Source organism: Lynx canadensis, chromosome B1 (assembly GCF_007474595.2).
Source record: "Lynx canadensis isolate LIC74 chromosome B1, mLynCan4.pri.v2, whole genome shotgun sequence".
In the NCBI taxonomy this organism is placed as follows: domain Eukaryota; kingdom Metazoa; phylum Chordata; class Mammalia; order Carnivora; family Felidae; genus Lynx; species Lynx canadensis.
Genome location: NC_044306.2, coordinates 88,623,220 through 88,695,308, shown reverse-complemented (window position 1 = coordinate 88,695,308; position 72,089 = coordinate 88,623,220). Strand labels below are relative to the sequence as shown.

At 37.8% G+C, this 72,089-nt stretch overlaps 1 protein-coding gene across 2 annotated transcripts; it reads right to left on the bottom strand.

Annotated features, from left to right (window-relative positions):
• Positions 1-17,396: 17,396 nt before the first annotated feature.
• On the bottom strand, positions 17,397-31,239 carry PCDH18 (protocadherin 18). 2 transcript variants are annotated; one of them, XM_030313059.1, is made up of 4 exons: positions 28,290-31,239; positions 27,346-27,434; positions 27,092-27,255; positions 17,397-19,614 (listed from the first exon to the last, which is right to left on the bottom strand). In XM_030313059.1, exons 1-4 carry the CDS (start codon positions 30,765-30,767, stop codon positions 18,947-18,949), a joined length of 3,399 nt encoding a protein of 1,132 aa, XP_030168919.1. In that variant the 5' UTR covers positions 30,768-31,239; the 3' UTR covers positions 17,397-18,946. The 2 variants fall into 2 exon arrangements, with proteins under 2 accessions (XP_030168919.1, XP_030168920.1); XM_030313060.1 differs by having other exon boundaries at positions 27,346-27,431.
• Positions 31,240-72,089: the final 40,850 nt, after the last annotated feature.

Here is a 72,089-nt window from a genome sequence, read left to right as displayed (position 1 = left end):
ATCTTTACTAAATTATGTGTAAATATGTCTGTGCATGTGTGCATATTTCCAAAAGACGAGGATACATATTCTTTCCAAATTCTTAAATAATGTTCACAAGTTTATCATGTATTGGCCCCCTTAATAAATTCCAAAGAGTAAGAATAACATAACCACAATGCTATAAAATTGGAAATAACAGCAAGAATGGAGGAATGCTCTTTCTACCAGAAAATTTTTTCTTACACATTTCTAATATAAAATGGGGAATCAAACTAAAATTGGAAATGATGTAGGGGCACCTGGGTGGCTCACTCGGTTAAGCACCTGACTTCAATTCTGGTCATGATCTCACAGTTTGTGAATTTGAGCCCTGCATCAGGCTCTGTGCTGTCCACTCAGAGCCCGGAGCCTGCTTCCAGTTCTGTGTCTTCCTGTCTGCTCCTCTCCCACTGGTGCTCTGTCTCTCTCTTTCAAAAATCAATAAACATTAAAAATTTTTTTAAAAAGGAAATGATTTAGAAAATTCTGTCAATTAAAATACGCTATTTCTAATTTTTTTTAACCTTTATTTATTTTAGAGAGAGAGACAGAGAGCAAAAGACAGAGGGCGAGCGGGGGAGGGGCGGAGAGAGAGGGAGACACAGAATCTGAAGCAGGCTCCAGGCTCCCAGCTGTCAGCACAGAGCTCCTGGCGGGGCTCAAACTCAGGAACTGTGAGATCATGACCTGAGCTGAAGTTGGATGTTTAACCGACAGAACCACTCAAGTGCCTCTAAAATAAATATTTATAAACCTATGAAAGACATAGGTAAAATAGTGCACAGAGGAAACATATAATATCAAAAGTAGCATACAATCAATTTGGAATGTTTGAAAAAAGACAAAACAATGGTAAGGAAAGAAGTGAATAATAAAGTGGCACCTGGGTGGCATAGTCGGTTGAGTGTCCCACTTCCCCTCAGGTCATGATCTCACTGCTGGTGGGTTCGAGCCCTGCATCAGGCTCTGTGCTGACAGCTCCAAGCCTGGAGTCTGCTTCTGGTTCTGTGTCTCCCTCTCTCTCTCTGCCCCTCCCCTGCTCGTGTTCTGTCTCTTGGTAAAAATAAACGTCAAAAAAAAATTTTTTTTTTTAAGAAGTGAATAATAAAAATAAAAGCAAAAATTAATTCATTTTAAGCAGTTAAATGTTAGAACCAGTATTATAGCTTATTGCTCTTTCTCGTGAATAAAATTGATAACATGAATAAAAAGGGCAGTTTTCTAACCTTACTTATCAATGACAATAAAGAGATAACAACAGACATTGTACAAATTAGTAGAATTCTAAACAACTAATATTCTCAAATCTCTTCACATTTGTTCAACAACATGAATGAAATGAATGCTTTTCTTGGGAAATATAACCTAGCAAAACTGACCAGAGAAAGCGGCTCTGGACAAAAACTTACATGATTTACCATTCAGGAAATGCAGTTGCCTAATCGCCATTACCCAGATGGTTTCACAAGGCAATTCCTCGAAACCGCAAGTAATAAATAATTGCAGGTAAACTTCAATTGTTCTGAACATAGGGAAAAAAAAGAAAATTTCTTTTAGAATGTGTGCATCACATTGATACCAAAATCTCATTAACGATACACAAAAGAAAACCACAGTACATTCAAACATATTACAATAAAAACATTTTAAAAATAAGGAGCAAAATTCAGCTGTTTGTTTCTTAAATAGTAAAGCAAATTCAGTTTTTTCCTGGAATGTTCTTGTGATTAAATATTAGGAGAGCTATAAATATAAATCAACATATTTGTTAAGTCAAAGGAGTCATATGAATCTCATAGATGTAAAAATTTTTTAGTAAAATCCAACATTTATTATTGATTTTAAAAATCACAATAATATAGGGTAATTTCTTTATGATGCTGTTATATGTATGTGCAAAAATAGCAATATACATGCTAATTGAGGAAACGTTAGAAACATTCTCTTTAAAATCAATAATAAAGCAACAAAATTTGTTACCGATATTTTGATTATAACATTTTCTGGAGGTATTAGCCAATGATATTGAAGAATGCATTAGGGGGATGAATTTAGAAACAAAATTGGAAGGAGAGTTTCAAATTATAATATTTCAAATTATAATTTTTTCCTTGGAAAATCTAAAAGGATCAATTGGAACACTAATATATTTAATAATTGTCTTATATTATTACAAATAATAAGGCAAAGCAGTTACAGGGCTCAGTAAAAAAATTGATACATAGGAATAAATGGGTTTCTCATGGACAATAACTAGGTATAAGAGTAAAACACCAAAAGATAAAATATGAAACATAAAAAGAAATATATAAAATCTTGTTTGAATGGGGCGCCTGAGTGGCTCAGTCGGTTGAGTGTCCGACTTTGGCTCAGGTCATGATCTCATAGCTGGTGAGTTCAAGCCCTGTGTCGGGCCCTGTGCTGACAGCTCAGAGCCTGGAGCCTGCTTTGGATTCTGTGTCTCCCTCTCTCTCTCTCTCTGCCCCTCCCCCACTGGCTCTCTCTCTCTCTCTCTCTCTCTCAAAAATAAATAAAGATCAAAAAAAATTGTTTTTTAAATTTTTTTAACGTTTTATTTATTTTTGAGACAGAGAGAGACAGAGCATGAACGGGGGAGGGGCAGAGAGAGAGGGAGACACAGAATCGGAAGCAGACTCCAGGCTATGAGCCATCAGCCCAGAGCCTGACGCGGGGCTCGAACTCACGGACCTCGAGATCATGACCTGAGCTGAAGTCGGACGTTTAACCGACTGAGCCACCCAGGCGCCCCAAGATTAAAAAAATTTAAAAAATATCTTGTTTGAAGAAAACCATCCATGCCACTGAGAAACACAAACGAAGTCTTTAGCACAAGGAAAGACACATTCTCGGAAAAGAATATATGACATCCCAAAAACAGCAGTTCTCCTGAAATTAATCTATGAATTTAATGCTCTCCTAGTAAGAATACCAACAGCATATTTTTAGAAACGAGACAAATTGATTCCAAAGTTAAAATAGGAATAAATGCCCTAAAAATAGAAAGAGAAAGAAACAGAGAGAGATTATGTTGCTCTAGCTGTATCACTTTAAATTTACAATAATTAAAACAGCATGATACTGAATAGAAAGGCAATTTCTATACTGTTAACCACTACAAGCATTGATATTTTTATGTTATTGTATTTTTTATTCTGAAACTAATCAATTGCTCACCATATGATTCATTTTCTATGAGTTTTTAGTCAAAAGATTGTTTAAATGAAAACCACAGTTGAGAGCTTGAGAAAAAAATATATATATTATACAAATTGAAGGAGAGTATTTATCAGCAGTAGCTTTTTGCCTGAACTAGAACCAAATAAAATGAGGAAAGTGTGAAGAGTCAAGGAGAGATGTGATTAAATCAAATTTTCTTTTCGTAGAAGGGGTTGATATTCAGGATATGACATCCTGAACAGTGGTTAACTTTCTGAAGGCATGTCAGCAGAAAGGGAAAACTGAAAAGCACTCAAAATAAAAATTAATTTAAGAAAAGTTGTTCTATCATGGACTAAACTGGATTATTCTGAGTTATACTCAAAACCACCATCAGAAATATGTGCAATTAGTGAATTTGGATATTTTCACTGAGATTCAGAGAGTGAAATATCAGCGGAGACTTGTTACGCCAAATGAGCAGAAAGCATTCCTCCACATTAAAAGAAATTATGTAGTTGAGAGATTCTTTCTATGGAAGGCCAGACGCTCTGTAAATCTGTCACAGTATACATTCCTTCATCCCAGACATTAGTTTAATGTATGGCATGTCTTTGCTTTTTATCAGAATGCATGCATTATAATAAAAATGAGGAATATGGAAGAGATAGTGCTTTTGTTTTGTTTTGCCATTTGTTATTTGCTTGTTTGTTGTCATAAAAGAGCTAATGCTGCGAATCACAGCCCTTCAACAGTGACTTGCTCAATAGGAGAGGAAGGATTCTGCAAATACTCTTCTGTGGTGAGTGGCATCATCATTAATTTCATGTGTATCCCCAAATATGATGTGGGCTGGTTGGATGCCTTATGCATGGTGTAAGCTCTCAACTGACAGGCTGGGACTACTGCTCATTCTGACAGTTTTTCTGGCTGTTTCATTGTTACAATTTCAGAGCAACAATTTTGTTTCTTGCTGCTCACAATCTTCATGTGATAGTTCGGGGTAAGTCCCAGGTTTCTCTTATATCATTGCTGACACGAAATGTTCCAAATGTACTTTCAGAGAACTTGGTAAGAATTCTATTGTTAAATAACTTGTGCATATTGTATTATACACACATATACGCAATATACTTTGGGGGAGAATATACCTCCTTTTCCTCAATATGCTACCTCCGTGATGCACATAGATTTCTCCTTATGTGACAATTTGGGTTTCACTCAAAACAAAACAAAATTATGAAGTTTTTTCCTAAATATGGGAGGGGCCCTGAGATGAAGTTTGGTGTTCAGTGTTAATCACTGTATCTTCAGGCTCGACCCTAGGAAGATGGCGGCGTAGGAGGACGCTGGGCTCACCGTGCGTGCGTCCTGCTGATCTCTTAGATTCCACCTACACCTGCCTAAATAACCCAGAAAACCACCACAGGATTAGCAGAACGGAGTCTCCGGAGCCAAGCGCAGACGAGAGGCCCACGGAAGAGGGTAGGAAGGGCGGCGAGGCGGTGCTCACTCCACGGACTGGCGGGAGGGAGCCCCGGCAGAGGGGCGGCCCGCGGGCCAAGCAGAGCCCCCGAGTCTGGCTTGCAAAAGCGGAGGGGCCGGAGGGAGTATGTTCCGACAGCAAGCGGGACTTAGCATCTGGAAGGTTATAAGCTAACAGCTCTGCTCAGAGAACGGGAGGGCTGGAGGACAATGGGAGAGAGAGTTGTTGAGCCCCGAAGGCAGAGCTCAGCTTGGCTGGGAACAAAGGCGCTTGCCAGCGCCACCTCACTCGCCTATCCCCCAGCCAAAATCCCAAAGGGAACCAGTCCCTGCCAGGGAACTTGCTTGCTTGGCGCAAACACTCAAGGCTGTGCTTCTGCAGAGCCACACCTCTGGCAGCGGGTCTGACTCCCCCCAGGAGCTGCAGGGCCCCTCCCAAAGTGGATCACTGAAGGATAAGCCAGCCGACCCCCCCCCCCCGCCCCTGTGTACCTTGCCCATCCACCCCAGCTAATACACCAGATCCCCAGCATCACAAGCCTGGCAGTGTGCAAGTAGCCCAGACGGGCCACACCACCCCACAGTGAATCCCGCCCCTAGGAGAGGGGAAGAGAAGGCACACACCAGTCTGACTGTGGCCCCAGCGGTGGGCTGGGGGCAGACATCAGGTCTGACTGCGGCCCCGCCCACCAACTCCAGTTATACACCACAGCACAGGGGAAGTGCCCTGCAGGCCCTCACCACACCAGGGACTATCCAAAATGATCAAACGGAAGAATTGCCCTCAGAAGAATCTCCAGGAAATAACAACAGCTAATGAACTGATCAAAAAGGATTTAAATAATATAACAGAAAGTGAATTTAGAATAATAGTCATAAAATTAATTGCTGGGCTTGAAAACAGTATAGAGGACAGCAGAGAATCTCTTGCTACAGAGATGAAGGGACTAAGGAACAGTCAGGAGGAGCTAAAAAATGCTATAAATGAACTGCAAAATAAAATGGAGACCACCATGGCTTGGATTGAAGAGGCAGAGGAGAGAATAGGTGAACTAGAAGATAAAATTATGGAAAAAGAGGAAGCCGAGAAAAAGAGAGAAAAAAATCCAGGAGTATGAGGGGAAAATTAGAGAACTAAGTGATGCACTAAAGAGAAATAATCTATGCATAATTCTTCCAGGGGAGAAAGAGAGAGGGAAAGGTGCTGAAGGGGTACTTGAAGAAATAATAGCTGAGAACTTCCCTGATCTGGGGAAGGAAAAAGGCATTGAAATCCAAGAGGCACAGAGAACTCCCTTCAGACGTAACTTGAATCAATCTTCTACACGACATATCATAGTGAAACTGGCAAACTACAAGGATAAAGAGAAAATACTGAAAGCAGCGAGGGATAAACGTGCTCTAACATATAAAGGGAGACCAATAAGACTCGTGACCGATCTCTCTACTGAAACTTGGCAGGCCAGAAAGGAATGGCAGGAGATCTTCAATGTGATGAACAGAAAAAATATGCAGCCGAGAATCCTTTATCCAGCAAGTCTGTCATTTAGAATAGAAGGAGAGATAAAGGTCTTCCCAAACAAACAAAAACTGAAGGAATTCGTCACCATCAAACCAGCCCTACAAGAGATCCTAAGGGGGATCCTGTGAGACAAAGTACCAGAGACATCGCTACAAGCATAAAACATACACACATCGACTCTAAACCCATATCTTTCTATAACAACACTGAATGTAAATGGACTAAATGCGCCAACCAAAAGACATAGGGTATCAGAATGGATAAAAAAACAAGACCCATCTATTTGCTGTCTATAAGAGACTCATTTTAGACCTGAGGACACCTTCAGATTGAGAGTGACGGGATGGAAAACTATTTATCATGCCATTGGAAGTCAAAGAAAGCTGGAGTAGCCATACCTATATCAGACAAACTAGACTTTAAATTAAAGGCTGTAACAAGAGATGAAGAAGGGCATTATATAATAATTACAGGGTCTATCCATCAGGAAGAGCTAACAATTATAAATGTCTATGCACCGAATACGGGAGCCCCCAAATATATAAAACAACTACTCATAAACATAAGCAACCTTATTGATAAGAATGTGGTAATTGCAGGGGACTTTAACACCCCACTTACAGAAATGGATAGATCATCTAGACACACAGTCAATAAACAAGGGTGCTGAATGATACATTGGATCAGATGGACTTGACAGATACATATATAACATTGCATCCCAAAGCAACAGAATGTACTTTCTTCTCGAGTGCACATGGAGCATTCTCCAACATAGATCGATACTGGGTCACAAAACAGTCCTTCATAAGTATACAAGAATTGAGATCATACCATGCATACTTTCAGACCACAATGCTATGTAGCTTGAAATCAACCACAGGAAGAAGTCTGGAAAACCTCCAAAAGCATGGAGGTTAAAGAACACCCTAGTAAAGAATGAGTGGGTCAACCAGGCAATTAGGGAAGAAATTAAAAAATATATGGAAACAAACGAAAATGAAAATACAACAATCCAAACGCTTTGGGATGCAGCAAAGGCAGTCCTGAGAGGAAAATACATTGCAATCCAGGCCTATCTCAAGAAACAAGAAAAATCCCAAATACAAAATCTAACAGCACACCTAAAAGAAATAGAAGCAGAACAGCAACACAGCCTAAACCCAGCAGAAGAAGAGAAATAATAAAGATCAGAGCAGAAATAAACAATATAGAATCTAAAAAAACTGTAGAGCAGATCAATGAAACCAAGAGTTGGTTTTTTGAAAAAATAAACAAAATTGACAAACCTCTAGCCAGGCTTATCAAAAAGAAAAGGGAGATGACCCAAATAGATAAAATCATGAATGAAAATGGGATTATTACAACCAATCCCTCAGAGATACAAACAATTATCAGGGAATACTATGAAAAATTATATGCCAACAAATTGGACAACCTGGAAGAAATGGACAAATTCCTGAACACCCACACTCTTCCAAAACTCAATCAGGAGGAAATAGAAAGCTTGAACAGACCCATAACCAGCGAAGAAATTGAATCGGTTATCAAAAATCTCCCAACAAATAAGAGTCCAGGACCCGATGGCTTCCCAGGGGAGTTCTACCAGACGTTTAAAGCAGAGATAATACCTATCCTTCTCAAGCTATTCCAAGAAATAGAAAGGGAAGGAAAACTTCCAGACTCATTCTATGAAGCCAGTATTACTTTGATTCCCAAACCAGACAGAGACCCAGTAAAAAAAGAGAACTACAGGCCAATATCCCTGATGAATATGGATGCAAAAATTCTCAATAAGATACTAGCAAATCGAATTCACCAGCATATAAAAAGAATTATTCACCATGATCAAGTGGGATTCATTCCTGGGATTCAGAGCTGGTTAAACATTCACAAATCAATCAATGTGATACATCACATTAATAAAAGAAAAGATAACCATAGGATCCTGTCAATCAATGCAGAAAAGGCATTTGAAAAAATTCCGCATCCTTTCTTAATAAAAACCCTTGAGAAAGTCGGGATAGAAGGAACATACTTAAAGATCATAAAAGCCATTTATGAAAAGCCCACAGCTAACATAATCCTCAGTGGGGAAAAACTGAGAGCTTTTTCCCTGCGATCAGGAACACGACAGGGATGTCCACTCTCACCACTGTAGTTTAACATAGTGTTGGAAGTTCTAGCATCAGCAATCAGACAACAAAAGGAAATCAAAGGCATCAAAATTGGCAAAGATGAAGTTAAACTTTCACTTTTTGCAGATGACATGATACTATACATTGCAGGATACAAAATCAATGTACAGAAATCAGTTACATTCTTATACACTAATAATGAAGCAACAGAAAGACAAATCAAGAAACTGATCCCATTCACAATTGCACTAAGAAGCATAAAATACCTAGGAATAAATCTAACCAAAGATGTACAAGATCTGTATGCTGAAAAATATAGAAAGCTTATGAAGGAAATTGAAGAAGATATAAAGAAATGGAAAAGCATTCCATGCTCATGGATTGGAAGAATAAATATTGTCAAAATGTCAATACTACCCAAAGCTATCTACACATTCAATGCAATCCCTATCAAAATTGCACCAGCATTCTTCTCGAAACTAGAACAAACAATCCTAAAATTCATATGGAACCACCAAAGGCCCTGAATAGCCAAAGTAATTTTGAAGAAGACCAAAGCAGGAGGCATCACAATCCCAGACTTTAGCCTCTACTACAAAGCTGTCATCATCAAGACAGCATGGTATTGGCACAAAAACAGACACATAGACCAATGGAACAGAATAGAAGCCCCAGAACTAGATCCACAAACATATGGCCAACTAATCTTTGACAAAGCAGGAAAGAACATCCAATGGAAAAAAAGACAGTCTCTTTAACAAATGGTGCTGGGAGAAATGGATAGCAACATGCAGAAGATTGAAACTACACCACTTTCTCACACCATTCACAAAAATAAACTCAAAATGGATAAAGAACCTGAATGTGAGACAGGAAACCATCAAAACCCTAGAGGAGAAAGCAGGAAAAGACCTCTCTGACCTCAGTCGTTGCAATTTCTTACTTGACACATCCCCAAAGGCAAGGGAATTAAAAGCAAAAATGAACTACTGGGACCTTATGAAGATAAAAAGCTTCTGCACAGCAAAGGAAACAACCAACAAAACTAAAAGGCAACCAACGGAATGGGAAAAGATATTTGTAAATGACATATCAGACAAAGGGCTAGTATCCAAACTCTATAAAGAGCTCACCAAACTCCACACCGGAAAAACAAATAATCCAGTGAAGAAATGGGCAGAAAACATGAATAGACACTGCTCTAAAGAAGACATCCGGATGGCCAACAGGCACATGAAAAGATGCTCAACGTCGCTCCTCATCAGGGAACTACAAATCAAAACCACACTCAGATATCACCTCATGCCAGTCAGAGTGGCCCAAATAAACAAATCAGGAGACTATAGATGCTGGAGAGGATGTGGAGAAATGGGAACACTCTTGCACTGTTGGTGGGAATGCAAACTGGTGCAGCCGCTCTGGAAAGCAGTGTGGAGGTTCCTCAAAAAAAATTAAAAATAGACCTACCCTATGACCCAGCAGTAGCACTACTAGGAATTTACCCAAAGGATACAGGAGTACTGATGCATAGGGGCACTTGTACCCCAATGTTTATAGCAGCACTCTCAACAATAGCCAAATTGTGGAAAGAGCCGAAATGTCCATCAACTGATGAATGGATAAAGAAATTGTGATTTATATACACAATGGAGTACTACGTGGCAATGAGAAAGAATGAAATATGGCCCTTTGTAGCAACGTGGATGGAACTGGAGAGTGTGATGCTAAGTGAAATAAGCCATACAGAGAAAGACAGATACCATATGTTTTCACTCTTATGTGGATCCTGAGAAACTTAACAGAAACCCATGGGGGAGGGGAAGGAAAAAAATAAAAAGAGGTTAGAGTGGAAGAGAGCCAAAACATAAGAGACTCTTAAAAACTGAGAACAAACTGAGGGTTGATGGGGGGTGGGAGGGAGGGGAGGTTGGGTGATGGGTATTGAGGAGGGTGCCTTTTGGGATGAGCACTGGGTGTTGTATGGAAACCAATTTGACAACAAATTTCATATATTGGAAAAAAAAAAAGATTGTTTCTTCAGCACTGCTCTCTTGTCATGGCTGATAGGATAGAGATTAAGGTGATTAGCTCTAAGTAGATCCTCTCTACCCTAAGAAGCCTTAGGTTATAACAAAACACAAGCAGCTAGGTCACGGAACTGAGTCACTGCCAATGCAACACCATATAGAGTCTCCAGCTGCAGACTTTCTCCAAACTGACTTAATGAATTAGAGAAGATTGGATTGGATTCATTCTTCTTAATTTTTGCTTCTTAGCCATATTTTTAATTGTAATTTTTTTTCAGTTTTATGGAGGCATAATTTGAAAACAATAAAATGCACAGATGTTAAATATACATTTAGATGAGTTTTGACAAATGTAATCCACCACCCCCATTCAAGATAGAGAATATTTTCATTACTATAAAGATTTCCCTCACTTTGCTTTGTAAGCAATCTCCACCCACTCCGCTCCCTACCCCCACAACCTGTGAAGTCGTTTTTTTGATATCTATCAAAACTTGAGAAATAGTTTCTATTTATTCTGAATAAACTATTTTGGAGGCTGATTCTGATAATAACTATATCCACTAACCCTACTCCATCACACTCCCTGCCCTTGCCCCATCCCTTGCTATCTAGGATTACTGTGTAATATTTAAATGCTATTTTATTTTATTTTATTATTTTATATTACTGATTCTTAGACTGATTCTTAGACCTTTGATAGGTGATAACTATATTAGTCTCTGGAAACACAAAATAATTAAAAAAAACAAACATCTACACTCCCTCTCTCAAGGTGTCAATATTCTAGTGCAGGAATTAGAGAAATAAACTGAAAATTACAGTAAAAATTATATGAAGACTAGCAGTGACATTTTGAGAGTGCAGGGATTCCTAAAGATTGTGTGGTAGGGACTTCACTGCTCAGCAAATATAGCAGGCATCATTTAGTAGCCTTACTCTGTGGCCATCTGATTGTTTCCAGCCAAGGGTCTATCAGTGGAAGTGACATGTGACACTTTCAGGGTTGGTCCCTAATGACCTCCTTATTGTACTACTCCATGGCTATTTCCTTTGTTTCTGGCTGGAAAGGAGATCCTTCCCAAAGTAACCCTGGAAATAATGGGTTAATGATAGTAGAGTCTCCATGAGACTGATCCTCAAATGAACTTCACTTAAGACTGTTTTATAAGAAGAAACTTCTATTATTCTTGAGAAGTTATTCATTCTGAGTTTACTTTTGTAACTGTTAGCCTTCCCCAACAGAAAGTTACAATGTAAACTATAGTTTCTCTTTCTTACATGAAATTATTTTTCCTTTCAATCCATCCAGTAAAATTATCAATAGGGAAGAAACTTATTTAATTCTCCGTATCTGCCCCTGAGCTGACCAGCTGTTCCTGTTTTAAATTCTTGTGTGTTTTTCTCAGCTAAAGTTCATTATTCATTTCAGTTGAGGTGAATAATGTTGTTATTATTATTAACATTGTAGTACGAGGATGAAGAAACAATTGTTCACTTGTTATGTTACTTACTCTAAGTCATTCTGCCAGAAAGATGTAGTTCTGGAACATCAGCTTTGGGCTTTTGACTGTACCGCCTGATCTAGAAAAAAAATGCCCAAGGAAAGGGCAAAATATTCCAAAGTGTCTAAGTGGTGCTTAAGAAAAGTGCAAACTAAGCATAGACAGTCATATGTGGTGTCAATTTTTCTTGACTTCCAGTTTCTGCTGCTGGCAGGAAACACCAGATTTTATTTTATTTGATGCTAAGTTCTTTGAGGCTTAATGCTTAAGTATTTGGGGGTAATCTAATGCAATATTTTTTCAGTCATTCTCTCTGGGTAGCATTTGGGTTCAGAAGAAACATACAATCAACCATGCATTCAGAGCATATTTATGGAGCATCTGTAATGGGCCAGGCCCTGTTTTAGGCACCAGAGATGTACAGGTAAACAAAGCTGACCCTCTGGTCATTTCCTGCCCTCTTGCTTATTGGCTGGTTGTGGAGTATCAGCTCTGCTCCTCATATATCTCCCTCTCTCTCTCCCTCCCTCTCTTCAAGACTTGATTATTTTAGAGCAATTTTAGATTGACAGCAACAATGAGAGGAAAGAACAGAGATTTCCCATACACACCTTGAACTCATACATGCAAAACCTCCCCCATTAGTAATATCCTTCACCAGAGTGGTACATTTGTTGCAGTTGATGAACCCAGACTGACACATCATAATTACCCACAGCCTATTGTTTACATTATTGCTGACTCTCTGTGGTTTACATTCTAAGGATCTGGACAAATGTGTAATGACCTATGTGCATCATTAGGTATCACGCAGAGTAGGATTTTCACTGCCCTAAAAATTCTCTGTGCTCTGCCTGTTCATCCCTCTCTCCACCCCGCCCGATCTCTGACAACTACTGATCTTTTTATTTTCGTCATTATTTTGCCATTTCCAGAATGTCCTGCAGCTGGAATCATACAGTCTGTAGCCTTTCCAGACTGGCTTCTTTCACTTAATTATATGCATTTAAGATTCCTCCATGTCCTTCTGGGGCTTGATAGCACCTTTCCTTTAGTGCTAAATAATATCCCACTGTCTAGATGGCGCACGGTATATGTTTATTCATTCACTGACTGAAAGACACTTTAGTTGTTTTTAACTATTGTCCACTATGAATAAAGCCGTTTTTTAAAATAAATGGCTGTAGCCATTTAACATTAAAAAAATTAATGTTTATTTTTGAGAAAGAGAGAGGGAGAGCATGAGCAGGGGAGGGGGAGAGAGAGGGAGACACAGAATCTGAAGCAGGCTCCAGGCTTTGAGCTGTCAGCACAGAGCCTGATGAGGGGTGCAAACTCATGGGCCGCGAGATCATGACATGATCTTCATGACTCTGAAGTCAGAGGTTTAACTGACCGAGCCAGCCAGGTGCCCCTAAAGCTATTATAAACATCTTTGTGCATGTTTTTGTGTGGACCTGTTTTTTTAAATCCCTGGCGTAAAAACCAAGAAGCATGATTGCTGGATCATAAGGTACAAATATGGGTTTTTTTTTGTTTTTTGTTTTTTGTTTTTTCAAATCTCCAAACTCTCTTCCAAAGTGGCTGCACCATTTTGCATTCTCATCAGTGGTGTATAAAGAGCTCCTGTAGCTCCACATCCCTGCCGGCAGTTTGTATTGTCAATATTCTGGATTTTGGCCACCCTAATAGATGTACAGCAGTTTCCATCTCTCTCTCTTTCTCTGTTTTATTCATGATCATATTTCAAACCCCTAACACAGTGTCTGATCCATCATAAGTACACAATGAATACTTGCTGATTAAAGGAATGATTTATACGCTGACCCTCTACTCAGTTGCCATCCAAGGAGAAAGTGAGGAGGAAAAAGAGAAAGAAAATGCAGTGAAGATCGAAGTCAGTTGTGTGGTTGATCCTTTGTAGACTTTTCCTACAATGACCCTTGTTGTCAGGTGGTCTTGCATATTTGCCACCCTACACTCAGCAATTAACAAAATTCTGTAGAGGGAGTTCATGCAATCCACACAGACAGCCTCCAGGCATGAGTTTGCAGAAGAGATCCAAATCGCAAGTCAGGGAATGGCAAAATATTTTTCTGGTTAGAATTCACAAAATATTCTTCATTGCATTTTTTTGGATGCTGTATCTCATGTAACAAGATTTCCTGGAAGTTGTGTAGATTGTTTGGAACCTAAAACTGGCTAACCCAAAGATGTACGTCCAAAGAAGTCTATGCTTCTTCTGTCTAGAATATTTTGTGGTTAGTTATTTTAAGCTACAGATTGTACCTGTTAATAAAACAAGAATGTACATGGGCTTTTTAGAAAGCTTTCCTTCATTTAGATAAAAGCACTTTGTAACATAGTAGTTTATACTATCAGCCCCTCCCCCATTTGGACAAGAAAGAAAATTTGCATTTTCTACAGGCCATCCACAGGCAGTGAGGAGGAGAGATGCTATGCCAGAGGCACAAACACCTTGGCACTAGATTTTCCATGTCTGTACGCCTATGCAGGGAAAGTCGGGGAGAGGAGAAACATCTTCTCCAAAAGTAGTGTTTTTGTACTACAGTTTCTTCTAAAGATCATGGGAGGTGAGAATAAAGAAGATACTAACATTTGAGATGTTACCCTTCTGAATTTATTCACCTTTAGAGTCTATGCTGTCAACAATTGCCTAAGTTGTCTTTGTCTTCTGTGGTAATCGACCTTTTTTACTTTAACATGTATTTCCTTGCACTTAACTTTGACTTATACTAAAATTCCAAGCTTATCTTTCCTAGCCCAATCCTTAATACAGAGAGAAGTGTTTTATTTTTAAGAAAAAAAAGTTCCTCCCTCAACAAATTGTTTTCTACACTATGTCTCCCTAGACACTCAAAAACATTAATTTAAAAAAGAACAACAGAAATGACCCTTTGTTCTTAATTGCATACATTTACCCTTCCATTAAACCAGTGAATCAAAGGAGCGAGGTTTATTGAGAATGGAAGGTATTAGTTTCATATCTCAAAAATATGACCCCGATCGTATTAACAACAAAGAAAATATGTGGAAAAATGATAAAATCTAAGTGATTATATAAAAAACTATATACATGCAAAAATTTGGAGAAGGTTGCTATAAAATGCGGACAGTAGGATGAATTATCAAGGAAGAGTACCATAAAATAAATAAATTGAAAAGATAAAATCTGAAAAAGCAAACAAGAATTAGGAGCAACTTGCAGAAGTCATAAAAGGAAATGGAAAACTATTATTTTAAAGTGCCAGAGTCGGATGTTATTGCAATTTTAAAAGTCAAGAAGTATGTAAATTTTGGCAGCAATTTTGCAATGCCAGCTCCTCATAAAATTCTTTTAACAGTTCCACAAGTTCTATAGGTTAGCATATAACAAAAATATAAATTAATGAGAAGCATATACAATCACTTTCAGAGCTGTTATACAGTATCTTCCTAGTCAGTATTTTTGTTTTGGTTTGGAGTGTATTAAAGGCCCTATTATTTCTGGTATACAGATTGTATATACTTCATGTCATATACAGATTGTGTATACAGAATGTTCATACTGTGACTCCACTTACACAGGTGAGCACTGAACCTCGACTTGGGCAGTTTCAGTTGCAATGTAGAACTTTAGATATCATGTACTTATTTTAAAAAAGTGACTTATTATTTGTACTGGGAACAAAACTGAATGAGATGAATGGCTCATATAGCTTAATTTCTCAAATTAAAACTTTATATAACCACATTCAATTGTTTCCATCATTCACAGTTAGAGACATCCTAATACATTAAAAATGATTACAATCAGTAAGGCAACTAATATTTTCACAATATATAAGACAGCTTCTTAAATATAAGATAGCTTTGTTCTAGGAATCTAAACTGCAATTAAGGAAGTTAATACTCTGGGTCTTTAAAAATGCCTATACTGTCTTTATTCTTTTTAAAACTCAACATAAATCTTTAAGACTTTCATATGGTTGGAATTTAATTTTACACAGCAATATCTATTGCCTCTCAGAGTTGAGCACATCCCCAATCTTTGATACTGTGATGATACATTCAAGACATATTAAATTCCAACGGAACATCAAAACCTTTCTGATGGTTTGGCAAATTGCCTGAAATGTGGTGGACCAATTCTATGAGTTCACATACGATTGGAAGTTACTATGTCAGGCAGTACCTTTTAACCCACACAACTAATTTTTAAATAGACTCCCAACAGTTTGAATTGTAATGTGTCAGTACCCAAACTCAGCTTTGAGTACGTTCTGACGTTTTAGTAGGTACCAAAAGAAAGAAACAAGGATTCTAAACTGACTTTCACAAATGAGACTTCTTCAGTCACTCCAATTAGAATAACTTAACCATCTCTTTTGCCTGAATATTTATCTACTGGTAAGTGGCAAATTTGATACATGTGTGACAGGAAGAGAAATAATTTGAATGACCAATACATTTATAAATCTCCTCTGCTACATACCAAGAAAGAAGTAAATGATAAATGAGTAACAATGTGAATAACCTGTAAGAATTTGGAGAGAGCCAGTTCTAATCATCCTATAAACAAGTGTTTAAAAGGAAGATTTATTAAGCAACAGATTTAGTGTTGAAAGAGAATTTTGGAAGATGATTCCACTAATAGAAGATTATCACTGAAGAACATTTAAAGGAATCAAATGGGGCCAAAGGGATTAAACACTCATGATTGGATAAAAGAACCTCCTTGGTTTAAGTGCTTTTGGTTGCATCAGTCTGAAGAGAGGCATGGTACCAAAGAGGAGGAAATACAAACTTGAGAGGTTAAATTGTTATGATAGCACCAGACAAGCGTGCTTTCACTGAGATTATATTACCTGTAAAGGGAACAGGAGTGAAAAGCGACAATCTTGCACTAATAGCCTGTGGATCTGGAAAGCCATAGTAAGTGGAGAAGACTGGAGAAACAAGGAGTCTGAAACACGGAATGCTTACTATACAGACAATATACAAAGGTTTTGTGTTTAATATAATATTGCATTTTATTTACTTCACATTATTTAAACATTGATTTCCACCTCTGCTTCCTAAATGACTATTGCTGCTTTAAATTAAGAACACTGAAGTTATGGAAATCTTAAGGATAATACATACTAAAAGGAAGTGAATTTGAAAAAAAGAATGTTTTTAAATGTGGTTAGCATTTGTGTATGTAATCTACTGAAAAATAAGCTGAAATTTCCCTTGTAACCTCAATCCCTCCTATAAAGGAAAATGTGCCTTTCAAAGACATAATACATGTATTTGATGTGGTACCCATTTGAGATTTAAAATATCTGAGTTTAGCCTCTTTTAGGCTATTTAACTTTCTTCGTATTTCAATTCCCTGCTAGTAAACCAAGGAGGATAATATTTTCACCTCTTGGAAACATTGGAAGGTACATTTTTTTTTTTTTTTTGGATTCAACTTAATACAAAATGTTCAGAGAAATTTTTTTTTCATTTGAAAAATGTTCATGTAGTTACTATTTGATTATTCTTTTTTTCTTTATGCTTCAAATGCATTTAAATATTTTAATCTACTGGGAAAATGGTAGACGACTTTCATTCCCATCACAGGTCTCAAATCATTCCTTTTCCATTGCATTTCTCTTTTTCACCAAGCTGAATGTTCCCTCTTTATCATTCAAAACTCAACACTGAATTACCTTCTCATGAAGGACACGCCTCATGCAAAACTTTTGAACGTATATGTAGGAACAGGGTTCTGATTTATGGACAGTTCTTAAGCTTTACTTTAATTTTCCTTTTATTTCCATTGACAGCAAAATTTTCTGGAGAGTACAATCAAGATAGTGTATTCATAAAAATAACATTAACAGAAGCTTGGTCATAAATGAGAACAGTCATAATAACGATCTCCTTTACCAAGGCATTCCACACAGAGAGATAACAGCACAATAATTAAAGAATTTGTCATTCGTCACACAACAGATACAAAAGAATTGCAATAACAAAATCATAATTTTAAAAAACGTTCTTATACTAAAAATAAAAGCAAAAATATGAGATCATGCACTGGAGACAAAAGCTAAAAGTGAATAGTTATAGCAAAAACATTGCAAAACATAAAAATGTTCAAGTATCGTGAGAGGACAGGGGAAGATTCAAACAAAACAGTTTCAGAATAAATCAATTCCATTTACTACCCTAGGAGGGACACTGACACCATGGTCTTTGTCCACAAATACTTTAGGCTGTTAGAATACATACCGTTACCCATTTAAAGGACAGAATCCATTTTCTTGGAGCGTGTCTACTGTTACAAGGATGGAATGAAATTCATTGTTTCCCTTGGTTACAAATAGACACTAATACTTCAGGAGAAATATTCTCGAGTATAGGCCAGTGTGATGCCTTGGAACAGTAGGGGCCTGGTGGGGGGGGGCGTTGGAAAGCATTGACTCTAGCCCTATTTTTTTCATCATGGTCTGTGAAAGACACTTCATAGTCCTGAAATGAAATTTCACCCCATGTCTCAATTTTGCTGAAATTGAACCATCAGAACTAGCAGAGAGCAGTAAAAATAATAATTAAGTGGCTTGACGTTGTCATTGATGCTTCATTTTTTAAAAAAGTATCGAGAAAAGAAACTGGATCACTTAACGAAACTAAGAATTGCATAATGCTTCAGTGGGGTTGTTCGTACAGCAACAGCAAATTCTTCCCCCAACAGAACTCATCTACACAGTGCCTTTACACTTTGTGGTCGAAGACTATATCCTATTTGAACAGTGGCTACTTTCTACATGATTAGGAAAGACATGTTTGTCATGGGAGTAAAAAAATAAAATTTGTCTGTTAAATTACACATAAATATAAGGTACAAATGTATTTTTAAAATACAGATTAAAATAATCACACTTGCATCGTGTACATACGAAAATACAGTATTCAATATTCAATATACACAGACACATTTATGATAAATGCAACTATTTGGCAATGCCAGTTCTCTCAGGGTTTTCTCTGTCCCCGATTTCCACACACACGGAAACAAGAAGGCTTCGCTAGCATCTCCTAGCTCTGGCGAACGTCTTGAAGCAGTTTGTTAATCTCCGCCACCAGCTCGCTGGCATCCATGAGTTCGTGTTTCCCGTCGTTGAGATGGTTGAGCACATTATCAAAATCATCTTCTTCATAGTTTTCGGGGATCTCCTCCATGGCCGGCAGCCACTTGGAAGAAGGCTGCACACTGGAGTGAGTTCCAAGTGGGGGCCCCGAGTTGTTGGCGGGATTCTGAAAATGTGTACTAGCTGCCCAGGCTGCCACGCCTTGCGGGTAACCCGCAGTCTTGGCTGGCAAAGGCGCCTTCCGCCGTTCCAGAGAGTTGGAGCGATCCACCTCGGGACACTCGGAGCAGGTGTCCAGGGAAGGGGGTAGGAGGCGCTGGAACACGCTGCTCATTTCCGAGAGCAGAGAGGACGTGCTGGTGTCCCCGGAGTCCTCCTCGTTTGGGGAGTCCTTCCCAAAGGTGGAGAAACTCTTCTTCTTCTCACCAGAATCTGCAGGCTGGGCGTCGTCCTCAAGACTCTGATGGGGGTGCTGCTGCTGGGGTTGTGCTGGGAATTCTTCCCCCGGGATGAACATGTTACTCCTATAGTCAGAGGACGGCGAGGGCAGAGGCGGCATCCAGCACTGGTCAGAGTGTCCCAGGACCCTGCACTCCTCCGTGCAAAGCCTCATAGCTACACCCAAGGAAGACAACAGGGATTCATCGTCATGCTTAGCATATCTCAAAATGGTAGAAAAGAATGCAAGTTTAGTCTTAAAAAAAATAGGACACAGTTTGATGATACCCGTTATTTTACACATTAAATGGACTACAGTTATGGCTTTAATCTGAGTACCAGTTAAATGGACCTCTTTTTTCCCCCCTGTTTATCAAAGAACAAAAGGAAGATTATGACTCACAGACTTCTCAGGAATATTATTTCTGCTACTCAAGTAATGAGGAAATGGATTTATAGCTTACACATGAGGATGACTGAAAAGGAGCAAATGTATGGGTGGTGGGATATTTGCTGGACATAAATTCTAAAATCCCCAGAGCTGTACGGTGAAATCTGTGATTTTAGAATGCCACCAGATTAATTTCTGAGTAATACCTATCAGTAGCCTTCTGGATATCAGGGTCTATCTGACCAACTTTACTTTTAATGGAGGCATTGGGAATATAACAAGCTATCAGGTCATTATACTTAGTAAATTCTCTCAAAGGTATTTTGGATTATTTATTGATTTGTTACTTAAAATAGCAGTGCAAATTGTCCTCAGCTACTGGACACCTATAGTTACTCTATTCAGAAGTCTTCTTTTAAAGGTTTGGAAATCAAATAGATGGAAGAGTCATCAAAACTGAAGAATATAGAAAATCCATTGGTTAGCTCTTCCAGTTGTTTCAATGTCTGATTGGAATTTGAGTGGCCACGCTCATAGAAAATAATAGATGATATTATAAAAGCAGAAAATAAAGAGGAGAAAAATTTCTAAATTTGGCAAAGACAATAACTAAACTACAATAATAATAATGAAGGAATGCAAATAATAAATGCTATTAGAAAAGCAGAAAATAAAGAGGAGAAAAATGTCTACATTGATAAGTGTAATAACTAAACTACAATAATAGGAACGATGAAGGATGCAGAAATGTAAAACATACTTCACAAATCATTTGTCTCTTTCAGTGACAATTATGTCTCTTCGGCATCATGATTTTGCTTTAGAGCAAGTGACAATGCAGAAAATGCAAAGTAATTATCTTACATTTGAACGAAACTGGATTGATAATCAACCTTAGCTATCTAGTCAGAGCTTATTCTTTAGATCTGGCTATTTAAGCAAGGTTTCTCTTCTTCCCAAATTATTGCTAAAAAGGATGACACTTGAACAATGTCAAAGCCCTTATCAGGAGAAGCAAGTAGTCTCTTGTGTTTATTGTTGTATCCCTAGCACCAGGTAAAATGTCTGCATAGAATAAGAATGCACTATGTATTTTCTAATCATCAGGGAAATGCAAATCCAAACCACAATGAAATATCACTTCAAATCTGTCAGGATAACTACTACAAAAAAAAAATAATAACAAGTATTGGCAAGGATGTGGAGAAATTCGAATACCTGTCCACTATTGCTAAGAACACAAAATGGTGCAGTCACTATGGAAAACAATGTGGAAGTTCTTCAAAAAATTACAAGGATAACTATCATATTATCCAGCAGACCCACTTCTGGATACTTATCCAAAAGAACTGAATTCAGGATCTCAAAGAGCTATTAACACTCCCTTGTTCACCGCAGCACTATTCACAATAGCCAAGGTGGGAAGACAACCCGAATGCCTACCAGCAGATGAATGGATAAAGAAAACACAGTATTTGCATACAGTGGAATATCATTGAGCCTTAAAAAAAGAAGGAAATTCTGCAATATGTGACAACATGGATGAACCTTGAGGACATTCTACTTAGTGAAATAAACCAGCCATAGGACAAATATGGCATGATTCCATGTATATAAGGTGTCTAAAATGAACAAATATATAGAATCCAAGAGTGAAATGGTGTTTGCTAAAAGGTGCATGTGCAGGGGGGTGAGAAAATGGGGAACTGCCAAACAATGGGCATAAAGTTTTGGTTGACCATAATGAAAAAGTTCTAGAGATCTGCTATACAACATTGTACCTATAGTTAAGAATGCTGTATTCTACAATTAAACATTTTTAAGAGGGTACGTCTCAAGTTAAGTGTTCTTATGCAGTAAAATAAAATTTTAAAAAAGATTAATATGCAGAAAAAGAAAGGCGAAGAGTAAATGTTTCCTCTCAGAAAAAAAAGAGAAATAAAGGACTTTGTTAAAAGGGGTGGAAGTCCCTCCCCTTCACCACTAAACCTTCGAGATAATTTGGTTTTATACCTCATCAATTCTGGACCTCATTCCTTAATGGAGAAGGGATAATCTGTGGAACAAAATCGAGAACAAGTGTTCTGAAGGAGAAAAGGGTCTGATTGGTAGGAAAACTAGAAATACACAGAAAGTAGAAAAAAATGCAGAAACAGCAGAACTAACTATGGGTTAAAGGAAGGGCAAACACCCAGAATCCTTGTGTGATTTTGCCATGAAGAAAGCACACTCTTTTAGCATATCATTTCCTATTTAAATTTAAATAAAGATGGATGATTTAAGAAGAAAAGCATGTTTAGATTTACTGACGGCATGCATTTTTACTGCTGGGAAATAATTACTATTGTTCATCATTTATGTGGACAAAACCAAAAGGAGTTGAAAGTAACTGGAATGCCTTAATAGCACTGAGGTTTTCTCAGCAGTGAAATAGCTATCAAAGTGGTAATGAAGTTTTTTCCCTAATTCCCCGGGTCTCTGAAAATGGAAAGGAGATCCGTCTCTCTTGTCTTACACGCATCCTGTTGGAAGGACCGGAAACAGGTCTGATGATACCTTTCATTTGTTTTCCGGCCTTTGACCCTGTGGGAAGGACTTAATTTTTTGATTATTTGATTGGCTTTGTTTTCTTTTAATATTTAATGACAGTGGGGGAAAACGGAAAAATTACATAGGCTTCTAAGAATCCCGAGTATGATCAACTTTCTAGAGACCCGAATATAATGAACATGCAACCAAAAATACAATCTGGATTATTCAAATGATGGTATATATCCACAGGTAATTTTGTTTACAGGAATTTTTTATAACAGGGAATGCCATTTTATAACTTCACAATAAATAAATGGAACCCTGAGTATTAAATAATAAATTAACATAATTTTTTTTTTAAATTCAGAAAATAGGAAAAATTGAAGAAGACAGGCTAATAGAGAGAATACTGGCAAAAATAGAGATAAGAAGGTAGTGGCACAGAATAGATCATTTCTGTTTCAGTGATATGCTCAACCTTTTCCCTGGAGACCCAACTATTTAAAAACATTCTCAGTGTACATATAATTCAGAGCCACAGAGGTCTCATACCACACCCAGTAAGTCAGAACTTATTGGCAAGTGGTGCATGTGGCTAATCTTTCTGTCTCTCCTTGACACCTGCCAAGTGGTTACATTTCCCCTCGGAAGGGGAAGGCTTGAGGGAGCAGACAACTCTTCTTTCCCACTATATGACTTTCAATTTTGTGACTTACTATACTTTTTCGGTAGGACTCGACGTAAGAAGAAGAAACGAAAAGTATGTGCCGAACTTCCATCAAGTCATGAGTTACTGCATAACCAATCAGTTATCTATTCAGAGCCTGCCATATGTGGAGTGCCATGATAGATCCTTGTCCTCAAGTGGTTTCAGATCTAGTTCTGAGTCTAGTGTAACAAATGAGGCTCCAGATGCCCAGTTTAAGTGCCAGCCTATATGATGCTAAAGGCATGTCAAGAAAAGGAAAAAAAAGAGGCAAAGCGGAGACTAAAGCAGTTAAAGACACAAACTGTGAGAGATGAACAGGATTCAGATAGACACAGTGAAGAGAAGCCAGTTTTTTTTTTTCCAGGTAGAAAGGCAACATGAACAAAGGATTGACGTGGAAAGATGGTTCCGACTATTGCAAAAGATACGAAACAGCCCAAAATGAGAGTTAGTAAGTTAGGAGTGGATTTTATTGGCCTTGGAATGCCAAGGGAAGTAGTTTTATTAGGTGTTGCTGGGCAACAAAAGTCAATAACTGATTTTAAGCCAAAAAAACTTTAAATTAAAATGTTCTGAAAAAGTTGTTCAAGCTGCATAAAAGAAATATTTGACAAAGGGAGGAGGTGCTAGAGAGTGAACCTCAGCTTGTACGCTGGGCCAGTAAACGGGCCCTGGAAGAATAGCCAGGACCCGGATACCAGCCATGACGATGGACAGAACTTGGAATTAAAGAGAAATGTCGGAGTAAAGTAATCACCAATGGAAGATTAATGAAAAGTGGAATGAGCTTGGGAAAGGAGTTTCACAAGAAACAAAATCAAAAGGCCTTTATAAGTCACGCTGGTGCCGCTAAGACATTGGAAAAATGGAGATTCTGCAAGTAGTTCAAGATTTTGCACTGTAGCTCAAAGTTGAATGAGTAAGGAAGAAAGCATGTTGACAAACATGAGCTAACGGACAAGAATGCTTGCTGATTTTACTGCTCAGAATGCAGGATATTTCTGTGGGAATTAATAGAATGAATGACCAGAAATGACCTTGTTGGCAGGCAATGCAACATAACATAATCTATATTTGATCACAGTTTAATGCAGAAAACCAGTTGGAATAAGACACTTAAGTCCTAAAAATACACATGCTTTCGAAAACTGCACTGATTTCTGTTAATGGCATTCAGATGTGGACTTACATTTTTTTTTTTTTTTTCCTACTTGGCCTGTTTCCTGGGAATATAAGTTTACAAAGCATGAGCTGCCAGAAAGAATAATAAACCAGAAAATGGGTGAAGTATCATCAGAAGGATGGTCATAATTAAAGTAGCTCTGCACAGATACTCAGTATACATGTAACTTTCTACACCAGCCAGACATGAAGAAAGCTTAAAATATTTTATAAGTCACTGGGAATATCCTGGTGCTCTATGCCACCTGAATGGTTTCTCCACATGGAGGCAGGTAGATAGTAAGAAAGAAATGTATCTACAGTGAAACAACATCATACACCAGCAATATAACTCTCCCACCACACACCCAGAGTAAGTATGACTGTGCAAATATGGAATGTTTTGAAAGGGTTGTCTGTATATTGAGCGGTATCATTGTTGATAATATAAAAGCAAAACTCCTAACTTTGAACGAAATGTTAACTTAGAAGGAGCCTAAAGCCACTCACTAAATAAGACTCACTATTACCTAGACTGTATATCTACCCATTGTTTCCTCAATGTCTTTATTAGCATGCATTTTTATTTTATTTTTTTAATGCAAGCATTAGAAAATTCTCCTGCCATGAACATGTCTGGTGTTGGTAACTTTGAAAGAATGAAAGAGAAGTCCTGCCTTTTTCTAAAACAGGTCAGCTAATATAATTATACAATTTCAGAATTAAAAAGGACTTTAGATATCATTTAGGCCCACAAATAGAAAAGTTATCTCAATAGGGAAAGGTATTTTCCTTTTAGCTGTATCAATAAATTATAATTTCAGGGGCGCCTGGTGTGGGGGGAGGTCCATCGGGTAAGTTTCTGACTTCGGCTCAGGTCATTATCCCACGGTTTGTGGGTTCGAGCCCCACATTGGGCCTAGAGACTGCTTCAGATTCTGTGTCTCCCTCTCTTTGCCCCTCCCCCACTCACACTCTGTCTCTCTGTCTCTCTCTCTCTCTCTCTCTCAAATAAATAGTTATTTTTTTTTAATTTAAATGAATAGGTTTCACACAATTTAAAAAGAACTTACATAATGAAATACTGCTGTTATGCCCACTGTACTACTTTTCATTTGAGAAATCACATCATTCAACATTGAGGACCAATATTCAAAATTAGGGTTCCATCAACATCATGGAACCATAGAAATTTAGCCAGCCAGCCCTTTCCTTTCATTGGTAAAAATAATAAAACTGATTCTCTTTGAGCAAGTTTTCTGAGGCTGTATGTATCCCACTGGATTTTCAGAGATTTATTTTCTTCCTTGAAATAGGGAGTCTCTGAATAAAACAAAGAAACAAAGACACCACTGTGCAAATATTGGTTCTTATGTACATTGTAGCCCTAATGCCAGCAGAAGTCCTTTGCACATACTCATCCTGCCACAGATACGATATCTATGACTGTAATAGCATAATGAAATAGGCAGCATTTAATCACTTCGTAGAGGACAGTTAGACTTCAGAATATAGGAACAAATCCATTACTGAACTTATTTTTTAAAAACCTGTTGCTTCATTACTCTTAATAGGTTGGTATTTAAGAGTATGGGATTGGTTCAAATCTCACCTCTACCATGTACAAACTGCCTGATTTGGGATACATTTTTTAACCTTTATAAGCTTCAGTTTTCAAATTAAAAAAAAAAAAAAAAAAAGGAGCACTACTCTTGTCACGACCCCACTCCACATTCCTGTGCGGAAGCCTTAGGAGACAGGATGCAGGTACAGAAGTCCTCAGGGGCCCCAGGTAAGCACGGGGACATTGGTGGCCACTCTTGGTGGCAACAACTACCACTACCACTAGGACTTTCTACGCAGTGATTTTGCCTGCATTTCTGTAGCTCTCTGAAGCCCCCTCACAACTCGTTCCAAAACTCTCTTACTTTTCTATATTTAGAAAATAGATACTGGATGGAACTCAGACAGCAAGTAGTTTTGCTCTGCCTTTCTTTAATTTATCAAATGGCAGGCACTTGATTGACACTCAGCTGATCAGATTCAGTGGAGTTTAGGAATGTAAGTAGCCAGGGCGACGTTTTTATGTGTTCCTAAGAGTCGATTGAATATTACAGTCTCTGGTAACGGGGTTGCTGCAGTGATGTAATCAGTGTTTACCCAGTTGGTTCAGACAGGTTCTACTGCACAGTCAGAGAGGGGGGACTCTATGGAAAACGTGGCTTTTAACTTCCCAGGGTCTCCTCCATCTGGCTACAGACTTAACATTTCCCTTGTAAACGCGTGTGCCTCTTCAACTACCGTGCGGATAGGAAATGAACGGTGGCAAAAATATTCTGTGCTTCCCACCTACAAAGCTGCATTCTTTGTCCTATTTTTGGTGATTGAAATGTACCATTCCCTAGTGTATTTTAATCTCTGATTCTGTGAGTGGGTTCCCATCACAGGAAATTTGTGTCTTCCAAATTATAGCCCAGTTCACCACCATGCACCAAAACAGGCCGTTTGAATAACAACAACCACCCAGTAATTTCATAGAGTTGCTCAAGAGTATCCTGTGGCAGCACTGGATGGGGCAGGGAGAGGAAAGAAATAGTGTGGCTCTCTATGCCCCTCTCCCCACTCCTTCCTTCTTGTCCTGCTCCGCTCTCATGCTTACCCCTCCTCCACCAACTGCCGTGTCTGAAGTTTAAGAAAATAATTCTGAGGGGCTCCAGGTCATGTTCAATGCTAATAGTGTACAGATGACAGACACTTCAGTGCAAAGGACAAAGAAAAATGTAAGCATGGGAGAAACTGTGCACTCCATGGGTGTAGCAGATCTGAAAGTAAGAATTCATCATCTATCACCAGCCTCTTACCTGCTGGAATTCTTCCATCTGTAAGGAACAGGTCACTGAATCCTTCACCCAGCAGCCTGTCTATTGGTGAATCTCGCCCCAAATCATAATCACTGTCCCCTGCTTCACTGTCACCACGGCCACTGTCTTTCAAGCTAAATTTGTCCATGTCTTGGAGGGCATATCTAGAAAGATAAATCAGGGAAAGTATGGTTTTTACTGTTTAGCATTCACGCCATTAGAGACTCAATAGGTAACAGGGGGATAATTCATACCTATAACTCCTGGAATATTTGTTTCCTCGAAAACTTGGCCTTGGTTGATATTGCCCCTGGTGAAGCATTGAAAGAAGCTGGGAGACCTGCTGGAAACCAAACACACAGAACTGATTTCTGGAAACAAACCCCCTAACACTCACGAGCTTAAGCAAGGAAAAACAGTTGCTCACTGCTTTTCATCCTGATTAATTGAACATGTTATCTCTGTTTTAAAGATTTACACATGCTGGAATGTGGCAGACGATGCAGCCAGGCACCACACACAAAACTGAATACATCCCGGAGAGGCTTGAATGATCTCATACACTGCTTTTTTTTTTTTTTTTTTTTTTTTTTTTTTTTGAAAGAGAACTCCTTTATAAATAATAGACTGAGCTCCTTTATGTTTTAGTTCAGGTTAAAGAGATCCATTATAAAAAAATACATGGAAAATATTGTAAGATGCAACAATCTAGCACATGCAGTTAAAATAAGGTCAGAAAAAATTCAAAAGTTGAACAAATACAACATGCATTCAGATGGGATTCTGGAGGCCTCGGGTTTTTGCTGGTGCTGTTGTTGTTATCTTTTGGCTTTTTTTTTTTTTTTTTTCTGAGTAGAAGCCACAACTGTGAGAATGAAATAAGTCCCTTTATTTGTGGCTTCCAGTATCTTAATGTGGGAAGGAAGGGTATTCTAATTAGACAGTCATTTGGGAGATTCACATTTATTTTTCAATACTATGCATCATACATGCAAGCCCATTCTTTAAGAAAAACAGAACAGCATGCGAAACTATGCATACTTGCTACATACAGGTGATGTACCTTGTATCCCATTTAATTCGGATATCGTTAGTATTGTTTACTGCTTAAAGGAGACACTTAAGAACTAGCACATACATGACCTGTGCACACTAGCAGCTGACCGTGTCAGTGAGTTGGTGCAGAGTGCGATCTTACCTCAACGGCAGGAGTGGCATGGGTGAGTTCTAGTGAGAAATTCTCTGGCACGTGGTTGGATGAGATTGTCACCAAACTGTTGAGGGACTGGTGACTGTGGTGACTCTGCCGGCTGCCCATCTGCCCTCTTTCCAAGGTGGGGGATGAGGATGGAGACGATCTGTGATGAGATCTGATGGGCAGAGTGCCATTCATCGTAGGCACCAATGTGATGTCCCCTTTGTGAATCTGCCTGGATGGCCTTTTTGGGTGGTGCTGGTAAGTGGATTCTGCTACCCTGCAGTTGTAGGATCTAGTGTCTTTCTTTTCTCGGTTACACCTCGTTGCAAACAGCACCATGATAACCAACAACACTGCACAAATTGCTCCTAAGGAAATAATTATAACCATGGAGACATCCAAAGATGCCTGGCTGACTGAGGTCATTGCTGTACTTGTCACTGACTCTGCATATTCAAAGATCGTACACTTCAGAAGGACTTTGGTATGCAGCTGGGGATTGCCTTTGTCCTGGATGATGACTGAGAGCTCCCACTCGGTGTAGGAAACAGATTCCATGCTTACGTTGGTATGGATGTCACATGATCGTGGATCGATTAAAAAGATATTCTCCTCGTTGCCTGCTATTATGGAGCAGCTGAGTTCAGCATTCACACCAGAGTCTCTGTCAATTGCCCTTATTCTTGTGACATGAAAGCCACTTTCAGCCCCTTTGGGTATGGAGATTTCTGCAGTATTATTGCGCAGAGCAGGCCCTATAACCACAGGGACGTTGTCATTTTCATCAATGACGGTGAGCACAACTGTGGTATTGCTTACTAGTTGCTTTGGACTTCCTCCGTCTCTTGCTTCAACCACGAAAGTGATCTGACTCACTTCCTCATGATCAAAGATTCTGAGGGCATAGATGGCTCCATTAGATGGGTCAATGGTGACATAGGTGGTTATGGAACTGCCCAGGATAAAACTCTCCAAAATGGTATATGTAACTTGCCCATTTTCTCCAAGATCAGGATCTGTGGCTGTAACGGTGGTGATATATGCCCCTGGCGAGTTATTCTCTGAGATTGCAAATTCATATCGACTTCTCTGGAAGTGGGGTGGATTGTCATTTATATCATTGATCTGAACAGTAAAATGTTTTACTGAAGAAAGACTGGGTGTCCCCTTGTCCTCAGCGATTACAGTCAAACTGTACTCAGATCTCTTTTCTCTATCCAGTGTGGCATTTGTCAAGATTAAATAATTGTTTTCATAAGTCTTCTGAAGTTTAAAGTGACCATGTCCGTGAAGCTTACAAACTATTTCTCCATTCAGCCCAGAATCCTTGTCCTGAACCCTGACCAAAGCAACAAATGTGTCAATGGGATCCCCCTCAAAAATATAAGATATTTCTTCTTTTCCAGGGGACATGAGGTTTATGTTGATTTCAGGTTTATTGTCATTAACATCCACAACCTTGATTATAATTTTGCAGTGAGCTGGGATTGAATTTGGGCCCAAATCTTGAGCCTGAACATCAATCTCATAGGATTTGGTGATTTCATAATCCACTTGCTTGAAAAGAGTCAAATGTCCTTTTTCTGAGTCAATTTTAAAAGTCTCTATAATTTTGGGAGACACATGACTGCTGAAGGAATATACAATTTTCCCATTAGCGCCCTCATCTGGATCTGTGGCGTTCAGGTCAAGGAGCAAAGTGCCAACGGGGGAGTTTTCTAAGAGTTGTATTACATAAGACTGCTGCTCAAAAGCAGGGCTGTTGTCGTTGGAGTCGGAAATGCTTATTTTTAGTATGGATGAGCCAGACCTCTGAGGCACCCCCATGTCTGAGGCAGTGAGCTTAAGCTCATAGCTTGACTTCAGCTCGCGATCCAGCTCTCTGACCACTATGAGTTCTGCATACTTGGCTCCATCGGTCCTGGTGCGAACCTCAATACTAAAAAAATCATTGGCAGAGAGAGAGTAGGTGTGGAGGGAATTTTCCCCAACATCTGGATCAAATGCACTGTCCAGGGGGATGCGCGTCCCAACGGCCGCGCTCTCGGATATCTCAATAGGTATGACAGATCTTGAGAACTGGGGAGCATTGTCATTGATATCCAGCACTTCGACTTCAATATGGAAAAGCTGCAGATGCTCGGTGGGTAGAGTGATCACATCAAACTCTATGGAGCAGTTCAAGTTTTTCTGGCACAGTTGTTCGCGGTCGATTTTAGCCCCTATGCTGATTTCTCCGTTATCCTCATTTACTACAAGGAGAGGAGAATTCCCCCTTTGCATGGCTCGGAAACGAACGGTGGAAGGATTAGGTAGCTTAACTAAAACATCAGCCACATCCTCTGATAGTCTTGCAATCACTGATCCAACCCTCTGCTCCTCATAAATCCTGTATTTCAAATTCTTGCCCAGCACATCGCAGTTGAAAGACACCGTCAGGAGTGCAAAAACAAATCTAAAGTGCATTTTAGCATTCATTTGGCACCTCGGTCAGTTTGGGAGACTCCTCACACAGACCAAGTTAAAACAGCAAAGCAATTCCCCTCAACTTCCTTTGGCAACTTAAAGCTAAGCTACGTTTGGTACTTGCCACTTGAAAGCGTCTCTTAATAACACAGCACAGCAATTAACAGCTCGCAAACTTTGGGTTTATACACACCGTGTCACGACTCGCAGCTCTTGTCTGCGCGGAGTCCGAGCCTTGCATTTGTCCTCTCCGCAGGCAGAAGAGGGTCACCTCCGCGCTTCCCTCCTTGTGTTGTCGGAATCCATCGATTGCAGGGTGCCGGCAGAGGCTGCAGTGAATCTTTCTCCAGCGATGCTCTCTCCCTTTCTCCGCGCGGCTGCAGACTAAACACCCGTGATTGCTGACTCCAGTCTAAAATCTGTACAACTTCACTCCAACTCAGACAAAGCTCTCTTGCCCGGCGTGTGTTGAATCGCTTCCAGCCAATCAGCGTGCTTCCAAATCAAAAGCTGATGGTGTCCCCAAAGCGAGGGCGGTCGCCGAGAGTGGAGGGTGGAGAGGGAGAGCGGAGAGCGAGCGGCGAGGAGGAAGGCGGGGGCTTGGGGCGGGCGGGGGGAGGGCGGGGGGGGGGGGCTGGGGGAGGAGGATGGGAGCCGCTCCTTCGCTCCGCTCCTCCCTTCCTCCTCCCCACGACCCCCTCCTCCTCCCAGTCTACTGCATTCACTTTCTCTGAGCGTGCCACGACAAAGGGGAGCAAATTACAGAAGAAAAACTTTAAATCAACTTCTGGTCGCCTTTATTTAGTTGGCATCTTAAATTGTTCTGGTTTTCTTAATTGCCCTTTCTTCTTCCGCAAACATGTAATCATCTTGCTTTTCATAGTCTTTAAGTACTGGTTTAACTTGAAATACCTCTAAGTGCATTTTGTTGGTGAAGGAATTTAATAAAATTTGAAAACTTGCTTCTAATTATGCTTCTCAGACCGCCCCCCTTCCCCTCCCCCTCTGTAAATGCTTGGGTCTTTCTCCTGTGAGCACAGGCAGATTTTCTTGGGGCTCTGCTTTAAAGAACAGAACAAGTAAGGAGGTTTCATTTTCTGTTTTTCTTTCATCTTTATTCTTTGAAGATAAGAAAAGGGCTATTTTCCACTCTTGAATTCTCTTAATTAGCAAGATTTAAAGGAACACCTTAGGATTTGAAACTAATTACCGATATAGTTCTACCATCTATCACTTTTTTCTTTGAGTTGGGGCAAAATTGGCTATGATATTTCTTTGTCTTGTACTTCAAAAAATCCTATTTGCCTTCAGTAAAAGACATTTCATGCTTTAGCATGCCAGTTTCTACCAAAAGGTTTTCTCTATACATGGTGAGCCTTCACAATGTAGACTGGGGGGGACCTGGACCCTGTAGTTTACAAGTCAAATTTTTATAATATATGCATTATTTATGAAAGCACTTTTCAGATATGTATTTTAAGAACCCAAAGCTTGTTTACATTGAAGAATAAAATGCCTGAGCTGAAAAATTGCATTGTGTGTGCATCAGAATGCTGGGAAATGTCATGGGAGGCTTGTGCTTTATCCGGGTCACAGAAACTGATAGGGTATTCTTATTTGAAAATATGATTATTTATGATATTCTTTCTGCTCCACAATTTCTTTTAAGTTTATCATCATGGCTCTATTGCTGCTTTTTTCTTTCTTTCTTCTTCTTCTGTGTGTGTGTGTGTGTGTGTGTGTGTGTGTGCCTCTTGCATTATTCCTCGGCTGTCTTCATCCACTTGCATATTTGCTGTTTCGCATAATCTCACTGTCACTTTTTTCCATTTATTTTCTCCCACTCTCTATTTTGCCCCCCAGAAACATATAAAAAAGGTAATTTTCTGATTTTTCCACTTTGCTTACTCTCAGCAGAGCTCAGCTAAAGTCACTAAGAAGGTTCCTTCCAAGAAAGAAAGCAGAGGACTCCCAGCATGAACTCTCCTTCTTTTTAGGCATTCAAAAGCATTTTATAAGCCATTGTCTTTTTTCCCCCTCCAGAAACCAGAGCTGTGTGGCAAATTGTGCAGAATAGGAATGCCTATAATGAATGTATTTAGCACTGGGTCACGCTGATGAACATTCTGCCCCCATGAATAATACTGTTTTACAAGGTTGTAGCCCTTTCAAATTGCTGATCCCCAAACCCTATAGGCAAACTAGGAAGACTACCACAAGCAACTAGGACTTTAGAAACCCATAGCCATCTGGCCTGGATCTCTAACAAGCTGAGCCAATAATTATATCAATGCAGGCTTTAGGGAACCCCTTTGCAAACACCAAAAGAGCAAAGAAAGGAATTAGTGACTATTCAAAGTTGGGGTGAGAATTCAAAGGTAATCTCATTCCATTAGTTCTAGGAGAGTTTTCTTTGTGGATTTGATAAGTCTATCCCCCAAATCTCTAAGGGCCATGGACTTGATTACCTTAACGTAGAGGACACTTGTCCCGAACACTTAACAAGGAAAAATAAATTTAAAAATCTATCTTTTATTTCTGACAATGAGTTTGAACCGAGTTAATCCTTGTCAAACCAGCTTCAGATTACCACACTGAAGTATTTAGAATAGGTTGTAAATTAATATATATTGTACTCATAAAGAGTGTGTTTCTATGATCAGGTCTTGGAATTCTTTCATGGAGGATGGCTTTTTTTCACTTGTGATATCACTCTCATCAAGCACCATTTCATTTTCAGCTTACCAATCCATTCCTGAGAAGTTATATATACCTACTTGATAGCCCTGGGCTTTTGATTTCTCCTTAGGATATACTCCTGTGTTTCCAAACTCATTTGCAAAAAGTACAAAATAGGAAATAAATCTTACACTTTTGATTAGCTTCAGCAGTTCAAAATGTCCTTATTTGGTAGCCCTGAAAAGAATGTACAAACAAAACAAAACAAAACAAAACAAAACAAAACAAAAAAGACACTGCTCTCCTGTCATTTGCTATTTGTCAAACAGTTTGTATTAGGGGAGAAAAATGATAAACGTCTGTTAGTTGTCATCTAATGATGATTTGATTGAACTTTCTCTGTCTTCTAGAATTTTACAAGGTCAGTAATAAGTAGTCATGAAGAAGTTTAGACCCTCTAAAATCACATCTCAGATACCCAGAGAAGAAGGATTGAATGTTCCTTGAAGTCCATCCACCTTCTAGATGGTAGCCTTTGTTGACAAAGGGAAGAGATGGCTCTGCTTCTGGAAGAATTCTGAGTGATGTTAGGCATGAGGACAAAGGGCTCCTAACCCCCGGAGGAGAATCTTGGTTATTTCCATCCTGTTGTGTATGTTCTGCCCCCAATGTTCCTTTCACCACTTCAGCCCAAGTTGGCTGAAAATTGTTAAACTAGAGAAAAGATACCAGCTGACATTTGCAATACATCCTGTCATTTCTAATAAGAGTTTTATTATGCCATTTATTTTGATTACTCTTGTTTTAAAGAAAATGAAGCTTTGTAATTCCAAATCTGTAATGTTTCCCTTGTTACTAAGAGGCAGGGGAATGTAAGACTCAACTACAAAGCTCAAACGTCTCTCCATTGCATGAATAGTGTCTTTTTTTGGTACTGAAACACAAAATTAAAGTCCTAAAATTTCTTATAATCCGATGTGGAGGGGTTTTTTAAATGTTTTATTTATTTATTTTGAGAGGGGGCAGTGGCAGACAGAGAGAGAGAGAGAGAGAGAGAGAGAGAGAGAATCTCAAGCAAGCTCTGTGCTGTCAGCATAGCCGCAGGGCTCAGGCTCACAAACTGTGAGATCGTGAGCTGAAATCAAGAGTCAGATGCTTAACAGACTGAGCCACCCAGGTGCCCTGCAGATGTGGAGTTTTTTTTTGTTTTTGTTTTTGTTTCTGTTTTTTAAATTCTTGGTTATTTACATTTTATTAGAGCATGTAAAATGCAAAAGAATAGGTAGAGAAATAAATATTCACTTCCATCTGAGCATGTCATATCTTCCCCATCGTCAAAAGAATAATACAAATCTCACAATCTTCTTGTAGATTAAGATAACATTACACTCATTCCTCCTAGCATTTGTTGTGAGATGTGTTGTAGGAGGAATTCCTGGTCCTGCTTGACACCACATGTCCATAACAAGCCTAAGTAATTACTCTACTGTGTACCTTGGGAAATTAGATAAGAGCTAAAGTTTTACCAGAAAAAAAGTTGGTAGAGTTAAAGTATTCTAATACCTTGGAACTGTTTAAGACCAGTTGTTAGCTGTGTGACCCTGAACAAATTATTTAACTTCCCTGAGTCTGTCTAATCCTCTGGTAGTAATAATAATACACCATCAAGAATTCTTGGAAGAATTAAACAATCAGAGCTTCCCACAGAGGTTGGCCAAGAGTAAATATACAAGCAAGATTAGTTTCTTTTTCTTAGATTCTGGGTCTGTTTTCTTCCTAACATGTATTAGAGGAAAAAAAAAAGTTGATTATATTTGCCATCCTTGTTGCTTTTCAAACTTTTGGTTTAGATGTTTATATAATTTTATGCTGGAAAGAGGAAGCTCTCCATTTTTGATTTATGACTGTCACCTTTGAAACATAATCGACAAAACTAATAGTACTGATCTATGATGTTTTTGAAAACTTGCTGGCTCACTGATGAAAATTCCAAAAGCTCTATCACATATATCTAAGTATGCCTTCAGACCCTGACTATAGAAATATATCTAATAATACAGTTAAAAGAGGTCTATCAGGTGCTTAATTGTCTCTTTTATTTGGTAAGACACACATCTAGTATTTGCCTGTTCTCAAACAGTTTGAAATGAACAGTTTAAAAAAGAATCATGTCACACTATACTGGGAAAGCAAAAGGATATAATTTGATATGATATCTTGGCAATGACAAGGAAAGATAAAACTTGTCAAATAAGATTTTCATTTAGAAAGCACTATTAGACTTTCTATCAATCATATTACATCTCTTTATGTCATTCCCTGTATTCCATTTACTAATCTATTCAATAATATAATAATAAAAATCACTGAACAATATAAACTCTTTATTGGAACAAAGTTATCACCATAAGATCAAAGGTCGGTAAATAAAAATGGGCCCTAAACTCAGATTAGACTTGTAGAATAGAAATGGACTTCGTAGATTCCGACCAAAACTGAATAGATTAAATGCCCACAGGAGGGCCACACACCTGGAGGCAGACCTATGCAAGTGCCAAGAGCGAGCCATCGACAGAGGATCGGGAAGAGTTGGAGCCCATGAAATGCAGTGACAGATGCTGGGTCAGTTTTGTCTGAGTGGGCAATCAGTACTTGGGAGGTCCTGCCAAAGGTAGCATGCCAAGTTCTACCAAGTGACTTAGGGTCTGGCACCAGGTAATCAGCTGAGTCTGGATGTGACCCACGTAGGTGAGCTCCTGCTTATTTTAGGACTTCATGCCTCCCCAGCCAGACAGGTTATGAAATTAGAGATTAAAATGAAAGAATAAGACAGCCACCTAAGAGCCAGTATTCTGAGAATGGGCACATACTGGGAGCCAAGTCAAAATTCTAGACCAGATCACAAAGTTAAACCAGAAGGCAGCAACGTTGATTTTAGAATTAATCGTGTGACCGATAGTCCCTTAAATGCCTTCTCTTCAGGGCAGAAAACTGAGGCAGAATACTAAGCCTGTATTTAATTTTTTTTTCCCCCAAATCTGCTGCTTGGGGGATGTGAGGGACTTTGCAGGGAAGTGGGGTAAGCCCTTAACTGAGCTGGGTCTCACTTCTTAGTTTAAAGCGTTGCCACACAAGTATAGGGTCCAGAGAGCAGCAGCATGGGCATTATCTGGACATTTGTTAGAGATGCAGAATCTCAGACAGCACCCCAGACCTACTCACACAGATTCTGCATCTTAATAAGTTTCTCCGCCGATCCCTATGCACATTAAAGTTCGAGACACATTGTTCCAGAGAGTACTCCATTGTCTGAAGTGGTAGGAATCCTGAAGTACAAGATGGCACTCACATCCTATGTGCTGTGAGATTTGGCTGCTCCGGGGAATTTAAACAGGTGGCATATGGTAAAGATTACCACAGAAAGGGCCAGAGGTTGGATACCATTTATTCAAGAATATACATAGAGGTGACGGAAGAAAACTTGTTGATTTGGCTAAATTCATAGAGAAGGAAATAAAAGTTTCCTCTGGATCCCATGTTTTATACCACTTATCATCCTGTCCTCCACCATTGAGGCAGTACACTTTGCATTAGGGAGAGAAATACTTGGAAAAAAAAGATGGAATTCTTCGTGAAGAGTTATTCCTGAAGGCGAAAATATTTCCAATGTCATCACATACATGTGCATTTGTATACACGTATGTATATAGGAATCCCTGGTTGTGTGTTTCTGCATCTACCAAGTATATATAAATTATAAGTTTACCTTATGTTCTCCATGCCAGTATTTCTTCAACATTCAGTGGTGTGGGAAAGTAAATCTTGGTATACTGCTTATTTATCCTTAAGTATTTCTAGCTAAAGATTAAGAAAAGAAATTGAAGCGTGGCAAAAAGTTTCTTTCCGATGCTTCCATTTCATGTACAATACTTCTGGATGTCTCCAATAAATATCTAATATATCCAACTTCTTTTTTTCAAACTAGGAGCATCCCACTATATACACACTGATGTCTACTCTTAAGATATCACTTCTGGAAGTATAAAGGGTAACTAATATGACTTAGCCCGATGAGCATCCTCTTAAGTGCTGTAAGTCAAATGAATGCTATTTTGGATATATAGATTCGATTACAACCCTTTGAAAGGAGGCTTTAATATAGCATAATAAGCTTAAATAAATGTTGAATTATTAGCATCAGTTATGCACAAAAATGTACTACTAGTAAATTCAGCTAGGTTAATTGTGACTTCATCATCCAATTACTTATTTACTTAGAAGTTGTGGGAAATTATTTAGTCCACGGTTGCTATCCACCAGGTGAGCCACTTTCAGTGAGGAGGACTCCAGGATTTGTGGTGCAGTAAGAGAGAGCAATGTTATCACATTGTGGGCTGCTTCGTTTTACAAGGAAGAGAAAAGGTTCAAGGTATTCTCCCAAATAGCAGCTTTTATCAAGAATAATTCAGATTTTACAAGATCAAGGAAACACATGATTTGTAGATTTGGGACACACATATCTAGCTATCTGGCTGGCCTCTGAAATGTCTATACTTCCTACCCCTTTACCAACCTAGGAAGAAAATGAACAGTTTGCACACAGTTTTTCCATGATAAATGTCTGAATGTGTATTCATTATGCTACAGAAAATGTTTCAATTGGAATAAAACTGGGGAGAGTTGTGAAGGCTTCTTTGAAAATAATGCCAATTTCCTATAAGGCATATAGCGGACTATCCATTTGTGACAATATGGTGCCTCTTTCTTATCATCTAATATCTATTTTGAATCCAGAGGAGTTTATTTATAATAAACTAATCAATATTCTCTATTTACAGGAATTTAATTTCCGAAGAAGATTCTCACTTAAACAAGAGAGCGTTTTAGAAAACACTGTCCCCAAAGCAGCAAAACATTTTAGACAATATCTACTCAGAAATGTAATTAAGAGGGCATATTTAAGAGTTTACATTTAGATTGAGTTACTCATAAAATATGCCATTGAAAAAAGTTGCATTTCACATAGCGATTAAGCGTTAACATCTTGGAACACAGTAACAGTAAGGCAATAGTTGCTGAACACCATTATGTGCCATGCGCTTTGTTTGTATTTCCTTATTTAATTTTTACTATAACCTGAATAATGAAATGTTTATAATTGCTAGAAATGTATGCAATACAGTAACAGAACCCAGAGTGTCAATAAGGAGTTTATTATCACAAAACACAAAATACACAGAGATAGGGCATTTCTGATGTGGAATATTTAAGCAGCCCAGTGATGCCATCAGGAAAATAGGTTTCTCCCTAACTTCTGCTCTCTCATCTTCAGTATGCTGCCTTCTCCTTCTTAGCCTTCCTGTGTGGGTTCCTTTACCTTCCCAAGATGGTCATTATATTTCCAGGAAATATCTCTCCATTGAACTGAATCACAAAAAGGCAGTATTTCTTTTATGGATCTTCTCTCACCCAGAGGAGAGTATAGATCTAGAAGGTATTATGTTAAATGAAATGTGAGACTGAGAAGCAAATACCATAGGATTCCACTCATAAGTGGAATTAAAAAAAAAAAAAAAGAATAAACAAACAAAAAGCAGAATCAGACCCATAAATACAGAAAATAAACTGATGACTGCCAGAGGGGAGGGAGATGGGGGGGGTGGGAATGAGCGAAAGGGAGAGGGAGATACAAGCTTCCAGTTATGGAATGAATAAGTCATGGGAATACTTATTATAAAGGCACAGTGTAAGGAATACAGTCAATGATGTTGTAATAGCCATGATAGCTACACTTGTGGTGAACATAGCATAACATATCAATTTGTCAAATCATTAAATTATACACTTGAACCTACTGTAACATTATGTGTCAACGATACTCAAATTAAAAAAAATAATAAGAAAACAAATATATTCTAGGAGCCTTCCACTTAAAGCTCATTGGTCAGATTTGTGTCACGTGAGCCTTCTTTAGTCTCTAGCAAGGAGAGTGGAATTGCTGTGATTGGTCTAGATTAATAAGGTTTTAGGTCTGGGTTAGAGGAGTAACTCCTTCACGTCATACAAAGTGCTAAAATATCGAGACTTGGTTAACAAAGTACAGTGGACAGTGGATATTGAGTGGAGAGCAAAGCACGTATTTTCTGCCACATTAATCCTACAACAATTTTATGGTATAGAAACTAAGGCTCACAGGTTTAAGTAAACTTTCGCACAGCTAATATCTAATTGATATTGAATTGTTGATATCTGTAACTGCCTCCAAAATCTTCCCATATAGTCATAATTTTTTATTTGTTTTAAGTATTAATTGAAAAAGCCTGTCCCATTTTAAATTTCTTAATGTTTTCAAAACTATGAAGCTATGGGAAAAAGATATCAGTACACATCAAGGGAAATTGTGAATGGAAACATATTGCAACCCATGCAATGAAAATATATTATCACTACTTTGTCCTTTGGATAGTATCCTTGACAATTATCAATACTACAAGATTAGTTGAAGTGATTCTTAGGCAGGACTGGAGAAAACAGAGGAGGCAAAGATGGAGGTGATATTTTCCTGATTCTAAAAATCTCAGATCCCTTAGGACATCTTCATCCACCATGTGGTATTTCTCTAAGATCAGGCTCATCTAGAAGGAAACACAAGTGAATTATCTGTACATTTAAAGGTTCAAATAAAAAGTCTGGGACACTGAGAAAAGGAGAGTAGACATTCAGATTCCTATGTATGTTATAATCAGGAACATTCCAGTATTTGAGCAAAAGCTAATGGGGGACAGACACAATGCTGTACAAGAGATACTGACCTGAGATCAAAGAAACCCACTTCCCACTCATCAGCTCTTTGATGTTTCATCATTGTTCATACCGTCTCCAGCCTTCCCAGTGTTAAGTCACTCTCCACAAATATATTTTTTTTGTATAAAGTAATGAATACTAAATTTGGGAGGAAGGCATAAAAAGTGCACCTGGATATCCTGCTTACCTCAAGTACTCAAGAGTATATTATTTATTTTGACAAACTTTTCTAGAAACTCTGCTTTCTGTTGTGAGGGTAAATGAAAGACACTAACATTCCTGGCAAAGCAAATAACATAATTTAAGGCAAGCAAATGTGCTGTATGTTGCTTTGCCAAAAGTACTGAATTTAACCATCCAAATAAATAACAATAAAAAAAAATCTGTCTTTAAATTTTAAGAAGCAAATACAGTCTGCACATCAAGTCTGCACATCAAATGTCTGAATTTCCAACATTAACTTAAGGAAATAATAAAATAATATGCACTTTCTTCATACAAACTTTCATAGACAAAATGGCTGTGCATTTGTTTTAATGGATTCTTCTAGTAATAGGAATATGGAAAAGCAAATCTCACCTCTTCCCATATTTATTCAGTGTAGTTTACCAAAGCACAATGAAATTGTTTGAAAGTGATTTTTCTGGACAGTGTTAAACTTCTAGAAACCCCTGATGTGCAAAAAAAAGTAAACATATTTGAGCTTTTTCACAAATAATCAGCAACTACAACATTTGCTGCGGTTCTTTCTGTTTTGCTGTAACTCTACAATGTTTTAAATTCAAAAGGTTTCTGCTAGAATTGGATTATGATTATTATGCAGGAGCATATCCCAGTATAAACAGCTTGCTTGGCATTTACATATTGCTCCCACATGCTTCCATATCTGACTTCTCGGTAAGTCAGAAGCACATATTTTATTATTATGAAAAGAACACAGTTTTTTTTTTTTATTTACTATAGAATCTTGGGTTTTGACAAACAGAACAATCCAGCACCATAGAGTTTATACGGCCAAAACTTGAACCGATAATAATGATATGAACGTACAGAGCATGTATATATTTCAACCTAAAAATCTGTATTGTTAATGCAAGATCATCAAATGTTGTCCACAGTGAATTCAGAAATTCCAGCCTAACTAACTACTTTTATGATAGTGAGGGTCAACCAGTGAGCAGAAAGTGAGAACCTAAGCAGCTTTTGTTAAACCTCCACGGAGACATTGAGCCTCTCTCTTCCGGTAGTGTAAACCTGACAAATCTTACCCCATCTGCAGCCACCATTGAAGGAAGTTCTATATCCCACGACTGAAAATCACCTTCCATTCCTCTATCATGGTAAAACCAATGCCATAAAGTCATTGCAAAAGACAGCCAACAACTTTGTTATTGTAATGGGCTTTTCCTACAAGGAATAGCAGACCAGTGTTTTCTCAAAGCAGGTATATACATCCTCAATAGTGAAAGTAACTAATATATAATAGAGTTTCTTAATGTTTCATGCTGTTCTGCTGTTCTCATGGAGAATTCTAAACTGTCACGTATAAAATACTACCAAACAACCCTAAAATGCCCAGGATGTGAGAATCACTTCCAATTTTGCTTGCCTCCATTCTGGTCATTTATTTCCCTAAGCCAGGGCACGCTGGCCTTCCTATTCCTAGATATCTAACAAATTAAAATTAGTAAATGATTGATGAGCGACAACTCTCACTCAATCAACAAAAACAGAACATTTTGGCTAAGGCTATTCAAAAAGATCAAGAGTTTTTGTTTTTATTAAGAAATGAATATTTATAACAATTCTACATCCTAACCTTTTTTTTTTTTCTTTTGGTTTTTCTGTAGGGACAAAAATGTCTCCTTTCCTTAATGTCATCCAAAAGTATGTGGCCTTGTAAATCTGCCCTAGAATAAACAGCCTAGGTGGGGAGTTACAAGAGGAGAAGGTAGGACATGGCATATCAGAAGAATATGCATCATATATTGAGCATCAGTCTTTCTACGTAAGTCGTTAACTGTTTTGGGTGCAAATGTTTCTCTATAAAGAATCAGATGTTCTTTCTCCTTCCATTCCTCAAACATGGTAAAACCAGTGCCATAAAGTCATTGCACAAGACAGCAAACAACTTTGTTATTGTAATGGGCTTTTTTTTTTTTAACAATGGGTCTAGCAGGTGGCATGTGGCGATGGCTGGGTCTCTCTCCATCTCCAGGGTGCCAAGATGTCCCTCAAAGTTTCTGTGGGAGGAATTTGTTGGTGGGATTTGGATTGTAAAGGCACGCGCAAGCATCTGCTGCCTCCCTGGTCTCATTACCATTCACACAATTAACTCCTGTGGCTCTTGGCTCAGCAGCCAGAACCAAGGACTCAATTTTACTGCCTCTTTGACAATGCTCATTATCATTCATCTGAACTTAAGAGTTCTCAGGCTTTCAGCTCACAGGAAAGTTTTCTCAGGAAAATAGATCACACACAGGAAAGCCTTAGGAATGGAGAGCAAGGAGCAGAAAAATGGCTGAGGACCTAAACTGACACCTGGGAGGAACTGAGGTTGTGGAATGTGGAATTTTAGTTCACTTCATAATGGCGTGTCACATCTTTCAAGACTGTATCCTATTTCAAAGGCCTACGTTTGATCTCCTAATATTTTCCGTTAAGGAACTATGATTAGTTAACAACAGTTGTTTCAACTATTCTCATTGATCCCAGCTCCAATTTTGTATCCTGGAGAAGCTTTGCTCAAGACTAAAACTCTGTCTCCAAAAGGGTCTTGAGGCATTTTCCAGTAGAGATCATACAGAGTGTTTTGAAATGCAAGGAAGGAAAGATTCACAAAAGATAAGACAAAATCAGGCATGCCCATATTTGTAAAGCCTCACTCAGTCTGATTAATCAGTGTTAAATTGCATAATTATCAGGAATGCTACCTGAAAATGAAAAATGTACTGTCTCTTTAACCACTTGTCTCATGATAAATATTCATAAACTGCAGTTATTAACAAGTTTATGTTGGGCCAGATCGAGGTGATAATGTATGACTTCTTTCTAGCTTAAATAGCACAAATCTGTCATCTATTGCCATGTAGACTACAAAGAGGTTAAAAGAAAACCTCCTTCCTTGTTACTAAGCGATATAAAAACCGCACCTTCTCTTAAAGATAAAACTTAATTTTGAAGAAGAAGCATTAAACCAGTCTGGTTCAAATGGAGTAAGGCTGCTTTGTTTGAAACAACAAAAGAATGATTAGGCTGTTAAAAGCCAGGGAAGCTGTGTTGTTTGGTGAACGCCATGGAGGCCTATTTGTACTTTTATGGAAAAATCAGCTCGCCAAAGAGAAAGTTTACAAAGCTATCTCTCTGCAATAAGTAAAACTTTATTCCAATGATGACAATTGGGAAGATTATAATATTCGTCATATCACTATCTTTTTTTTATTTATTGAGCTTAATATTGTCTTAGTAAGGGGAAACCACCTTACTGATCTTGATTATACTGCTTCTCCTTGGAGTTCCACAAGGCAAAACATATAATTTCATCTCCCTCTCTCCCTCCCTCCCTCACACCCTCACTCCCTCTCTCCCTCCTTAAATACATACATATATAATATTTATATTACATATTTAACACATATTTATATTATGTATGTAATTCATATTTATATTATATATTTAATTTGGCATTAGGAATAAAGACATTTTCTTTAAGATCATAAATTCATTACTATAAATTTAAGTTACCTAACTTTATATACCATTTTATATTGCCTCCAAAATGCACATTTTCTCAAGTATAACACAAGAGAAAGTAAAATAGAAGTTTAGGATGTGATATAATTCAAACTCACCCTCACGTGAATGGAGAAAAACAAAACCCTCACCCTAGGTACTCTAACGCTTATGGTTTGTTAGAATTCAATTCATGTTTGGAAGATAGGTAATATGTAGTTGAATCTGCAGAAAAAGCATTGTTTCCAGGCTGCCTTGACAAAATAAAAGTGAGTATCTGAATTCTTGATATCCTGTCTTGATAGAAGTGATAGCACTCTACTAAGAAACTTTACACACCTGGAATTTCTTCCCAGCTTAGAACAAAACGCTTGGAGTTCCTTCTGTACACTAGAGTCCAGTATAAATCTCTGGTGCTTACAGAGTCCATATTGGCTCTCACAGTAAGCTGTGGACTCCAATCCTGACTCTTTATTCTGTAGACTCATGGTTGCATACTCTACTAAAACTTACATTTATGAGAACAAAATTGATATTATTTACTTCTTGAATCCTGGTGCCCATATGAAATGCTGTTTGGTTTGGAACTTTTGTATCCCTCTTCTTCCCCATCCCAGACCTTAGAATCTTGCCCTTGTACCCTCTAGAGTTCTGCCCCAGTGTATCTGGAGCCAGTCTTGTCCTGCATCAGGAGGGATGTATGAATGTTGGTGCCTACCGCTAACTGATACTCTCTTGCCTCTGACCCTAAGCATGGTCCTTGGTTCTAACTGAACTTCTTTCTTATACCTGCTGTGTCCTCTGCACTTACTGTCCCAATTCTAAAGTTGACCTTCGGAGCCTCCTTCGTTTTGCTAGTTTTATTCTCCTGCCGTTCCAAATCCAAATTATTCAATCCTGCTCCAGACTTTTTTGGTTTTTGCCTTTTTATCAGCTGGTGAAATTCTGTGAGGCTGACATTCCTTTGGGAATATTCCCTGGAATCCTCATTGTTTGCACCACCTACCCATGAAAGTACTAACGACCTCACGTTATGCTGCCAAGAACTCATCCGATGGCGGATCGTGGTCTACTGCCACACCCACTGGTGTTCTGTCCACTGCACTGGATCTTCCCTTCTGTGTTCTGGATGAGCCTTCTAGAATTCGCTCCGCTCCAGTAAGACGCTTTGTTTATAGATTCTCTCCCCTCATGGTCTTGCGCTGTGTGGTTAACCAAGCCTTATTTATCATGCTTGCCTATGTCCATAACATAAATGAGATTGTAGTCATATTTCTGTTTGCTAATGCACTACAGAAAAGGTGAACTTTATAGAAACTGGACACATGCCAACTACTTATATTCTAGTTTAGGTATTGCAGAAGTCTCTGGTGTGGAATATTGTTAAAAATAATAGAACACAGGCACCTATGTTATCAATTCATATTTAGATTTTCAAAAGTAATACATTATGTCTTATCTTTGTGAATCATGTTCCTGAATTTCAGGTGTCATGTTTTATTGTAACTAAAGTAAAACAAGCAAGAGTATATCAAGTCAATTTCAGTAATTGGTTAAATAATTATGCCAAAAAAATAAGAATTGGTTGTCATTGTTATGGCAAAAATACTGTATTTTCTCTAAGGATTTTAATATGAGTGTAAACATACACATATAGATATGTGTGTTTACATACATATTTTTATAAATTATGTAATAGTCATATATCAATATAACTCTTAAAGGAAATATAATGACATACAGCCACATACTAAAATATAATTAAAATAATAGAGTGCACTTTCTCTCCAGAGTTATAAGTTTGACAACATCCAAATGTTTACTCAAGTGTTTTCTAAAAAGCATATGCTCCCAGGCGCATGAGTTAAATCTCTGAGCAGATACAATGCATAAAGAAGCAGCTGGTATCACCTCTCACAAATTAAAAATATACAAATTTTAATATTTTCAGGATGAGATTTGGAAGTAACCAAATTTTCAAACTCTACCATACATACAGATATAAACAAATGTTACTTTATTCTTTATGTGTGAAAAAATATATCACTTTCCTTATAAAAAATAAAACATAAACATTTACCTAGGAAAAATCTGTGTATGTCTCTAACAAAATTGATGTGCTAAATTTAGTTTGTACGTGGAATATCTACAGTATACCCATGTTACTAATCAATGTTAAAATGCTATATTCGCATTTTGCCTTTGAGTGCCCTTTTAAAACCATCACGTTATTAAGATATTGTTTGACTGTTTTGCCCTTACAAAAGTCCCCTTAAATCATGGAATAAGGCTGTTAAGCAAATGTAAAATAAGTCAACCATGCATTGTATGGCATATGGGCAATTTCCATCAAAGAAGTTTGTATGTGGATAAAAGTAAAACTCTATAAAATGGTATACTGGGGTATAAATGGATTTGGAGGATAGCTATTATAAATGCTGCACCAGTCAAATCCCTTAAGGAAGTTGACTATTATTCCTAAAGTTTTTATTCTGTATCTTGAAGATGTACAGAGTAAATAGTAGCACTTTTTAATTTAAATAGTAGCATTTAACTGATTTAAAAAAAAATCACAAGATGGAGACATTTTGTATTTCATTCCTCAAAATAGTGTTTTAACTTAGCTATTTTTTAAATTATAAATAGAAGATTTGTCAATGAGGTTTTTTATTTAATGTTTTATTTATTTTTGAGACAGAGAGAGACAGAGCATGAGCAGGGGAGGGGCAGAGAGAGAGATGGAGACACAGAATCCGAAGCAGGCTCCAGGCTCCGAGCCGTCAGCACAGAGCCCGACGCGGGGCTCGAACCCACAAACTGTGAGATCATGACCTGAGCCGAAGTTGGACGCTTAACCAACTGAGCCACCCAGGCGCCCCAGGTCAATGAGGTTTTTGATGAAAGATTGTTTTATAGAATGGATGACATTGATTCAAAAAACCTTCTTCTGCTCAGGGTCATGACAACCTACCTTATTACCTCGGTTTCTCATCTGAGAGTGCATGAGCTTTAGAGAGGTACTTGGTCAGGCATTCTCTCCTTGGTTAGACATTAGAATCATCTGAAACTACTGATGCCTAGATTTCACCCTCAGAGATTGACTTAATTGCTTTGCCTTGTTTCCTGGCTATTTTGAAAAATTCCCCAGGTAGCTGTAATATGCAGTGAAAGTTGAGAATTATTTGACTTTTTCTAATAACAAGAATTTGACTCTAAAGATTATTTCTGTATCTTGCATGAAATATTGAAGCAACTAAACTGATTTCTGGTTTGGTGGCAAAATTTGTGTTACTTGTCTGCCTGCAGATTCGAGGATAGCCATGGAGGAACCACACAAGGAATGCTGGGCCTAATTTGGAAACAGAAGGGGAAGGGGCGTGAGCATCTTCAGGAGCTAGAAGAGAGAGTGAGCAGGTACGTAATGCAGGGAGACAAAGATATGGGGAGGTGACTTTCTCTCAACCTTTTTCTACTTTACAATCCACTGTCTTCTTATGATTCACATAAGAGTACAAATTATGTATAAATGATGGTATATTGGAAGGAGAAAAACAACAAAATGCCAGCATTAAATGATAGGTATTTCCTGGCCTGTCTTAAAAAAAAAAAAAAAAAAAAAATTGGAAAAAGACCCTGGCTTTAGTGATTCTCTAAAAATGAGTAGCTTTTTGACCAAGAAGATGTCAGGACTCACAGGTTCATAACTGATGTGACACATTTCCACGCAAGCGTTCTAGCAGTATGAAAATCAGACCAGTGAATCTAGCTTAAAAGTCACCTTCACTCTTCCTGAAAAAGGAACTTCCAATTCAGAGACAATCCTGAAGAGAAACGGTGATAGATGTGTTACAATACAAATGTTATGCTTTAAATAATTTGAGATGTTACAAAGTGGGGACAAGTAAAGATTCTCTGAGACAAAATGGGAAGCCACATGTCCCTATCAAAAACATGTATTTAAGTGCAGTTCTTTTCTGAGGAAACTGAATTAGGCAGTCTGTGTAAGGGAGATGAAATATCTAACCAGGCCAGGTGAACAGGGGTGGCAGAGGGTAGAGTTTTAAAGGGTTAAAGAGATTTCTTTTTTCCTATCACTATGGGGGAGTGCCTGAAAGACTCTTTAATACCTTTGATGTGTGCCAAGTTACTTGAGTAATGTGAAATTGATACTTCACTCTATAGCTCAAGGACTAAAATTATTAAACATTCATTTTCCTCTTAAATGATGTATTATGGACAACAATTGACAGAAAAGAGAAAGGGCGAGTGTTAAAAAGAAAGAAAAAAAATAGAGGAACACAATGAAAGTAGAGGCATGATATGAGAAAACTAGAGATAAGAGTCTAAGGGAAGACTTTCGGTAGACGCCATGCTGAGGGGTGGTCTGAGTCACCACAGGCTTTGCCACTGGTTTGAGATTTGAGCTTCAGGCCAATTAAATGTGAAGAGATGTTCACATGTAAAGAGATGTTACTGTCTTTCCGCCCTAATTTCTTTCACCGGTTTGCGTTACAATTATTTGACTAGACCAATGAGTCTATAAGTTGGTCAATTAAAATTATATTCTTAGCACTTCATTTTCTAGCCAATAGTTCTCTTTATTGAATGAAGTAATTACCTACCTTAAAATGATTTTTATAAAAAGCAAGTCACTAAATGACAATAATACAAAATAAATTATTTCGAAAAGGCCACTTACTGCAGCACTATTATAATCACACACACACACACACACACACACACACACACTCAATGTAAAGTAGAAAAAACCACAAATACTTACCAATTGTGTACTGTTTGAGTAAACTGCGGGGGGGAAAAAAACCCATCCTGTGTAAGACTACATAGCTGGATGAGTAGCCATTCCATGAAGTGACCATCAGGATATGGAGAAAATTAGATAGACTACACTGCAGGTCATTTGTGAGGTATAATCCACAAAGTTTCAGAAAGCTTATTGATGGAGGAGAGGCGAATAGGGTGAAGGTGAGTGAGAAGGATATAAGCTGAATTTCTTTGCCTTCATCCTATGCATATGTTCAACTTTGAAATCATGTAAATATACTTTATCATTATTAAGCAGAAGTAAAATTTTAAAATATTTTAAAATACAAATAACATGAAACAAATGACATAAATATGTATATAATATTTTTGAAATCACACACACTCATTTATACATATATTTCCTATTTGGGTCACTGAAAAGACCTAGAATCAATGACCAATCCAATAAGGATGAATTCCTTTGATGCCCTAATTGTGGTCTTTCAATAGTGTTTTCTATTGAAATAACCTAGGGTTCCTTGGACAGATGGTTACTTCTAGGTCTGAGGTAGGAAGTGTGTAAGATGACCCTGGACCATATTGTCATAATGGAAAGAAAAAGTGTCAGCAAAGCCTTGAGGGATAATGTCTTTACAACTCAGGAGCAAACTTGAATAGACCCTCAGTAGCCAAAACTGGAATCATTTAAGCATTGCTAAGAATAATACATTTGATGTTTTGAAATACGTTAAAAATATTTAAATCCATAAATTCATAATGACAATAAAAAAACTTTATTGATCACCTTTAAACATGCTAAAGAACCAAATGTCTTGTACTAAAAGGGAAACAATTGGGATTTGTCCCGCTTTTTGTAAATAACCTCTGATTCTTGTTAATCAGAGTTGATATGGAGACTGTTTTAAGGAGGTATTCTATCTGATAAAAGAAGATATATGTTAAAATTAGAATATCGTCATTTCATCCATAATGAAATAAGGGATGTACATAATAATCATCAATTACTGATACAAAGTACAAAAAGACAACCAGAGACATTATATGCCTCCTGATGGGACTAACCACCACTGCTTAGAAAGTAGACTTGCCAAAACCACCTAAAAGGAATCTGATCATTCTCTGGATTACCAAAATACAGGAAATAGAGGGAATGACACTCCTGAAGACACTGTTGGGATACAATCAACAAATCCCAGCATGTGAGAAACTAGGGGAAAGATAACCTGGATCTTCAATGAAAACTTTTGGTAAAATTATTGAGAGGAAGTGGTGAACTTCATATTAAAAGATATTTCAATTAACCATAAAACATGGCCCTTCTTTTTATTCACATTTCAGAGAAACAGAGTAAACTTTTAAAAAAAGAAAAAAAAAAACGTTGGGAAATTTTTATCATATTAAGGAATTATTTGTTTAATATGTGATGGTAGTATTATGGCTAGGTTTGATTAAGAATCCTCCCATGGACACAAAATCAATTCAGTAAAAAAGCATCACTTCAACCCTTAGAGTCTTTTTTGGTAAGCACCCTAAACGATAATTTCTACAAAGTTAATTAAGTATCTGGTAATAGTTACAAAAAAACAAAAAACAAAAAAAACTACCTACTTGCACAATGAGGAGCACAAAAAATTCGTTTGCTTCTTTCAGATGCCACTTAAGCTTGTAGATTATTGTTGTTGTTTTAATCAATAAATCAATATGGCAATATGCAGTGCCAGTAATTCAGAATTTGTTCCAAGCAGTGTGGTTTTCTGGCAACTGTCCTTCCTGAATCTGACATACAATCTGAAAGTACTAGGAATTTATAATCTCTTATTGACTTATATGCCAACAACCAATTTTTTTTTGGCTGTTGGTACCCATATTTGTGTTTTGGTTGGTAGAAGTGAAAGCTTAGATATTGTGTAGTTAAAAGGTGGGAAGTAGATCCCAGAGAAACCATAATACATGAGAGTAGAATGGTAAATGATAGCTGAAGCATATTCATTATCAATTAAGCTCCTCTATGGTCTTTCATCTGATCACCCAGGGTAATGAGTTTGTAAGACATCTGTTTCTGTTATTTCCAGATATTTACATTTTTATGAATGCCTAAATGAATATATTTATACATATTTAAATGTATTTGTGTGTACATGGGTTTGAAGACGTGTGTGTGTGTGTGTGTGTGTGTGCGTGCGTGTGTGTGTGTGACAGAGAGAGAGGACAGACATCTCACAATGGTAAGGAAGACAAATACTCTTAGATTTTCCTGGGTTTCAATCCCAGTTCTGGCTTTGGCACTCAATTAGTCATGTAGACTAGGCCATTTACTGATATTCATTGATTCTCAGTGATCTATCTTAAGAAAGGGGTACTAAAATCCCAACCTCATACTTTTACAGTAAGGATTAAGTAAGATTATCAATTTATAGAATTTAGCACAGTTCCTGGCACCTAGTTGGCACTCAGCAAGTGATGAACTAGGTAAATTAGGATGAGTTATTTACATCCCAATTTTTTTTTAATAAATGGGGGCACCTGGGTGGCTCAGTCGAATAGGCGTCCAACTTTGGCTCAGGTCACAATTTCGCTGCTCATGAGTTCGAGCCCCGCGTCAGGCTCTGTGCTGACATCTCAGAGCCTGGAGCCTGATTAGGATTCCGTGTCTCCCTCTCTCTCTACCCCTCCCCCACTCATGCTCTGTCTCTCTCTGTCTCAAAAATAAATAAACATTAAAAATATTTTAAATAAATTATTAGGGATCACAATATAGAAAGAGACTAAACGCATGAAGGAGAGGGTTAAGTTCAGAAGAGATTCTTCTCAATATTGTTACTTTCTCTGCTTAGATTATCTTTATTGAGCCTGGAAAATTCTATTTCAAACCACTAGTCCTGAAAGAAGAGTCTAGAAATCTGTGAGCATGCTCCCCACCCCCAACTAACAGTAGTACTTCATAATGAAATTTACTCTAGGTTTGTCATAAACCAGGACCCTCAGATTAGAACTCCCTCAAATATTTCTATAGGAATATACCTGCTATGCAACAAAGTGCCTCTGAGAACACAAAATTCAATACCTGGTCCTATATTTCATATGTCATAAGATATACACAATTTCTGGAACTATAAACATTCTGTTTACAAATGATTTAAAAATATTTTAAAACAGTGTCAGCATTATTGTCATTATTTGTTTTAATGTTTATTTATTTTTGAAGGAAAGAGAGACAGAGCATGAGCGGGAAGAGGAAGAGAGAGACACAGAATCCGAAACAGGCTCCAAGCTCTGAGCTGTCAGCACAGAGCCTGATGCAGGGCTCGAACTCACAAACCACAAGATCACGACCTGAGCTGAAGTAGGTCACTTAAAAAACTGAGCCACCCAGGTGCCCCTGTCATTATTTGTTTTTGTTTCTTTCAACAAATTTGATTCATTATAATGAAAATACCAAGCATGATGATAAACAGTCTCTGAAAAGCTTAATCTTTCCTTAAAAAAAAAAAAAATGTTTTATTTAGACTACAGCAATGTTTCATAAATTGTAGTCTTGCAACACCTGTACATTTTTATCATATGAGCACTACCTGTATTATTTTTACAAGCTAGCATTTTGTTCAAACTGACTCAATATTTCCACTTAACAATTTTAAAAAGGAAATTTTATATTATTACTAAAAACAGTGGTGGAAGAAAGAAATGGAAAACCTAATCATTTGCCACATGAAAAAAAGTATAACCAATGAAAATAGTTCATTATTTTATTTTATTTTATTTTATTTTATTGTTTATTCATTTTTTGAGAGCGCAAGAGAGAGAGAGCGAGAGAGCACAGCAGGATTGGGCAGAGAGAGAGAGGGAGACACAGAATCCAAGCAGGCTCCGGGCTCTGAGCTGTCAGCACAGATACTGATGCGTGAGCTGAGCCAAAGTCAGACGCTTAACCACTGAGCCACCCAAGTGCCCCAATAATCCAAAATAAAAGATGATTAAATCAATGTCCCTTCATTGTGGACTTTTATAAGGCCTTGTATAGTTTCATACCTTAGTCACCCTTCCAGCTTCTCATATGATTGCTTTCCTTCACTTGCTTTTGAAGGACACTAAATGTCATTCAATCTGTTGTAGTCTTTATGATTTCTCATCACAGGGCCTTTGCATTTATCATTACCTCTACCTGGATATCCTTTCCTCTTCTCTATATCTAGTTAATGATGATTTGTTCTTTATACTTTAGTTGGAGCCTTGCTCTTTCAAAGTCATTTCTGACCTCTCTGATCAAGTCAAATTACCCTATTACAGATTCTCATTCTATTTTAGCTCTTGTCAAAGTAGTGATTTTTTTATTTGTTTTTATGACTATTTGACTAATCTCTCTCCCATTACCTTCTAAATTTTAAGAGGTCTGTGATTATGAATGGCTTTGCATTGCATTCTGTCTCTAGCAAGTGGCATCATGCCCAGCCCACGTGTATTAAATAAATACGTGTATTTTTTATGTATTAAATAAATGCATTTCTATCATATTTTTAAAAACATAAAGAAACAAAATTGTATATATACATATATTTAACATAACATATAAAATATAATTTATATATTTTAAAATAACCACTCCCTTTACTTCTCTTACTCTGTTGTTTTCCTCACTCCTAACCATATTGAGTTTGGATTTGATAACCAGGCAAATGACAATTAGATATGGCTTTTGAGATACTGCAATATTTTTTCCAGAGAAAGGCTTGTTTGCTTTCTCAGGGAAGACAAGGATAATCAAGATGATTGTATTATTCAGTATTTTGATTTTCAGAGTTCTCAAGCCTGCCAAATTCTCCCAGGCAATGCCAGCCATTTCAATACTAGTAATGCACCATTATTTTCAGAGCAGACGTCTAATTTTGACATAAAGGGTCTAGGTTGTATAGTCAACACACAAATCACATAATCATTGATATAAAAATGACAGTTCCCCACAGACCACCTAAAATCATGTATTTCCCCGATGGTGATTATTGGAATAAAGGATAGTTTTCAAAGTCATATTACTTTATAATCATGAAGATTTCATGCGTACAAGGTATGTCCACATGTTATGTGTTTCCTTATCCCTAAAGTACTAAAAGTTGGGAAGAGCAAGTATCCATATTCCCATTTAATAAATGCTAAGCCTTAGCAAAATGGCCAAGATTTTACTGATATTTTATGATAGCTTGTCTGGTTCTAAGAATTATAACTATCTTAGAATTATAGGGGTCTGGTTATTAATGCAATAGTTATTAATGAAAGTCAAGGAACTTTGAAGTTGGTACTGAGAGGAACTCCACATAGACAAAAATTTTGAAATGTAGTAGTAGAAAGAGTTTTGTTACAAAAGAATCCAAAGTACAGTGTACCAAAGCTTTCAGTGAATGATAGGCAGTGATTGGAGTATGTGTAGATAGAAACAAAGAAGAGAGACAAGAATATAATTTGTAATATAATCAAATGAAGTAAACTTCAAAGAAGAGTTTCTCAGAAGAGGGAGATGGGGGCGCCTGGGTGGCTCAATTAAGTGTCTGACTCTTGATTTCGGCTCAGATCATGATCTCATAGTTTGTGGGATTCAACCCCTCATAGGACTCTGCACTGACAGCATGGACCCTACTTGGGATTCTCTCTCTCTCTCTGTCTCTCTCTCTCTCTTTCTTCCTTGTCCTTCTCCTCCTCCTCTTCCCCTGCCTCAAAATAAATAAAAAAACAATTTAAAAAATCAAAAGAGGGACATTAGTGGTAAATCTCAGTAGGATCTGAGAGAATATTGAGATAACCTCCTAATCAAATGTTACCTCTGACACAGGAAAATTATGATTCTTGACTTAAGGTATTTATAAAAGAATCAACAATTTTAAGGAAAAAGTCAGTATTAGTTATGTCAAGAAAATTCAGGGATCATCCAATGAAATATTTCCCTGTGATATGGGAAAGGGCTAGAATAAAGAGGGTCACAGAGAGTACAACTTCCAGCAGTGGTCAGCAGTGGTCCTGAAAGTGACAGGAAAGTAACACACGGGTGAGAACCTCTGTACTTTTTTTTTTTTTTTTTGCATACTCACATCTACTGAGATTCTGAAATAAAATCAACAAAGCTATGCTATGGTATGCTATTGTAGTTATATATTTGAATTCAAGGAATAAAAAAATATTGCCAAATGTTGTTTCTATGAAAAAAAAATATATTGTGTTGTTCCATACAAGATACTAGAAGATAGGAGAAAGTAGTGGAATTCAACAAAATTTGTTCTCCAATACCATCATCAAAAGGAGAAAGTGGCAGAAGGAAAAAAAAAAAAAAAAGGAACTCCTGGATGAAGAAAACAAATAACAAAAACCAAACCCTGAGAAAGTGTGGTAAACAAGGATTGTCCTGGTTAAATGGTTATTTTATTCCTTTCCTCCTTTTCATCATGGAATGCATGGAAAGTAGATGGTTTGAAATACACTGGGAACACAACTTGATTTTTCTCAATATGTGTGACTCACTCTGTGCAAGGCTCAGGACCAGACTTTTGAAGATACATATAAACGAGGCTCCATAAGCATTTGCTATAGCAAACTGGGATGAGACGTGCATAAGAGAGAAACACAAACCATAATGCTGAAGTGGGCCATAGTTGGGAAGTGAGGCTATAGGAGCATAGAGGTTTAATTTTTCCTAGAAATGTCACCGATGAATGGATGTGATGGTACCTAAACTGGGCCAGGAGGATTGTGCAGACTATGTGTAGTTGAAGATGGAACAGAAGGGAATCAGCATGAGCCCAGGAATATTCAGATGGGGGACACCTTTCAGGGAAGGTGCCTTCCATGGAGGATAAAATTGGCAATTCAGGCCAAAGAGAAAATATGGAAGGTCTTAAAACCTTCTAAATAAACATCCAGTTAAAAGGCATGTGCTTAATATCGGTCGCAAACTCCTTTACAGAGCCTCTGAAAACTTTTGCTTCTCACATGCACGTGCCCATTCAGGCGACATTTTGCACACTGTTTCAGGGTTTCAGAGGAGGCTTTGAGCCATTACTAACTTCTGATTGTAGGCAATGGGAACTAAAAGAATAGGAAAGTAAGACAATAAAGTGCAAACAGTGTCGGTGTTCCATGTGAATCTCATCATCACCAATTAGAACTCTGAATACAAAGTGGACTTAAAATTCTAATGGTACTTCGCAGGTGTGAAAGGATTAAAAACCCTTCTCTGCAAAGGGCCATGCAACTCCCAGGATAGTAAACCTCACATATGTGAGCACATATCCTTGATTGTCTGCATGAGAAATAGCAGCCCCCCTCTGCCCTGAGAAGTGCACTGCTTAAAACAAAAGAATATATCTATTTTGAAAGCTGAGAAAAATGACTGGGTTTTGTTCCTCCCATGTTATTTGCATAAAGGGATTTTTATCGCTCAGACATTTCTTGAATTAGAAAACAGCTTTCACAGATTTTACCCTTTGAAAATGACAATATCTAATCTCTTCGCTTTCAGGAGCCAGGTCTGCAATGCCAAATACCTCAAAAGGGGAATAGTCAACTATTTTTCACAGATCCTCTATAATAGATGAGATATGAAATGAATTTCATGGAAGTTGAACACCCTGGAGGTTATTAGTTTGCCATAATATATGACATTATTCTGGCATCATATCATTATCATTATTATTTTCTTGTGCAACCAACCTAAAACATTTGAAAAATTTATCAATTTTATCATTTATGGATCTTAATAAAGAATGTGTGTCCTTTTCTTAAAACCATTAAGCTATGAAAGACATTTATATTTTATTTTAAGTTATATGTACATGCACTGAATATTTAAGATATCAACTTAAAGTATACTGGGAAAAAATAATCGATATTTAGTTACAAGATACAATTATCCTTAGATGTATTCAATTATGACACTAAATTACTGATTATAAAAATGTTTGATAGGGGCACTGGGTATCTCAGTTGGTTGGACATCCGACTTCAGCTTAGGTCATGATCTCAAGGCTTGTGAGTTCGAGTCCTGAGTCGGGCTCTGTGCTGACAGCTCAGAGCCTGGAGCCTGCTTCGGATTCTGTGTCTCCTCTTTCCCTGCCCCTCCCCTATTTGCTCTGTCTCTCTCAAAATGAATAAACATTAAAAAAATGTTTGATAATATATGCCTGTTATATCAAGTGTTTAAAAAATGAGTAGAACTTTCAGGTCAAATGTAATAATAATGAAAGATCATTTTCTAGCTATTATGTGGTAGTGCTACGAACATATATTTTAATGTTAGTATGCATGTATGTATTTTTCTTCCCCCAGCTCGATGAGAGATTGCATATGTATATTCAGTCTCTTAAAGGTTCAATTTCGAAATTCTCTTAAACATTTTTGCACAAGCTTTAGCCAATTTTAAAAGTTGAGAGTTTAGGGGCACCTGAGTGGCTCGGTCGGTTAGGTATCTGGCTTTGGCTCAGGTCATGATCTCAAGGTTTGTGAGTTCGAGCCCTGCATCAGGGCTCTGTGGTGTCAGACCAGAGCCTGCTTGGGATTCTCTCTCTCCCTCTCTCTCTGCCTCTCCCCCGCTTGCTCTCTCTCTGTCTCAAAAGTAGACATTAAAAAAAAAAATTTAATATTGGGAGTTTAGGATCTTGTCTTTTATTAACAATTTTTCCCCAAAAACCCTAGAAATCAGTATTAAAATGTAAATAAAACACAACTGTACAGGTTTGTTAAAACTAACAGAACTATGCAGGTGAAAGTAATATCAATTAAACCTTAATAAATCTGAATTTAGAAAATACTGTGCATAAGGAAAGGGATAATGTAAAACCTTTTGTGTATGTTATTTAAAAATGGTAATATTGTTTATAACTCTCAGTGTAACCATGAACTGAAGACACTTTTCTCAATGAAACAACATCTTTCCTAAAGAGTACAAATAGAAAAAACTTAAAATTCTCCATTGCTCTCTGTTTTTTTCTTATTCTTTTTTTTTAAATGTTGACTTAGCATTCAGTTCACTACAAGAAAAAAAAAACAAAAACAAAAACAAAACAAAAGCCACCAGCACATTAAAAATTAAACAAATACCTATTTTGGGGGTTTCTGGTAGGAGATGTCAAAGAGTTTTCTTGATACCTGTACTACATTTTCTTGTTTTTATCATTTAAAAGATTAATGGTTATTTGTCTATTTAGCTAGCAGATGGGAAGTGATTTTGCGGTGTTCTATATTCATCACAGAGTGACTGCTCATTCTTATTTTCCTTCTATTTCAGAAGAAACCAAAAGAAAAAGAACTTCCATTACATCGGTGCTAGTTTCATTATTGTGTCATTGTCAGAAGTTTTACACTAATCCTAGATATGAGTCTATGCACTAGGTAGCACTAAAATAAGATACATGGCCTCGTATGGTATCCAGCAGTCTGTGTGATCCTACACTCTTACTCCAAAGAACCCGATACCCACAACCCCTGCCCTTGCTGATCCAGCCTTCCCTCTCACAACTTTCCATTATATGCCTTTTCTGCTAATCTCCCATTGTTCCCGCTGCTAGCCACTTTCCCTGTCTTTTTAGATAGTTTTTAGACAAGACCTTATTCTCCAATTGCCAGTGGCAAAACTAAGACCAAAGAATTAATGTTCTATAATGGGTCCAAGGAGTGTGACTACTTTCAAAAGGAAAACAATGAGTTATCTCCCTTTCTCCAACCATATGATAAGAAGGATATGCATGATCCAGGCCTCTAGATTTGATGTGAGATGTTCGTAAACTTTCCATGCCCTCTCTAACTATGGAGAGAGTAAGAGAGATAACGATCAGCATTCAAATCACTAAATATCCAACTCCTCTAACTCAGCTAGGAATAGCGTGAGATTGCTCCCCAGCTCAAGAATAGACATGATAGCCCGATTTTCTCCTTCTCATGTGTTTCTTGGCTTGAGCTCCAGGAGACAACTCTCCCACAGCTCTCCAAACCATCACCTATCCTACCTTTAAGTGAGAAAGGTCCTATTCCTTTCCAAAAAGCATCTCATAAAACATTTTTGTTACTTAGGCAACTTCATGTTCTCTATTCAAAGGAAGAAGAACTCTTCATGATGTATGTAAGGAGACTCTACAAAGGAGGAATCCATATTAGAATGTGCCATTGTCCACTTACCTGTTGCCTCATTCTTTTTAAGGGCCATGCATTGTTTTTAAGTTTATTTATTTGTTTTGAGAGAGAGAGAGAGAGAAAACATGTGGGGGGAGGGGCAGAGAGTGAAGGAGGGGTGGCGGAGAGAGAGAATCCCAAGCAGGCTCAGCGCTGACAGTGCGGAGCCCTACTTGGTGCTTGAACCCATGAACCGTGAGATCATTACCTAAGCTAAAATCAAGGGTTAGATAGATACTTAACTGACTGAGCCACCCAGGCACCCCTAGTGCCACACATTTCAAATTAGTTGAGACCACACTACCTTTGGTCCTGAAAGTCACCTTTATATCAGTTCCAGAACAGGTATTATTTAATGGTAATCTTTTTGGTTCCATGTGTTAGAAAATATTTTCTAGTTGCATTATTAATAAATATGTTGCTAAATCCAAGAAGACTCCATTTAGCTATTCTTTTTTTTTTTTAATTTTTTTTTCAACGTTTATTTATTTTTGGGACAGAGAGAGGCAGAGCATGAACGGGGGAGGGGCAGAGAGAGAGGGAGACACAGAATCGGAAACAGGCTCCAGGCTCTGAGCCATCAGCCCAGAGCCCGACGCGGGGCTCGAACTCACGGACCGGGAGATCGCGACCTGGCTGAAGTCGGACGCTTAACCCACTGCGCCACCCAGGCGCCCCTAGCTATTCTTAAAATAACATATCCAATAGCTTTAGTGTGAATTTAATTTGAATCCATATGAAGAGATATGTTTTTTGAGTATGTGATCTTACAGCGGGATAAGTTGCAATATACCAGTTTTTCATTAGCTAACCCTTCGTTCCTAGGTAAAAAACACTTATGAAAATAAATTAGATCTTCATCTAGTAACTCTACACATATTATTTAATTTATTCCTTAACAAAACCTTATGTAGTAGATGCTATTATTCATGTCCATTTTAGTGTATAAGAGCTTGAGGTGATGTTCTGTTAAGTTACTTGTTCAAGGGCAAGCAGATAGTAAAAGGCTATATTTGGATTTGAATCCAGACCTCTTGCTCTTAACCATGAGTGAATTCACTTTAGCAGATGTCCATTTTTTTTAAGTTTTCTTTTTTAATGTTTATTTATTTTTGATAGAGGGACAGAGACAGAGTGTAAGCAGGAGAGGAGCAGAGAGAGAGGGAGACACAGAATCCGACGCAGGCTCCAGGCTCCAAGCTGTCAGCACGGAGCCTGATGCGGGGCTCGAGCTCATGAAGCGCAAGATCACGACCGGAACCAAAATCAGGCGCTTAACCAACTGAGCCACCCAGGCGCCCCTAGCAGGTGTCCGTTTTTTTCAACGTTTTTTTTTTTTTTTTTAATTTATTTATTTATTTATTTTTGGGACAGAGAGAGACAGAGCATGAACGGGGGAGGGGCAGAGAGAGAGGGAGACACAGAATCGGAAACAGGCTCCAGGCTCTGAGCCATCAGCCCAGAGCCCGACGCGGGGCTCGAACTCACCGACCGCGAGATCGTGACCTGGCTGAAGTCGGACGCTTAACCGACTGCGCCATCCAGGCGCCCCCAGGTGTCCGTTTTAACTGAGGCTCTTCCTACTTTGTGTCAGACACCTGAGTGGATTGTCACGACTCAGTTTTAGTGGAGCCAACCAACCCTTGCTACCCATCCCCCTGTCATCTTACTCATCCATGAGATTTAAAATAGATCCCACCCAAAGATTTCCTGCCAAAATGTTAAGGGCATAGAAAAATTATCAATTACTGGATGGCCCAAAAAACTGACAAAGAGCCACTGCGGAATAGAAACAAGATTTTGAATTATTAAATTTTTCGAATTCCTAATCAGAAGCATGTCTATCAGTGAGATTTAATATAGGCCTTCTGAATTTTTGTCCCTCATTCCTGAAAGAGAGCTCATGGATCTTTCATCGACTTGTCATCACATACTTCAAAAATTATACTTAAGAACTGTGAGCTTGCAAAATATCTCAGTTTTAAAACTTATTATCTTCCTCCATATTACAACTTCTGAAAAGCAATATCATATTTCCAAGGGTGAGTCACATCAAAAAGCAGTTATTTATAGAGGCCATCCCTCATGCCATTCTTATAGATTACAGCTTCCAGAGAAAGTACAAACTTTGTCCCTTGTGGTTTAGAAAACTACTTTCTGTATATCCTTGAATTTTTTTTATCTTATCCCTTTCAGAATACTTATAATTTGTTGTTGTTGTTGTTTTAAATTTTTTTAATGTTTACTTTTTAGAGAGAGAGAGAGACAGAGACAGAGAGAGAGACAGACAGAGAAAGAGAGAGAGAGAGAGAGAGCGAGCATGAGTGAGGGAGGGGCAGAAGGAGAGGGAGACACAGAATCTCCAGGCTCCAGGTTCTGAGCTGTCAGCACAGAGCTCAATATGGGGCTCAAACTTCCAACCATGAGATCATGACTTGAGCCTAAGTCAGACACTTAACCTTCTGAGCCACCCAGGTGCCCCAATTGTTGTTTTATACACTGCCTCCTTCATCATCAATAGGATATGTATCTCTTTATCATCTTAACGCTGACTTTCTCAACCTCAGCACAGTGACATATTAAACAGGATGATTCTTTGTTGTAGGAGGCCGTCCTGAGTATTATAGGATGTTTAGCAGTATCTCTAGCCTCTACCCACTAGCTCCTAATCGCAACTCTTTCTTTCCTTACTCTCACTGTGACAACTAGACGTGTGTCCACATATGCCACATGTCCCCTGGAAGATGCTTCCATGTTCCTATCCTATATTTTAAACTTCTGTCTTAAAGCATGAAAAAGCTTTCTAAGTTTCCTAAATGAATACAAGATCATCTCCATAGTTTTCAGCTTTAAATTTTATTGCAAGGGGAATTTAATGTATTAAGATACACAGGCAGTGAGGGGCAGTTACATAGTCTATCATGGATTTTGGACTCAGAATCTGCCTCTGATACTTAGTAATCATATGAAATCTCTTACCACAGTGTCCTCATCTATAAACCCGAGATGATGGTTTTCTTCTCCCCTTCCAGATTGTCTCTGACCTTGTCCTCCCTGCCTGCAAGGCTGAGGTCCCAGGACTGATCCCATTTTTCAGAAGAGGAGTCTGAGAGTCTATGACCTTAATAAGCAATTTGCCTGAAATTATACAGTGTGTGTATAAGTGACATAGGCTTCACAACTAGGAACAACGACTAAAACCAGGGCACATGACATTAATGCAATACTGACTTCCTAATTGAATGATTTTACTAATTAGGAGAGTTTCATAACCTTTATTTAAGGTTAACTGTGCCTCCAAAACTGTACTTAGTCTTGTAAAGGCTTCCTGTTATTTAATTCTCAAAAATGTTTCTATAAAGATTATCATCATTCCCCTTTAACAGATGAAGAAACTCAAGTCACAAGGCTTTTTGTATGCTATTCTACCCCTGGAACATTCTTATCTTAATCTCTGCCTACTTTGTTTCTTCCAAACGGTGGGATCTCATCATATCTATGAGAGTCCTTCATCTGAGAGGACTCTTGTCGCTACCATGTCACCTAAAGCCAGTCTCCTCTATTCCTACGTATTTCATGTGTAGCACTTATCTATAATTTCTAATTATTTTATCTCTATATTTGTTTTGTTGCCATTTGCCTGCCTCTCCACTAGGATTAGAGGGAGTAGATGTCTTGCTCACTTTTGTCTCTCCAAGGCATAGCACAACCACAGACATCAGTTTGCCTAACAGGTGTTGAATGAATTAATAAAGAGTCTCAAATCTAAGAAATGATAGAGTTAGGAGTTGAACTCAGACATTTCTAAATTAAAAGCAAGATTTTACATTGTTATGAGTTGTTTCATTTTTAAATCCAGGTAATGTCTCATCCTGAAAACAGAAGAGCAGCCTAGGAATACAAGGTTGTCCAACAATTTTTGGGCATTAACTTCATCCTTGAAACTTCTCTTAGTGTTGACCATCCCTTCCCTCAGTACCCTCAACCGTTTGTCAGTTTCATTATCCCGTTTTCCATAGCATGTAGTTAATCTGATTACTTATAATATCCCTTACTACCTAAATCCACGTAAGGTCTTTCTTTCCCATGTTTTAACACCCAAATTTTTGTTTGTTTAAGTAGGCTTTATTCCCAGTGTGGTGTTCAAGGTGGGGCTTGAACTCATAACCCTGAGATCAAGAACTGAGCTGAGATCAAGAATAGGACACTTGATCAGCTGAGCTACCCAGGTGCCCCACAATACAGTATTCCTGCCGATCTCCTTGCTCCACCCTTTCTTTCTTGATATATTCTCCAGAGAACAGTTAGTAGGAATTAAAAATAAAATATTGTAACATTGTATTATTGAAAATGATCCATCAGTTTTCCTTCAAGATTAGAATAAATCCAACGTAGCCCCAAATTGAAATAAACTCATTACAATAGCCAACAACACCCTAACCCCTGACATCATTGCCTACTGCTCCCTCCATCATTCACTGTTCCTCAGTGTACTAGCCCTCTTTAGGTCTCTTGAGCAAGACAAGCTTATTCCTTTCTTTGGTACCCCCCATCATTGTATGTTAGACTGCCTCATCATTTAACATCCTATTTAGAGAAACTTTCCCTAACTACCCATTCCTTAATAGCCCATAGATCTTGTTTTTTGGGGTTTGTTTGTTTGTTTTTTCTGTGTAGCATTTATAACTATTTGAAATTATTTATGTGTTAAATGTATACTATTCCACCCTAAAGATTTTAGACTCTTTATCTGGGGGATGGCTATACTTATACTTGAATTTCCTAGAATAATATGTGGCACAGAGTAGATACGATAAAAAAACAAAAACAAAAACAAAAAAAACGTTGAATAAATGAATAAATACCAGATGATACTCATTATGGACTTGCAAAGAATTTTTAAGAGTAAGGGCTAAGTATCACGTTCCCTTTCCTTCTTATCCAAGAATAGTCCTAAGAAAAACTCAAACTAAATCTAATATGCTCACCCAAAGGCAGTTTTTCAGCTGTAAATGGCATATACTCAACTCAAACTACTTTAGACTAAAATATAATTTGTTAGCACCTGTATCTGAGAAAGCCAAGGGCCAATGTTCAAGCTAGAACCTGAGTTTAAAATATTCCTGGATGCTTTCTTCCTCTCTGCTTTACATTCTCTGTTAGCTTCATTTTCAGAAAGTATCTTTATAATTTGTATCAATATGATTACAGCCACACTGGGCTTGCAATTACTGATCTGGGGGGGGGGGCAGGGAAGGGGGATGGGCGGGGAAGCAGCATTCTGTTTCACATTGTAGTGTAGTGTATATATAAGCCTTCTCAAATTGTTTTTTTGTACTACCCCCGGATATAAACTTACCTTAGTAACAGGGAAAGAAGGTATATCTTTGTGTTACAACCGCATGAGCCACATGGAGGGGAAGAGGAAGAATAATGCTCAAAAATTAAAGCTCAGAAAAGAAGAAAGAGCACTTAATGGTCACCATGCCACAATGTGCTTTTTTTAGTGAAATAAAATTACTGAGGGAGATACACCACCCATTCAAAGACACTCAGGACAAGCAGATCTACATTTAAACCAATCCTAGAAAGATAGATCCAGATTTATTTGGCCTTCCTTTTGAACCGGATGGTGACATAATTAGTCCAGTCTCTAGAACATGTGTTCACTTGAGTGGAACTTGGCCATAAGACAAAAAGGTATGGGAACTTTCTCTCTTGATACATTTTCCAAAAAACAGTTATACTCTATTACTTACTCAGGGATACTAAATGAAAGGTGAAAGATAATGCATTTAGTTCTTCACTTAGCCATTGTAGCCACAGCATATTGTTTGTGACATTTGCATGCAGCAATTAAATATCCCTAATAGAGTGAGGACACATGTCTTCATTCTAAAGATATCTATCACTTTTTTATATACCTTGGATTATGTAAAACATCAGCCTCTAGTTTGCCAACACTTACTGGAACAGTTTTTAAAGAAATCTGATAATTTGGGAACAAGTACAACTAGAAATACCATAATCCCTAGCAATGAATATTCCCATATAAACCAAAGGATTATAATTAAAATAAACCATAATTTTGCAAAATGCTTCGCTAAAAAAATCTGTTTCTCTAAACTGCTTGCCTGAATCATTCCTCAGGTGTTAACACCGGGGAACAAATTAAAGCAATAATTTCCTGAGAGAAACCATGGTTAGGGGACTCTTTAGGAAGATTTGGGTTTTTTTGTTGTTGTTGTCTTGTTTTGTTTTGGAAGACTTGCAAAATTTAAGTTTTATGAGAAAAAAAAATCTTGCTAAGCAACCAAAACAATAGAGTAGCATGAAATAATTTTAATAACTGACCAAGGTTACAAGATTCTTTATGTAAATTCTTGATTCTTTGCAACAACAGAAAAGAAAAAAAACAGGTTGAGTTGGATGCCAGGTTTAACAATGAGATGTGTTAAAGGTTCAAGTGACTATTGTTTTAACAACTAACATTGTAATTTTAACTAACACTGTAATTTTAACTGTTTCTCCCTACTTCTGTCTCTTTTTTATATCTTAAACTATTAAACTGAAAAAAAAAACTATCACAAAAATAGGATTCAATCCATAATAAAGTAATATAAAAAATATCAGGGGATTTACACTAACAAAATTATTATTCTATCTATGTGAAATATCCGTCTCCCTGAAGTTTTCCTAAAGTTCCTGCAAGTTAGATTAACGAAAGTAAGTAGGATGTACTCTAATAATCACTCTCTACTTAGGAAATACAAAAAAAAAAACCCTCTAATAAAGATGATTATTTACTTTTTGCTATTTGCAAACATCACTGACTGTCCCTCATATTGATATGTTTAATAATTTAAACTGTATGAGGTAAGCAGCAAAAATTGAGTACTGCATAATGAACAAAAATACATTTGCCAAAGCTAATGGTGCTTTTTTTACTTTTTAACTTCTTAGAATTCTCAAGTCTTTAATTAACTATAATAATGATCCTTTCTTTTTGACCCTCCCTCCCTCCCTTCCTTCCTTCCTTTCTTCCTTCCTTCCTTCTTTCTTTTCTTTATTACTCCTTCCCTTTGTTTTATGCTGGCTTTTCTTTAGGCTTCTTTCTTCAAAATATTCCTCCAGTTTAGGTTCTATCTTTAGTTTTTAAAATCTATTTATTTATTATCTATCTACATATCTATCATCTATCTACCTATTTCTCAATCAATCATCTATTTTCTCCCATGGAATTCCCATGTACCGTTTAACCATTTCTCAAGCAGCACTAAAATTTTTATTTCTAGATCAAACTCTAGATGGGCTTTTTGTATAAATTACACCATTTATCTCATATGGATAGTCCAACACGTACAGAACCAAGCTCAGCATCCTCCCTAAAACCCCCCATCTTTTCCATTCCCTCTCCTCACTAATGATTCCATTATTTTTCCTATTCTCAGGTGTAAAACCTCAGTCATATTTAAAAAAATAATAATCTTTATTTATTTTTGAGAGAGACAGACAGAGCATGAGAAGGGAGGGACAGAGAGAGAGGGAGACACAGAATCCGAAGCAGGCTCCAGGCTCTGGGCTGTCAGCACAGAGCCTGAGGCGGGGCTTGAACTCATGGACCACAAGATGATGACCTGAACCAAAGTCAAACGCTTAACCGACTGAGCCACCCAGGTGCCCCAAACCTCAGTCATATTTAATGTCTCATTCTCTCAAATTAACCACAATGAATTAGCATCTAAACGACATAATTCTAAATTCCAAAATATCTTTCCCATCTTTCCTTATTTCTTTTCAATACTACTTTAGTGTTACACACCCCCTCCTAGATTACGGGCTCACTGACAGTTTTATGTCTTGGGGCACTTTGTACAGTTCCGTATGCCAGTTAGGCATGACACATATAGTTGGTGAAGTAACGGTAGACAGAGTTTGCCTAGTTCATAATTTGTGACTTTTGTTTTCCAGAGAAATGAAAGCTAAAATCGGTGCTTCCCTTCAAATAAGTCAGACAACTAGAAATCAATATTAAAGTTTAATTTTATGTTCTCTGAAACAACAACAACAACACTTCTATATGATGTATTTTCTACCACCAAAAATTTAGACTTTCTATTAATGATGATATAGGTTGGAAAACCCAATTTTCAGGTTGATGTAACAAAATAGTAGCAACTCAAGAAACATAATAGCTTCAATTTAAAAGCTGGGCAAGGGAAAGGATACTAACCTTTATTGATGCTCATTATTGGCAGGTACTGTGATAGAGACCATACATAGGTGATTTGATTTAAACCTAACAATAAGCTGGTGGGGAGATATTTTATGGCATGTTACACACGGGAAAACTTTCATATTTTTATTTCTCCATGATCACACATCTCATAAATGTCTCCCCTGAAACTGAAATCTAACTTTTTACTTTTAAATCACATTTGCAGGAAGACATTGAATAATATGTAACAGGCCTCTGTCTTACCACGCACTGTAGATAAAATTTAAGAGGAAAAAATGTGCTGTATTGCATTTGGGAATTTTTAAATAGGAAATAAAAGTTTTGGTTAAGCTAAAGCACTTTCAGATCTCTAAAAGCATCAGTCATGCTTTATGTAGCCTCCAGGCATTTATATAGACTGTTTTCTCTGCCTTCTAAAATAAAAGCATAATATAGCAATAGAGGAATGGCATTGGAATCATTCACACATTAATTAATTTAACAATCAAAAATTGAGTGCATACTGTTTATGGTGACTTCCTCACTCCTAGAAATTATAATCCAATGAAAGATACAGATATTCGTCAGGTAGATAATCTACTTCTTAGCTGTGTGATCATGGATAATCTACTTATGTCTCTGAGCCTTGGTTTCCTTACCTGTAAACAGTAAGAATTCTTCCTATGTATGGGTGTTGTGATAAATATGTGGAAACACTGTAATTTGCTTAGTACCGTTAACAGAACAGTAGTCAGGTTAGATTTGAGTTTCGGCCATGTTTTTTTAGCCCTTTTTTTGCTAAAAGGCCATTTTTTTTTTTTTTTGCCTTTTTTTACCTCTTCACTTTCCTAATCCTTGCTCATCACTTAGCAATCTGGTGATACATCACTGTTTCCAGGAAAGCTTCCCAGAAATTCCAGCACAAAATGAGGAATTGTTTTCATATATATTCACATAGCCACCTGTATATATCATTATCATATTATGTTATTTTGTAATAACCTACATATATTTTGCAACCCAAATTATACTATAAGGTTCCTAAAGGTAGGAGAAGCTCTGTGCTGCTCACTGGGGTGTTCCTAGAACCTACCACTTTCCTGGACCACAATGGACTTCTAATGAGTGATCCAGAATGAGGAATACAGGGGACTAGTGGGGAGGCTGGAGGAGGGAAATTTCATGACAGTTGTTTCAGAATTTCAACAGGAATTGGGTCTACAAAGGATATTACAGGAAGGCCATTATCAACCCAGTAACCTTTGGAATGCTTTACCCCTCTGTGCTATCTTTCGGTTTGTTAGTGCTTCATTATGGGAGTGGCAAAACAGGCTACAAGTACTATCTTTCTGGGATACTATTGAAAAAGTCCATATATTAGACTGTTGGAGAAAATTCATAGACACCAAATAGAAATCTATTACCTAGTTTGATCGTGCTCAGGAAAATATGTATAAAACCTGAATGACCTTGGTACTCGGACAACTTGTGAACTCAGGTAATGTTAGTACAATGTGTCATGAGTCACATTATCATATTCTTCTGGCTATAAAGATTAAAAACCTAGGGGCGCCTGGGTGGCTCAGTCGGTTAGGTGTCCGACTTTGGCTCAGGTCATGATCTCACGGTCCGTGAGTTCGAGCCCCGCATCGGGCTCTGTGCTGACAGCTCAGAACCTGGAGCCTGTTTCAGATTCTGTGTCTCCCTCTCTCTCTGACCCTCCCCCGTTCATGCTCTGTCTCTCTCTGCCTCAAAAATAAATAAACGTTAAAAAAAGTAAAGAAAATAAAATAAAAAACGAGATTAAAAACTTAAAATAAAGCTACTGAACTTATTTTCATATCCTCCGAGTAACTGCACAAGTTCATTTCTGGAATGATTTTTCAAAGCATTTTTATTCTAGCAGTGGCCCTTTATGATAAACTGAAAGAGCTTCATCCTTCATTGATGGATGCAGGCTGCTCTGCTGATGTGACAGATTTAGTTTTTTGTAAAGTTTTCCTTTAGGAAATAGTTGCTGATCCTGTTTTAACAATTAGGCACAGATTATAACAGGAGAAACTATCATTTTTAATCGTCTTCCCAACACAGCAATCCAGAAAGGGTGTTCCTTATTCAGAGGAAATGCAAACAAAACAAAACAAAGCAAGGAAATGTAAAAAGAACAACGGCAACAAAAACAACAAAAGAAAAGAGATTGAGAAAGCTTTCAAAACTTGTAAAGCTTTAATACAGTGTATTTGACATATCTCGGTGGAGTGTGCATCAGAGGGGAAAAAAAGCATGTCATTGCTCTGAAACTGTCTTTTCTAATTCAGTGCCTCCATGTATTGTTATAAATCTGTTTCCCAATCTTGCTTTCTCACGGAAAGATGTAGACACAAGGGAGCAAGCTTCACTGCTATCTATCAGCTCAGATAAGGAAAAGATCCTTTCAGCCTGACACTGACAGCTTAATGAAATGGAGGTCGAGATGCATGCAAATGAGAGAAAGATTGGTAAGGTAATGACCATACATGGTACTTAAAATGTTCAAGAGGTAGAATGGACCCGTACCTAGGTTTTCATTCCCTTAGGCAAGGGCAATGAGATTAAGGTAGAAAGTCTGCTTTCTATGGATGGTTTATGGAAAGTACTGCCACAACTTTTATATACACAACTTAAATATAGCCTACTCAAGTAATTGAAGCCATAAAACTTTTACAGTTTTGTTTTTTTGTTTTTTTTGTTTTGTTTTGTTTTGTTTTGTTTTTTTGCATTTTGATAAATGAAGAAGATAATAGAATCCCAGGTCCCAGTATGTAAATCTGCATTGTGTGTTGTGATTCCGTATCATTCCTTGCAGTTGAATCATTTAAATCTAAGGATCAGTGGGCTTTCTGTAGAATGAGCTAAAAATTGATCCAATTCTTTACTCAAAACAGAGCAAATATGCATTAGCATTCATTTCTCAATAAATTTGTGTTGCCTCATTTTGTTTTTTTCCTACAAGTTTTTGTTTTAGTAAGCCTCCACCCTTCCTTAGCTTTTACAGGAGAAGGAGAATAAGAAGAGGAAAACACTGGGAAGAACTTCCTATTACAGACTCCAGGTTAGAACTGTGAGCACAAAGCGCTCAAAATCTCACGAAAAAATCAGAATTGTGAGCGAATGACAGCTTGACTTTGGTGAAAGGGGTGATGGTTGTGGTGAAAATGTTTTGAATACGAATATAAAATCTAGCCGGTACCCATACTGAACCCAGCCACTAATCCTTAAAAGGAATACCTATCAGTGATTGCATTCTTGATTTGTAGGCATTTACACTGGCATTTTGGGAACTGTGTTTCTGTATTTGTTTTAAGTTACCAGTATCCTCAAAACCCACAAACCAACTTGTAAAACTTATGTTAGACAATAGGAACAAAGATACTGCTGTTTCTAGGATTTCTACCCATTATTTAAATGTCTGTAATACCATTAGGATTACTAGTAGTAGAGAGAACTGATTGTCACCAATTACTAGCTAGATTTGTATTTAATGTCAGTCTATATCCTCAGGGCATTTCAGAGTTTACACCAAAGATACCATTGAAATTAGAATTAGCAGAGAGACTAATGCTTTGGCTTTAAAGTATAGGGAAAATATTCCCAAAATTCTGCTCTTATGTCTATTTAAACAGGTGCTTCATCTTCATAGACAGAAGGTTTTTGACTTCCATTCTATTCTCCATCATTCTTCTCTTAATTCTCTTAACTAGAGCCACCAGAAAAATATTGAAATATATTAAATTAATTTACACTTTATTTTATTTTTAATTTTTTTTAACGTTTATTTACTTTTGACACAGAGAGAGACAGAGCGTGAATGGGAGAGGGTCAGAGAGAGAGGGAGACACAGAATCTGAAACAGGCTCCAGGCTCTGAGCTGTCAGCACAGAGCCCGACGCGGGGCTCGAACCCACGGACTGCGAGATCATGACCTGAGCCCAAGTCAGATGCCCAAACGAATGAGCCACCCAGGCACCCCTACACTTCATTTTATTTTAACCTGAAAGAGCACCCAGTACCTCATAGCTATTGAATATTTATCAAAAGCTGAGATGAGAGACATAATACTGAGAGAAAATTCTTATAAAACCAGTTAGTCCATGAAATTTAAATTTAAATTCCATATATTTAAAACATATTAAATTACACCAGATCATCAGAAATCTGGGTACCCAGTAATTCCACTGGCACTTCGGAAAAAAAATGCATTTTATTTTACCGTTACCTTTTGGTAAAAGTTATTACAAAAAACAAATCCTAAGGAGCCCATTTAAAGATCTACTGTGACTTTTTTTTTTTAATTTTTTTTTCAACGTTTATTTATTTTTGGGACAGAGAGAGACAGAGCATGAACGGGGGAGGGGCAGAGAGAGAGGGAGACACAGAATCGGAAACAGGCTCCAGGCTCTGAGCCATCAGCCCAGAGCCTGACGCGGGGCTCGAACTCACGGACCGCGAGATCGTGACCTGGCTGAAGTCGGACGCTTAACCGACTGCGCCACCCAGGTGCCCCGACTTTTTTTTTTTTAATATAGCCTTTGCTAATTGTTATGAGATATAAAAAAACAGCTACTTAACACAATAAAACCTATTTATGTCTTTCATCTCAGTGTAGTTGGGCAACTTTCTGTTCGGACAGTCTATTCAGTGGCTTTCTTACTGCAATGGCTTCTGGGTCCCACACTAAATGTTCCGTCTCTAAACTAGAGAAAAGGGAGGAGAGAAAACATGAGTTATCTCATCGCAGGTTAACTTAGAGGCCATACCTAGATTACATAAACCTTACTTCTTTCCACATTGCATTGAATGGAACTAAGATAGCACCGTCTAACTGCGGTGTAATACAGAATAGCTGAGGTTCTGTTAAACATAGCATAGGTTTATCAACAATGTTGCTGAAGATGGTGTTCTTTATTAATTTAAGTAGTTCTGAGCTC

Coding starts and splice junctions, on each gene's coding strand:
- PCDH18 (XM_030313059.1), bottom strand. CDS start 30,767: ATGAATGCTAAAATGCACTTTAGATTTGTTTTTGCACTCCTGACGGTG. Junction 27,256..27,345: donor AAATATTCCAGGAGTTATAG/GTATGAATTATC, acceptor TTATCTTTCTAG/ATATGCCCTCCAAGACATGG. Junction 19,615..27,091: donor AGATGGAAGAATTCCAGCAG/GTAAGAGGCTGG, acceptor CCTTGGGTGTAG/CTATGAGGCTTTGCACGGAG.